General features: G+C 47.1%; 2 protein-coding genes and 1 pseudogene across 2 annotated transcripts; 2 read left to right on the top strand and 1 right to left on the bottom strand.

The window, feature by feature from the left end:
- The first annotated feature begins 22732 nt into the window (after positions 1-22732).
- LOC125518824 (protein root UVB sensitive 6-like) lies at positions 22733-26908 on the top strand. Its single transcript, XM_048683694.1, has 13 exons — positions 22733-23174; positions 23887-23985; positions 24066-24179; positions 24263-24334; positions 24424-24534; positions 24631-24750; positions 24887-24988; positions 25080-25152; positions 25512-25592; positions 25671-25735; positions 25845-25946; positions 26049-26243; positions 26378-26908. The coding sequence occupies exons 1-13, from the start codon at positions 22818-22820 to the stop codon at positions 26447-26449; spliced, it is 1563 nt and encodes a 520-aa protein (XP_048539651.1). The 5' UTR covers positions 22733-22817; the 3' UTR covers positions 26450-26908.
- Positions 26909-28996: 2088 nt separating this feature from the next.
- On the top strand, positions 28997-29107 carry LOC125533434 (annotated as a pseudogene).
- A 756-nt stretch (positions 29108-29863) lies between these two features.
- Positions 29864-37198, bottom strand: LOC125518816 (PHD finger protein ALFIN-LIKE 5). The gene is made up of 5 exons (XM_048683687.1): positions 36923-37198; positions 36766-36798; positions 34843-35071; positions 30599-30731; positions 29864-30527 (listed from the first exon to the last, which is right to left on the bottom strand). The coding sequence occupies exons 1-5, from the start codon at positions 37035-37037 to the stop codon at positions 30246-30248; spliced, it is 792 nt and encodes a 263-aa protein (XP_048539644.1). The 5' UTR covers positions 37038-37198; the 3' UTR covers positions 29864-30245.
- Positions 37199-71901: the final 34703 nt, after the last annotated feature.

Below are 71901 nucleotides of genomic sequence, written 5' to 3'. Positions count from 1 at the left end.
GGAATCCCGCTACTTCCACCACCACGCCGTCGTGCTGCTGGATCTCCATCAACCTCTCCTCCCCCTTGCTGGATCAAGAAGGAGGAGACGTCGCTGCTCCGTACGTGTGTTGAACGCGGAGGTGCCGTCCGTTCGGCGCTAGGATCATCGGTGATTTGGATCACGACGAGTACGACTCCATCAACCCCGTTCTCTTGAACGCTTCCGCGCGCGATCTACAAGGGTATGTAGATCCACTCCTCCCTCGTTGCTAGATGACTCCATAGATAGATCTTGGTGACACGTAGGAAAATTTTGAATTTATGCTACGTTCCCAGGTCTATGCGTAGTTTCTATGCATGAGTAGAACACAAAGTAGTTGTGGGCGTTGATTTTGTTCAATATGCTTGCCGTTACTAGTCTTATCTTGATTCGGCGGCATCGTGGGATGAAGCGGCCCGGACCGACCTTACACGTACTCTTATGTGAGACTGGTTCCACCGACTGACATGCACTAGTTGCATAAGGTGGCTAGCGGGTGTCTGTCTCTCCCACTTTAGTCGGATCAGATTCGATGGGTCCTTATGAAGGGTAAATAGCAATTGGCATATCACGTTGTGGTTTTTGCGTAGGTAAGAAACGTTCTTGCTAGAAACCCATAGCAGCCACGTAAAACATGCAAACAACAATTAGAGGACGTCTAACTTGTTTTTGCAGGGTATGCTATGTGATGTGATATGGCCAAGAGGATGTGATGAATGATATATGTGATGTATGAGATTGATCATGTTCTTGTAATAGGAATCACGACTTGCATGTCGATGAGTATGACAACCGGCAGGAGCCATAGGAGTTGTCTTAATTTATTTATGACCTGCGTGTCAACATAAACGTCATGTAATTACTTTACTTTATTGCTAATCGTTAGCTGTCGTAGTAGAAGTAATAGTTGGCGAGACAACTTCATGAAGACACGATGATGGAGATCATGATGATGGAGATCATGGTGTCATGCCGGTGACAAGATGATCATGGAGCCCCAAGATGGAGATCAAAGGAGCTATATGATATTGGCCATATCATGTCACTATTTGATTGCATGTGATGTTTATCATGTTTTTGCATCTTGTTTACTTAGAACGACGGTAGTAAATAAGATGATCCCTCATTAAAATTTCAAGAAAGTGTTCCCCCTAACTGTGCACCGTTGCGACAGTTCGTTGTTTCGAAGCACCACGTGATGATCGGGTGTGATAGATTCTAATGTTCACATACAACGGGTGTAAGACAGATTTACACACGCAAAACACTTAGGTTGACTTGACGAGCCTAGCATGTGTATAGACATGGACTCGGAACACAAGAGACCGAAAGGTCGAGCATGAGTCGTATGGTAGATACGATCAACATGAAGATGTTCACCGATGTTGACTAGTCCATCTCACGTGATGATCGGACACGGCCTAGTTGACTCGGATCATGTAATCACTTATATGACTAGAGGGATGTCTATCTGAGTGGGAGTTCATAAGATGAACTTAATTATCCTAAACATAGTCAAAGGTCTTCGCAAATTATGTCGTAGCTCGCGCTTCAGTTCTACTGTTTAGATATGTTCCTAGAGAAAATTTAGTTGAAAGTTGATAGTAGCAATTATGCGGACTAGGTCCGTAAACTGAGGATTGTCCTCATTGCTTCATAGAAGGCTTATGTCCTTAATGCACCGCTCAGTGTGCTGAACCTCGAACGTCGTCTGTGGATGTTGCGAACATCTGACATACACGTTTTGATGACTACATGATAGTTCAGTGCGTAATGCTAAATGGTTTAGAATTGAGGCACCAAAGACGTTTTTGAAACATCGCGAAACATATGAGATGTTTCGAGGGCTGAAATTGGGATTTCAGGCTCGTGCCTACGTCAAGAGGTATAAGACCTCCGACGATTTTCTTAGCCTGCAAACTAAGGGAGAAAAGCTCAATTGTTGAACTTGTGCTCAGATTGTCTGAGTACAACAATCGCTTGAATCGAGTGGGAGTTGATCTTCCAGATGAAATAGTGATGGTTCTCCGAAGTCATTACCACCAAGCTGCTAGAGCTTCATGATGAACTATAATATATCAGGGACATATATGATGATCCTTGAGATATTCGCGATGTTTGACACCACAAAAGTAGAAATCAAGAAGGAGCATCAATTGTTGTGGTTGGTGAAACCACTAGTTTCAAGAAGGGCAAGGGAACAAAGGGATACTTCATGAAACGGCAATTCAGCTGCTGCTCTAGTGAAGAAACCCAAGGTTGAACCCAAACCCGAGACTGAGTGCTTCTGTAATAAGGGGAACAGCCACTGGAGCAGAGTTACCCTAGACACTTGGTAGATAAGAAGGCTGGCAAAGTCGATAGAAGTATATTGGATATACATTGTGTTAATGTGTACTTTACTAGTACTCCTAGTAGCACCAGGGTATTAGATACCGGTTCAGTTGCTAAGTGTTAGTAACTCGAAATAAAAGCTACGGAATAAACGGAGACTAGCTAAAGGTGAGATGACGATATGTGTTGAAAGTATTTCCAAGGTTGATCAAATATCGTACGCTCCCTCTACCATCGAGATTGGTATTAAAACCTAAATAATTGTTATTTGGTGTTTGCGTTGAGCATAGACATGACTGGATTATGTCTATCGCAATACGGTTATTCATTTAAGGAGAATAATGGTTACTCTGTTTATTTGAATAATACCTTCAATGGTCTTGCACCTAAAATGAATGGTTCATTGAATCTCGATCGTAGTGATACACATGTTCATGCCAAAAGATAGTAATGATAGTACCACCTACTTGTGGCACTGCCACGTAAGTCATATCGGTATAAAACGCATGAAGAAGCTCCATGTTGATGGATCGTTGGGCTCACTCATTTTTGAAAGGTTTGAGACATGCGAACCATGTCTATTGGTGTATATGCATGAAGAAACTCCATGCAAATGGAGCGTTTGGACTCACTTGATTTTGAATCACTTGAGACATGCAAATCATACCACATGGGCAAGATGACTGAAAGCCTCGTTTTCAGTAAAATGGAACTAGAAAGCAACTTGTTGGAAGTAATACATTTTGATGTGTGCAGTCCAATGAGTGCTGAGGCATGTAGTGGATATCGTTATGTTCTTACTTCACGGATGATTTGAGTAGATGTTGAGTATATTTACTTGATGAATCACGAGTCTGAATTATTGAAAGGTTCAAGTAATTTCAGGGTGAAGTTGAAAGATCGCCGTGACAAGAGGATAAAATATCTATGATATGATCATAGAGATGAATATCTGAATTACGAGTTTGGCACAGAATTAAGACATTGTGGAAATTGTTTCACAACTAATACAGCCTGGAACACCATAGTGTGATGGTGTGTCCGAACATCATAACTGCACCCTATTGGATATGATGCATACCATGATGTCTCTTATCGAATTACCACAATAGTTTATGGGTTAGGCATTAGAGACAACCACATTCACTTTAAAAGGGGCACCGCGTAATTCCGATGAGATGACACCGTATGAACTATGGTTTAGAGAAACCTAAGCTATCATTTCCTAAAAGGTTTGGGGCTGCGACGCTTATGTGAAAAAGTTTCAGGCTGATAAGCTCGAACCGAAAGCGGATAAATGCATCTTCATAGGACACCCAAAACAGCTGGGTATACCTCATGTCTCAGATCCGAAAGCAATAAGGGATTGTTTCAAGAATCGGGTCCTTTCTCGAGGAAAAGTTTCTCTCGAAAGAATTGAGTGGGAGGATGGTGGAGACTTGATGAGGTTATTTAACCGTCTCTTCAACTAGTGTGTAGCAGGGCACAGGAAGTTGTTCCTGTGGCACCTACATCAATTGAAGTGGAAGCTTATGATAGTGATCATGAAACTTTAGATCAAGTCACTACTAAACCTCGTGGGATGACAAGGATGCGTGCTACTTCAGAGTGGTACTTAATCCTGTCTTGGAAGTTATGTTGCTAGACAACAATAAACCTACGAGCTATGGAGAAGCGGTGGTGGGCCTGGATTCCAAAAATGGCTCGAGGCCATATAATCTGAGAGAGGATCCATATATGAAAACAAAGTGTAGACTTTGGAAGAACTACTTGATGGTCGTAAGGTTGTTAGGTACATATGGATTTTAAAAGGAAGACGGACAATGATGGTAAATGTCACCATTAAGAAAGCTCGACTTGTCGTTAAGAAGTTTCCGACAAGTTCAAGGAGTTGACTACGATGAGACTTTCTCACTCGTAGCGATGCTAAGAGTCTGTTGGAATTATATTAGCGATTACTGCATTATTTATGAAATCTTGCAGATAGGATGTCAAAACATTGTTTCCTCGACGATTTTTCTTGAGGAAAGGTTGTATGTAATACAACCGGAAGGTTTTGTCAATCCTGAAATATGCTAATAAGTATGCAAAGCTCCAGCAATCCTTCTAAGGACTGGAGTAAGCATCTCGGAGTTGGAATGTATGCTTTGATGAGATGATCAAAGATTTTGGTGTATACAAAGTTTATGAGAAACTTGTATTTCCAAAGAAGTGAGTGGGAGCACTATAGAATTTCTGATGAATATATGTTGTTGACATATTGTTGATCAGAAATGACGTAGAATTTCTAGAAAGCATATAGGGTTATTTGGAAAGTGTTTTCAATGGAAGGCCTGGATTAAGCTACTTGAACATTGAGCATCAAGATCTATGAGGATAGATCAAAACGCTTAATGGTACTTTCAAATGAGCACATACCTTGACATGATCTTGAAGGTGTTCAAGATGGATCAGTCAAAGAAGGAGTTCTTGCCTGAGTGGTAAGGTATGAAGTTAAGACTTAAAGCTCGACCACGGCAGAAGAAAGAGAAAGGACGAATGTCGTCCCCTATGCTTTTGTCATAGGCTCTATACGGTATGCCATGCTGAGTACCGCACCTGATGTGTGCCTTGCCACATATCTGGCAAGAGGGTACAAAGGTAATCTAGGAGTAGATCACCAGATAGCGGTCTAAATTATCCTTAGAGGAATAAGGATATGTTTCTCGGTTATGGAGGTGATAAAGAGTTCGACGTAAAGAGTTACGTCGATGCAAGCTTAACACCTATCCGGATAGCTCTAAGTAGAGATACCGGATACGTTTAATGGAGCAACAATTTAGAATAGCTCCAAGTAGAACAGTTATTTGAAATGGCTCCAAATATAGCGTAGTAGCTGCATCTACAAGATTTGCGAAGTACATACGGATCTGAAAGATTCAGACCCGTTGACTATAACATCTCTCACAAGCATAACATGATCAAACCCAGAACTCATCGAGTGTTAATCACATGGTAATGTGAACTAGATTATTGACTCTAGTAAACTCTTTGGGTGTTAGTCACATGGGGATGTGACCTTGAGTGTTAATCACATATCGATGTGAACTGGATTATTGACTCTAGTGCAAGTGGGAGACTGTTGGAAATATGCCCTAGAGGCAATAATAAATTAGTTATTATTATATTTCCTTGTTCATGATAATCGTTTATTATCCATGCTAGAATTGTATTGATAGGAAACTCAGATACATGTGTGGATACATAGACAACACCATGTCCCTAGTAAGCCTCTAGTTGACTAGCTCGTTGATCAATAGATGGTTATGGTTTCCTGACCATGGACATTGGATGTCGTTGATAACGGGATCACATCATTAGGAGAATGATGTGATGGACAAGACCCAATCCTAAGCATAGCACAAGATCGTGTAGTTCGTATGCTAAAGCTTTTCTAATGTCAAGTATCATTTCCTTAGACCATGAGATTGTGCAACTCCCGGATACCGTAGGAGTGCTTTGGGTGTGCCAAATGTCACAACGTAATTGGGTGGCTATAAAGGTACACTATGGGTATCTCCGAAAGTGTCTGTTGGGTTGGCACGAATCGAGACTGGGATTTGTCACTCCGTGTGACGGAGAGGTATCTCTGGGCCCACTCGGTAGGACATCATCATAATGTGCACAATGTGATCAAGGAGTTGATCATGGGATGATGTGTTACGGAACGAGTAAAAGAGACTTTCCAGTAACGAGATTGAACAAGGTATCGGGATACCGACGATCGAATCTCGGGCAAGTGTCGTACTGATAGACAAAGGGAATTGTATACGGGATTGATTAAGTCCTTGACATTGTGGTTCATCCGATGAGATCATCGTGGAACATGTGGGAGCCAACATGGGTATCCAGATCCCGCTGTTGGTTATTGACCGGAGAGTCATCTCGGTCATGTCTGCATGTCTCCCGAACCCGTAGGGTCTACACACTTAAGGTTCGGTGACGCTAGGGTTATAGAGATATTAGTATGCGGTAACCCGAAAGTTGTTCGGAGTCCCGGATGAGATCCCGGACGTCACGAGGAGTTCCGGAATGGTCCGGAGGTAAAGAATTATATATAGGAAGTGCTGTTTCGGCCGTCGGGACAAGTTTCGGGGTCACCGGTATTGTACCGGGACCACCGGAAGGGTCCCGGGGGTCCACCGGGTGGGGCCACCTGCCCCGGGGGGCCACATGGGCTGTAGGGGGTGCGCCTTGGCCTACATGTGCCAAGGGCACCAGCCCCTAGAGGCCCATGCGCCAAAGGGACAAGAGGAGGGGAGAGTCCTAAAGGGGGAAGGCACCTCCGAGGTGCCTTGGGGAGGATGGACTCCTCCCCCCCTTGGCCGCACCCTTCCTTGGAGGAAGGGGCAAGGCTGCGCCCTCCCCCTCTCCCTTGGCCCTATATATAGTGGGGGAAAGGGAGGGCAATCAATCTAAGCCTGGCGCCTCCCTCTCCCTCCCATGACACATCTCCCTCCTCCCGCAGCGCTTGCGAAGCCCTGTTGGAATCCCGCTACTTCCACCACCACGCCGTCGTGCTGTTGGATCTCCATCAACCTCTCCTCCCCCCTTGCTGGATCAAGAAGGAGGAGACGTCGCTGCTCCGTACGTGTGTTGAACGCGGAGGTGCCGTCCGTTCGGCGCTAGGATCATCGGTGATTTGGATCACGACGAGTACGACTCCATCAACCCCGTTCTCTTGAACGCTTCCGCGCGCGATCTACAAGGGTATGTAGATCCACTCCTCCCTCGTTGCTAGATGACTCCATAGATTGATCTTGGTGACACGTAGGAAAATTTTGAATTTATGCTACGTTCCCCAACAGTGGACCATGAGCTGCTTTCACAGAGGCTCATGAAGACTTTCCAGCAGCTGATCCCATCGCTGCTGAAGACATTGGTCACCATGACCATGTAGAAGATGGTGCAGTCCTTCCTCAGCTCGAGCACAGCGAACTCATCAGCATTGGTCGTCCTCTGACGCCAATTGCTCAGGATGCTTCATGGGCTGATCGCCCACAAGAGGAAGAAGACTTTGAGGCCCAGCCAACTCCAACTACACAGGCGTCGCCTGCGTTGCGCAGGCTTCGCAAAGGACCAAGGCCTCCAGTCTCTGCGTCTGAAGCTGAAACTGCTGAAGACATTCCGGCTGCATCAGCCGATGAAGAAGAAGTCCCACCAGCTGCTACTCCCCTGTCCCACCAAGAAGCGGTTCTCGAGGAGAACGTGGTTGTGACCGACCCTCCAGCTCGTCAAGTGGAGGTTGAAAATCTTGATGCTGCCACCACCAACACCAATGAAGCCACGACGTTGTCATGGCTGAAGCTGGAGTCGCGTCGCCAACAAAAGCACCAGAAGGCGAAGCCACCCCCCCCTACCCCCCCTCCCCTCCCCCGCCCCCCGCCCACACCAACACCAATGAAGCCACTGACGCTGTCATGGCTGAAGCTAATGTGGAGCCCTCCCCAACAAAAGCACCAGAAGTCAGCGAAGCCACTGATCCCACTGCTTCTGTTCCCGCGCCTGCTGCCGGTCCTCAGTTCGACTATCATGTTGAGCACAGGCCTCAGGTACAGAAGCCAATCCCAAGATTGCCCAGGTTCCCAGGTCCTGCATCAGCACCTGGATCCTTCAATATCAATGGCTTCAGAGCAGACAACACATTCTTCAATAGCTCCAAGAACCCCTACTCAAGGGAAAGAATATCATCTGATCGGTTCTGGAGCTATCCGCAGCGAAGCTATTACTCCTGCATTCTCTACAATCAAGGTCGCATCTTCCCACACAAGCGTCTTGACATTGAAGCAATAGCTGGTCTGCCCTGTCTGGAAGAAGCTCTGGATTGCTTCAAGGAGGTTGGATTGCTGCCGTTCGTCACTGACCAAGAGCATTGGAATGAAGAGTTGCTGCTCCAATTCTATGCCACACTTCACATCCGCGGGTATAACAGAGATCCGAAGACTTGGGTCCTGGAGTGGATGATAGGAAACGTTCATCACGAAGCCAAAGCCTTTGACATCATTGAGCTCACCTGGTCTACCCACTCCCGGCGATCTCTACGAATCTGGCTGTCAACTTCACAGTGAAGCTGTGGAGAGCATCTTTCAGAAGCCTGAACCTAACATGAGTCAGATGCTCAGTATGATGAAGCCATTGTTGGGGAACGTAGCAGAAAACAAAAATTTTTCCTACGGTTTCACCAAGATCCATCTAGGAGTTCATCTAGCAACGAGTGATTAGATGCATCTACGTACCTTGTAGATGGCGAGCGGAAGCGTTCAAAGAACGGGGATGATGTAGTCGAACACGACGTGATCCAAATCACCGAAGATCTTAGCACCGAACGGACGATGCCTCCGCGTTCAACACACGTACGGAACGGATGACGTCTCCTCCTTTCTTGATCCAGCAAGGGGGAAGGAGAGGTTGATGAAGATCCAGCAGCACGACGGTGTGGTGGTGGATGCAGGGCGTCACAGTAGCAGGGCTGCGCCTATACTACGAGAGAGAGACGTAACGGGGAGAGAGGAAGCACCAAAGGCTGAGGTATGAAGTCCTCCCTCTCCTCAACTATATATAGGAGGGCCAAGGGGGGTTGGTGCGCAGCCTAGGAGATCTAATCTCCTAGGTGCGGCTGCCAAGGGGAGGTTTCCCTCCCCCCCAAGGCACCTAGGGGTGCCTTCCACCACTTGGACTCCTCCCGCATGGAAACCCTAGGCGCATGGGCCTAGTAGGGGCTGGTGCCCTTGGCCCATATAGGCCAAGGCGCACCCCCTACAGCCCATGTGGCCCCCCGGGACAGGTGGCCCCACCCGGTGGGCCCCCGGGACCCCTCCGGTGGTCCCGGTACAATACCGATAACCCCGAAACTTGTCCCGATGGCCGAAACAGCACTTCCTATATATAATTCTTTACCTCCGGACCATTCCGGAACTCCTCGTGACGTCCGGGATCTCATCCGGGACTCCGAACAACATTCGGGTTACTGCATACACATATCTTCATAACCCTAGCGTCACCGAACCTTAAGTGTGTAGACCCTACGGGTTCGGGAGACATGCAGACATGACCGAGACGACTCTCCGGTCAATAACCAACAGCGGGATCTGGATACCCATGTTGGCTCCCACATGCTCCACGATGATCTCATCGGATGAACCACGATGTCGAGGATTAATCAACCCCGTATACAATTCCCTTTGTCAATCGGTATGTTACTTGCCCGAGACTCGATCGTTGGTATCCCAATACCTTGTTCAATCTCGTTACCGGCAAGTCACTTTACTCGTACCGTAATGCATGATCCCGTGATCAACCACTTGGTCACCTTGAGCTCATAATGATGATGCATTACCGAGTGGGCCCAGTGATACCTCTCCGTTATATGGAGTGACAAATCCCAGTCTCGATCCGTGTCAACCCAACAGACACTTTCGGAGATACCTGTAATGCACCTTTATAGTCACCCAGTTACGTTGTGACGTTTGATACACCCAAAGCACTCTTACGGTATCCGGGAGTTACACGATCTCATGGTCAAAGGAAAAGATACTTGACATTGGAAAAGCTCTAGCAAACGAACTACACGATCTTGTGCTATGCTTAGGATTAGGTCTTGTCCATCACATCATTCTCCTAATGATGTGATCCCGTTATCAATGACATCCAATGTCCATAGCCAGGAAACCATGACTATCTGTTGATCAACGAGCTAGTCAACTAGAGGCTTACTAGGGACATATTATGGTCTATGTATTCACACGTGTATTACGATTTCCGGATAATACAGTTATAGCATGAATAAAGACAATTATCATGAACAAAGAAATATAATAATAATACTTTTATTATTGCCTCTAGGGCATATTTCCAACAGTCTCCCACTTGCACTAGAGTCAATAATCTAGTTACATTGTGATGAATCGAACACCCATGGAATTCTGGTGTTGATCATGTTTTGCCCTAGGGAGAGGTTTAGTCAACGGATCTGCTATATTCAGGTCCGTATGTACTTTACAAATCTCTATGTCTCCATCTTGAACATTTTCACGAATGGAGTTGAAGCGACGCTTGATGTGCCTTGTCTTCTTGTGAAACCTGGGCTCCTTGGCAAGTGCAATAGCTCCAGTGTTGTCACAAAAGAGTTTGATTGGCCCCGACGCATTGGGTATGACTCCTAGGTCGGTGATGAACTCCTTCACCCATATTGCTTCATGTGCTGCCTCCGAGGCTGCCATGTACTCCGCTTCACATGTAGATCCCGCCACGACGCTCTGTTTGCAGCTGCACCAGCTCACTGCTCCACCATTCAACATATACACGTATCCGGTTTGTGACTTAGAGTCATCCAGATCTGTGTCGAAGCTAGCGTCGACGTAACCCTTTACGACGAGCTCTTCGTCACCTCCATAAACGAGAAACATTTCCTTAGTCCTTTTCAGGTACTTCAGGATATTCTTGACCGCTGTCCAGTGTTCCTTGCCGGGATTACTTTGGTACCTTCCTACCAAACTTACGGCAAGGTTTACATCAGGTCTGGTACACAGCATGGCATACATAATAGAACCTATGGCTGAGGCATAGGGGATGACACTCATCTCTTCTATCTTCTGCCGTGGTCGGGCATTGAGCCTGAGCTCATCTCACACCTTGCAAAACAGGCAAGAACCCTTTCTTGGACTGATCCATTTTGAACTTCTTCAAAATCTTATCAAGGTATGTGCTTTGTGAAAGACCTATGAGGCGTCTTGATCTATCTCTATAGATCTTGATGCCTAATATATAAGCAGCTTCTCCAAGGTCCTTCATTGAAAAACTTTTATTCAAGTAGGCCTTGATGCTGTCCAAGAGTTCTATATCATTTCCCATCAAAAGTATGTCATCTACATATAGTATGAGAAATGCTACAGAGCTCCCACTCACTTTCTTGTAAACGCAGGCTTCTCCATAAGTCTGCGTAAACCCAAACGCTTTGATCATCTCATCAAAGCGAATGTTCCAACTCCGAGATGCTTGCACCAGCCCATAAATCGAGCGTTGGAGCTTGCACACCTTGTTAGCATTCTTAGGATCGACAAAACCTTCCGGCTGCATCATATACAATTCTTCCTTAAGGAAACCATTAAGGAATGCCGTTTTGACGTCCATTTGCCATATTTCATAATCATAGAATGCGGCAATCGCTAACATGATTCGGACGGACTTCAGCTTCGCTACCGGTGAGAAAGTCTCATCGTAGTCAACCCCTTGAACTTGTCGATAACCCTTAGCGACAAGCCGAGCTTTATAGATGGTCACATTACCATCCGCGTCTGTCTTCTTCTTAAAGATCCATTTATTTTCTATGGCTCGCCGTTCAACGGGCAAGTCAGTCAAAGTCCATACTTCGTTTTCATACATGGATCCTATCTCGGATTTCATGGCTTCTAGCCATTTGTCGGAATCCGGGCCCGCCATCGCTTCTTCATAGTTCGAAGGTTCACCGTTGTCTAACAACATGATTTCCAAGACAGGGTTGCCGTACCACTCTGGTGCGGAACGTGTCCTTGTGGACCTTCGAATTTCAGTAGGAGCTTGATCAGAAGTATCTTGATCATCATGAATAACTTCCTCTCTAGTCGGTGCAGGCACCTCAGGAACATTTTCTTGAGTTGCGCCATTTACCGGTTCAAGAGGCAATACTTCATCAAGTTCTACTTTCCTCCCACTTACTTCTTTCGAGAGAAACTCTTTCTCTAGAAAGGATCCATTCCTGGCAACAAAGATCTTGCCTTCGGATCTGAGGTAGAAGGTATACCCATAAGTTTCTTTAGGGTATCCTATGAAGACGCATTTTTCCGACTTGGGTTCGAGCTTTTCAGGTTGAAGTTTCTTGACATAAGCATCGCATCCCCAAACTTTTAGAAACGACAGCTTAGGTTTCTTCCCAAACCATAATTCATACGGTGTCGTCTCAACGGATTTCGACGGAGCCCTATTTAAAGTGAATGCGGCAGTCTCTAAAGCATAGCCCCAAAAAGATAGCGGTAAATCGGTAAGAGACATCATAGATCGCACCATATCTAATAGAGTGCGATTACGACGTTCGGACACACCATTACGCTGAGGTGTTCCAGGCGGCGTGAGTTGTGAAACTATTCCACATTTTCTTAAGTGTGTGCCAAATTCGTGACTCAAGTATTCTCCTCCACGATCTGATCGTAGAGAACTTGATTTTCCTGTCACGTTGATTCTCAACCTCACTCTGAAATTCCTTGAACTTTTCAAAGGTCTCAGACTTGTGTTTCATTAAGTAGACATACCCATATCTACTCAAGTCATCAGTGAGGGTGAGGACATAACGATAGCCACCGCGAGCCTCAACACTCATTGGACCGCACACATCAGTATGTATGATTTCCAATAAGTTGGTTGCTCGCTCCATTGTTCCTGAGAACGGAGTCTTGGTCATTTTACCCATGAGGCATGGTTCGCACGTGTCAAATGATTCATAATCAAGAGACTCTAAAAGTCCATCTGCATGGAGCTTCTTCATGCGTTTGACACCTATGTGACCAAGGCGGCAGTGCCACAAGTATGTGGGACTATCATTATCAACCTTACATCTTTTGGTACTCACACTATGAATATGTGTAATACGCTCGAGATTCATTAAGAATAAACCATTGACTATCGGAGCATGACCATAAAACATATCTCTCATATAAATAGAACAACCATTATTCTCGGATTTAAATGAGTAGCCATCTCGTATTAAACGAGATCCTGATACAATGTTCATGCTCAACATGGCACTAAATAACAATTATTGAGGTTTATAACTAATCCCGTAGGTAAATGTAGAGGTAGCGTGCCGACGGCGATCACATCGACCTTGGAACCATTCCCGACGCGCATCGTCACCTCGTCCTTCGCCAGTTTCCGTTTATTCCGCAGCTCCTGCTGTGAGTTACAAATATGAGCAACGGCACCGGTATCAAATACCCAGGAGTTACTACGAGTACTGGTAAGGTACACATCAATTACATGTATATCAAATATACCTTTGGTGTTGCCGGCCTTCTTATCCGCTAAGTATTTGGGGCAGTTCCGCTTCCAGTGACCCTTCCCTTTGCAATAAAAGCACTCTGTCTCAGGCTTGGGTCCATTCTTTGACTTCTTCCCGACAGCTTGCTTGCCGGGCGCAGCAACTTCCTTGCCGTCCTTCTTGAAGTTCTTTTTACCCTTGCCCTTCTTGAACTTAGTGGTTTTATTCATCATCAACACTTGATGTTCCTTCTTGACTTCTACCTCTGCTGATTTCAGCATAGCAAATACTTCAGGAATGGTCTTTACCATCCCCTGCATATTGAAGTTCATCACAAAGCTCTTGTAGCTTGGTGGAAGCGACTGGAGGATTCTGTCAATGACCGCGTCATCCGGGAGATTAACTCCCAGCTGAGTCAAGCGGTTATGTAACCCAGACATAGTGAGTATGTGCTCACTGACAGAACTATTTTCCTCCATCTTACAGCTGAAGAACTTATCGGAGACTTCATATCTCTCGATCCGGGCATGAGCTTGAAAAACCATTTTTAGCTCTTCGAACATCTCATATGCTCCATGTCTCTCAAAACGCTTTTGGAGCCCCGGCTCTAAGCTGTAAAGCATGCCGCACTGAACGAGGGAGTAGTCATCAGTACGTGTCTGCCAAGCGTTCATAGCGTCTTGGTTCTGTGGGACGGGTGGATCACCTAGCGGTGCTTGTAGGACATAATCTTTCTTGGCAGCTATGAGGATGATCCTCAGGTTCCGGACCCAGTCCGTATAGTTGCTGCCATCGTCTTTCAGCTTGGTTTTCTCTAGGAACGCGTTGAAATTGAATACAACGTTGGCCATTTGATCTACAGGACATATTGTAAAGATTTTAGACTAAGTTCATGATAATTAAGTTCATCTAATCAAATTATTAATGAACTCCCACTCAGATTAGACATCCCTCTAGTCATCTAAGTGTTACACGATCCAAGTCGACTAAGCCGTGTCCGATTAACACGTGAGACGGACTAGTCATCGTCGGTGAACATCTTCATGTTGATCGTATCTTCCATACGACTCGTGTTCGACCTTTCGGTCTCTGTGTTCCGAGGCCATGTCTGTACATGCTAGGCTCGTCAAGTTAACCCTAAGTGTTTTTGCATGTGTAAAACTGTCTTACACCCGTTGTATGTGAACGTAAGGATCTATCACACCCGATTAACACGTGATGCTTCGAAACGACGAACTGTAGCAACGGTGCACAATTAGGGGAGAACACTTCTTGAAATTGTTGTAAGGGATCATCTTATTTACTACCGTCGTTCTAAGTAAACAAGATGCAAAACATGATAAACATCACATGTAATCAAATAATAATAGTGACATGATATGGCCAATATCACATAGCTCCTTTGATCTCCATCTTGGGGCTCCATGATCATCCTTGTAGATCGTCATACTCATCGACATGTAAGTCGTGATTCCTTGTACAAGAACATGATCAATCTCATACATCACATATATCATTCATCACATCCTTTTGGCCATATCACATCACATAGCATACCCTGCAAAAACAAGTTAGACGTCCTCTAATTGTTGTTTGCATGTTTTACGTGGCTGCTATGGGTTTCTAGCAAGAACGTTTCTTACCTACGCAAAGACCACAACGTGATATGCCAATTGCTATTTACCCTTCATAAGGACCCTTTTCATCGAATCCGATCCGACTAAAGTAGGAGAGACAGACACCCGCTAGCCACCTTATGCAACTAGTGCATGTCAGTCGGTGGAACCTGTCTCACGTAAGAGTACGTGTAAGGTCGGTCCGGGCCGCTTCATCCCACGATGCCGCCGAATCAAGATAAGACTAGTAACGGCAAGCATATTGAACAAAATCAACGCCCACAACTACTTTGTGTTCTACTCGTGCAAGAGAACTACGCATAGACCTAGCTCATGATGCCACTGTTGGGGAACGTAGCAGAAAACAAAAATTTTCCTACGGTTTCACCAAGATCCATCTAGGAGTTCATCTAGCAACGAGTGATTAGATGCATCTACGTACCTTGTAGATGGCGAGCGGAAGCGTTCAAAGAACGGGATGATGTAGTCGAACACGACGTGATTCAAATCACCGATGATCAAGCACCGAACGGACGGTGCCTCCGCGTTCAACACACGTACGGAACGGATGACGTCTCCTCCTTTCTTGATCCAGCAAGGGGAGGAGAGGTTGATGAAGATCCAGCAGCACGACGGCGTGGTGGTGGATGCAGGGCGTCACAGTAGCAGGGCTTCGCCTATACTACGAGGAGAGACGTAACGGAGAGAGAGGAAGCACCAAAGGCTGAGGTATGAAATCCCTCCTCTCTTCAACTATATATAGGAGGGCCAAGGGGGGGTGGTGCGCAGCCTAGGAGATCCAATCTCCTAGGTGCGGTGGCCAAAGGGAGTGGTTCCCTCCCCCCTAAGGCCACTTGGGGTGCCTTCCACCACTGGGACTCCTCCCCTTGGAAACCCTAGGCGCAGGCCTATAGGGCTGGTGCCCTGCCCATGTAGGCCAAGCGCCCCCTACAGCCCATGTGCCCCCGGGACAGGTTGGCCCCACCCGGTGGTCCCGGTACATACCGATAACCCCGAAACTTGTCCCGATGGCCGAAACAGCACTTCCTATATATAATTCTTTACCTCCGGACCATTCCGGAACTCCTCGTGACGTCCGGGATCTCATCCGGGACTCCGAACAACATTCGGGTTACTGCATACACATATCTTCATAACCCTAGCGTCACCGAACCTTAAGTGTGTAGACCCTACGGGTTCGGGAGACAAGCAGACATGACCGAGACGACTCTCCGGTCAATAACCAACAGCGGGATCTGGATACCCATGTTGGCTCCCACATGCTCCACGATGATCTCATCGGATGAACCACGATGTCGAGGATTAATCAACCCCGTATACAATTCCCTTTGTCAATCGGTATGTTACTTGCCCGAGACTCGATCGTTGGTATCCCAATACCTTGTTCAGTCTCGTTACCGGCAAGTCACTTTACTCGTACCGTAATGCATGATCCCGTGATCAACCACTTGGTCACCTTGAGCTCATAATGATGATGCATTACCGAGTGGGCCCAGTGATACCTCTCCGTTATATGGAGTGACAAATCCCAGTCTCGATCCGTGTCAACCCAACAGACACTTTCGGAAATACCTGTATGCACCTTTATAGTCACCCAGTTACGTTGTGACGTTTGATACACCCAAAGCACTCTTACGGTATCCGGGAGTTACACGATCTCATGGTCAAAGGAAAAGATACTTGACATTGGAAAAGCTCTAGCAAACGAACTACACGATCTTGTGCTATGCTTAAGGATTAGGTCTTGTCCATCACATCATTCTCCTAATGATGTGATCCCGTTATCAATGACATCCAATGTCCATAGCCAGGAAACCATGACTATCTGTTGATCAACGAGCTAGTCAACTAGAGGCTTACTAGGGACATATTATGGTCTATGTATTCACACGTGTATTACGATTTCCGGATAATACAGTTATAGCATGAATAAAGACAATTATCATGATCAAAGAAATATAATAATAATACTTTTATTATTGCCTCTAGGGCATATTTCCAACAGCCATTGCCCCAAGATGCTGCATATCCCAAAGAGTTCTTCGTTGAAGACCTAGAGTATCTGCCAAAGACTATTTATCACATCATAAGGCGAACTCTCTGGCCCATCAAAGGGCACTCTCCACATGCCAAGCTGGAAGGTGCAATGAAGACTTTGGTCTTCTATATTCTTCATGGCAAAAGCTTCAATGCACAGGACTTCTTCATTCGCCAACTTGCTGCATCAGGCTCTGATCTGTTTGGCTTGAAGTTCTACGCCCCATGGGTAATGTGGCTGATCAAACTTCACTCCGCTATCTCATATCAGCCATCTGCTCGCAATCATTGGATTTTTCTGCCTGATGTGGATATGTCTATTGAAGCCATCTATCCTGAGCCTGCCAAGGAACCTCTAAGTCTTCAGAATGTAGAGCATCAGAGTTTTTCTCAGAACATTGAAGGAGTTGAAGCAGTCGCTCGTGTGTATCCTTTGGCTGGCACTACACGTGCACCGCATCCTGCTCTCACTGAAGCCACTGATAGTACAACTGCCCCACGACCCAAGAAGCGCACTCGTGTTCTCAATGACCGAGAGCTTCTTGTGGCTCTTCATCAGAAACAGGATAGGCATCATGACTGGCTGAAGCGTCAAATGCAAAGCCTCTTGGTGGATGTTAATCGCATTCACAATCTTGCCACCAAGAATGCCTTTGTTGCCCATGAAACCTCTCACCACACATGGAAATGGCTGACGCTGATGTGTTCTGAAGATGATCTTCAAGAGGATGGCTTCTCTAAGCGCTTCAAGTTTGACTCCACACCTCCTCGAAGGGCAGTGCTGCGACGAACTCCATCTCTTGAAGACTCTGAGTTCTCTTCCTCTGCTGCAACTGTAAATGCCAGAGTGATCGAGGATGAAGACGATGCCACTTCACCGCCACCTCCTTCAGCACGCTTCGACACTGCTCCAAACTCTTCTGCACCGCCGAACACCACCGACGACCCTGCTGTTTCACCTACTCTTCATGGAAACAAGTAGATGCTCTATGTCTTCAAACCTTTTTGGTCCTTACTGACAAAAGGGGGAGAAGCATTATGAGTTTGATAGTCTTCAAGCGGGTCCATATGGGCAGGTGCTTTATATTTTGCTTCGTGTTTACAACTCTCGTTTTGATACATTTGTTTCTTTGAGTTGTAACACTTAAACTCGATGGTCGTCTGCTACCTATTTGCCATTTTCTGATGCGATGATAAATTCCGCATGTGCGACGATAAATTCTGCACTTAGATCATTTTGCAGACGTCCATTTTCCATTATGCATGTCATTATCTTCACATACCTTCATATGCATAGTGGATTGTCATCATAAGTTGAAGAGGATCTCCACAAGCACAACCTGCCATGTGCATTTGCATTCCAAAAGCAAACTACTTATATGCACATCTTCAGGGGGAGCCCTTGCAACTTATGAAGACAATTCCTTATCCTTTACAATTTCACATATTATATTCCCCGTTGAAAACTTCAACTACTTTGTCATCAATCACCAAAAAGAGGGAGATTGTAAGTGCATCTAGTGCCACCCCTAGTTGGTTTTGGAGTATTGACGACAAACCTAGTTGAGGGACTAATGTGTTTGTGAGAATTGCAGGATAACACAGGTAGAAGTCCCTCATTGATTCGGTTTTCCTACCAGAGATGACCCCTAAAAATGTATGAAGACATTGAAGTCAAAGGTGGTATATGAAGATATTCACATTGAAGACTATGACAAGAGAAGACATCGCATGAAGCCTATGGAGCTCAAAGACTTAGATCATTCGTAGTTCTTTTTCTTCTTCTTTGTTGACTCATAGGAACCACCGTACTGTTAAGTGGGGTCCAAGAGAACCAGTCAGAATGACTAAAGTGATGCTTAAACAAAACCTATGTCTTCGAGTGAAGACTGTGAGAGCGAATCTTGTCCAGAGTCGGACAAGTCAGCTTTGCTTGTAGCCCAAGTAAAGTTGCCGTGTGAGTTTGAAATCTGACCGTTGGAACACGTGTCAGTTCCTTAGTGACCCAGGGTCATTTCGGACAAATCAGGGCGGGTTGCCTAGTGGCTATAAATAGCCCACCCCCTACAACCAAAAATGGTTGGCTGCTTAGAGTTAGTATACAGCTTTTGTCGTTTGAGAGCAACCCACCTCGAAGCCTTTGAGAGAGAATTCCTTGCGAGGATAAAGCCCTAACCACCCAGAGCCAAAGAGAATTAGGCATCACTTAAGTCTTCTTGTCTGTGTGATCTGAAGACTTATTACACTTGAGGACTGTGAATCCTCCAGCCGGTTAGGCGTCACGTTCTAAGCATCCAAGAGACATTGTGGATTGCCGGTGAACGAAGTCTGTGAAGGTTTGGGAGTCTACCTTGAAGACTTACCAGAGTGATTGGACGAGGTCTGTGTGACCTTAGCTCAAGGGGAATACGGTGAGGACTGGGTGTCCTGAGCTGCGTGTTCAGGACTGGGTGTCCGGGACTGTGTGTTCTCAGGTTTAAATACCTAGCCACCCTAACCAGACGTACAGTTGTCACAGCAATTGGAACTGGTCCAATCACATCATTGTCTTCAACGAGTCACTGGTTTCATCCTTCCCTTCTCTTTACGTACTGTTACTCCTTGTGAAGTCATTGTATGATTGCACTATCTTTTATCTTCACTGAGTGACTGCGTGTTCTGTTTGGCTTCATAATATCTTCCTACCTGATCCTTACTACATTGCTACTATTAGTCATTATGCTTTCACTCTATTGAATACTTTACTATGGCTTGCCTAGTGTAGTCTACCTTCCGCTGCAGGGTAATAGGTTTATTTCTGTCGTTTGTCTTCATAACTTCCACATTTTGAAGACTTTCATAAAACTCGCCTATTCACCCCCCCTCTAGTCGATATAACGCACTTTCAGCATCACATCCAAGATTAGTAGACCGACTCTTGCATGCATCTACTACTATTACTCCACACATCGACCGCTATCCAGCATGCATCTAGTGTATTAAGTTCATGGAGAAATAGAGTAATGCAATAAGGACGATGACATGATGTAGAAAGATCTATCTATGTAGAGATAGAACCCATCGTTTTATCCTTAGTAGTAACGATACATACGTGTCGGTTCCCTTCTGTCACTGGGATCAAGCACCGTAAAATCGAACCCACTACAAAGCACCTCTTCCCATTGCAAGATAAATAGATCAAGTTGGCCAAACAAAACCCAAATGTCGGAGAAGAAATACGAAGCTATAAGCAATCATGCATATAAGAGATCAAAGAAACTCAAATAACTTTCATGGATATAAAAAGATTGATCTGATCATAAACTCAAAGTTCATCAATCCCAACAAACACACCGCAAAAGAGTTACATTATATGGATCTCCAAGAGACCATCGTATTGAGAATCAATAGAGAGAGAGAGGAAGCCATCTAGCTACTAACTACGGACCCGAAGGTCAACAAAGAACTACTCACGCATCATCGGAGAGGCACCAATGGAGGTGGTGAACCCCATCCGAGATGGTGTCTAGATTAGATCTCGTGGTTCTGGACTTTGTGGCGTCTGGATCAATATTTCGTCGACTCCCCTAGGGTTTTGGGAATATTGGGGTATTTATAGAGCAAAGAGGCGGTCCGGGGGCTACCCGAGGTGGGCACAGCCCACCAGGGCACGCCTGGGCCTCCTGGCGCGCCCTGGTGGGTTGTGCTCTCCTCGGAGCACCCCCCAGGCGCAACGAGGGCCCATTATGTTTCTTCTGGTCCAAAAACAATCTCCGTAAAATTTCGTTACGTTTGGACTTCGTTTGATATTGATTTCCTGCGATGTAAAAAACATGCAGAAAACAACAACTGGCACTTGGCACTATGTCAATAGGTTAGTACCCAAAAAATGTTATAAAATAATTATAAAACCCAAGATTGATAATATAACAATATGGAACAATCAAAAATTATAGTTACATTAGAGACGTATCAACATCCCCAAACTTAACTCCTACTCGTCCTCGAGCAGGGAAGTGATAAAAACAGAATTTTTGATGTGGAATGCTGCCTAACATATCATATCATATTCTTCCTTTATAGCATGGATATTTGGACTTTTATGTGATTCAAAGCAATAGTGACCACCAAGGAATAATGCGCTATGTTCTGTTGAGTGTGTTGGATGCCTACCACGACCCTGTTTTGCTATGGTACGATATCAACTTCCAAGACTTCTGTTGGGTAGTGCTCTTCGATTATTGGTTCTCGAGCTTTGGATGATAACCCGAGGCCGACATTTATTGATTGGATCTGGCAATGACGGTAGATGTGCATTGTCTCCTTGTTGAAAACCTGGAGTTCTTCGAATTTTCTTTTTAGATGCAAATCCTTGATTTGGCCTTCGGTGGTCGGATATGGCAACTTGGCAACTTGGGACGCAAATCCTTCAATGGTATGCGTGTCATACCCTTGTTGAGACGTTACTTGGGAGGAGCTATCTTAATATCGGGGAGGTGTTTAGAAAACATGATGTTAAAGTTGAAGATTGCGAAACATGCAAATGCTTTCTATTTTCGGTTTCGGACAGGTGCATGACGAATAGGTAATGTTCGTCACCTCACGATCGACCATCATGTCTTGTCTGTTTCTACTATCTCATCCTCAGTGTTTCCATGAAAATATGTTACTGCAAAAAGAAGATGTTTTATGGCACGCGCTACACGTCGGCTGACTAACGCAGGGATCAAATCAACCATCTCCAGAGACGTTGGATCCCGCGCGAGAGAGTTGTCTGCGCCGGTCATTCAACTATGACCCACCATTTGCAGCATGACGCATGTTGCGCTCGGGGGTTTGCAACATGACCCATGTAGCGCTCGGCGTTTGCAGCTGACCGTTTTTGCTTGCGCTGGTGTTGCAAACACTTCTCGACCGTCCCTCGACCTCGTAGGTCTGTAACACAATCCATCTCAAGCTAGACTGTGTTGCAACACAACCCACGTTACAAAAGCGCACGTGAGTGGTAGGAGGTTGTTGCACGGCGTTTGCTGTTCGGACGGTCGAGGCACACCCAGTTCCCCATGTTTATTCGTCACGTTCATGCTTTAGTAGTAATAACACGCCGTTTATGAAAAATCCCGAAGAGCAAGACAAATTCCGAACGACGCACATGTTCTGTCTCTCCGAAACAACCACACATGGCGTGTCCCATTGCTGAGAGCAGCGTCTCACAGACCATATCGCCCCGACGCCACGAAAAAATAATCGAAACGAAGCACAAATATCACAAGCCAAATTTAAGCCCCACCATTTCCTCCCCCCCTCTATTCCAACGGTGCACCAGCCAACTGCCCAGCAGCCGCCCCCCACCCCTCGTGGCCCCACAAGCATCCGTTACCCACTGAACCAAGGGCCCCACACACCATCCGGTCCCACAGTGCCGCCCATGACGGGGCATCACAGCGGTACGCGTAGCAGCCCGCGCAAGCTGGCACCAGCAGCCGACCACCCGTCCACGCGCCACCCGGCTTCCTCCTACCCCGATGACAGTGTGGGCGCAGGACACGCCCGGCCCCACGTCTCAGCGGCACGGCGGACCGCGCTGCGACGTAGCGTCCGCGGGCGTGCCGGGCTGCGGAGTCTCCCCAGTATTTCCCCCCGGCCTCGGGGGTATAAAGTGGTTCCTCTCTCTCCTCGGCGAGACTGCCTCGCTGTATCGCTCACCACTCGCAAACCCATCTAAATCTCACCCCCCAGCCACCCACCCCCGCACCACCGCGATGGCTCCGGCGATGGGGCTCAAGCGGCCGGCGGCGGCGGCGGCGACGGCCACGCAGACCATCACGCTGCCCCCGCAGGGGGTCGCCGTGAGGGACGCGGTGCGCGGCGCCCTCAGGGACGCCGAGCTGCCCCCGAGGGCGCCGGCGACGCCGGCGCCGGCCCCCGCGGCCGCCGTGGACGGGGTCCTGTGCTTCGAGGAGGTGGAAGGCAGGCGGTGGAGCTACGTCGTCGAGGGCGCCGCGTCCTCCGCCGGGAAGACGGGGAGGGTCAGCGCCAGGGCCAGGGGCGGCTCCGCTGCGCCGGTGGGGGCCACCTTCAGGGCCGTGCCGCTCCAGTCCCCGCTGCCGCCCGCCGAGGTAATTTCCACCACCGGCGCTATTTGATTGGCGATTGCTGTGCCCACGCGTGTGGCTGTCGCCGCATGCCTAGATCCTAATTTAGCGGGATTGCTGGATTTGGTGCGATGCGAGTTCTGTTTAGGATGTGTCAAGGCGTGATTGTTTTTTTTAGGGTAAGGCGTTGTTAATTGTACTTGTACGTGGGTTGTTGTGGGGATATTTTTCGATTTTGCGCGTGCGGATCCAGAATTGTAGGCTGTATGTGTTTGCTCGAGGAATAACGGAGTAGTAGTCTCTTCGTTGGTTGTTTTTTGTCTCTCGCTGGCTGCTGATTCAATTAGTTGAATTAGAAATGTTAGACTGGTTCACTACTTGTTCATTTGTGATTCGCCCTAATTGACCTGCAATTATAATTTTAAGTTTCATCATTTAGTGATCACTTCTATCTCCATTTGGTTAACTTGTGCTTTCATGGAAATGCTAGTGTTGTTGTTTTGTGTCACTGCACATTTGATTTGAGGTTATCTAGTCTAGGGCCTTTGCTCAGGAGCAAAGTTGCAATATACAGACAAAATGAGGAAACTAGAGTTGCTTCCTAGTTGGTGCGGAGACACCTTGAGATTTTTTAATTACTGTTGCTAGGCACATCATGGTTTTTTAAGGTCTTGTTCATTGATCATGGGGGCTTGATGAACTACAATGATGATGCTATGTAACTGTGCTATTGCAGGAAATTATGTCCTTCATAAGGTCATATGTTGTGCCTGAAGGTTTTCCAGACAGCGTGACTCCTTCATATGTTCCATACATGACATGGAGGGCACTGAAGGTATATTGATCAGATTTATGCTCAGTTCCATCATTTACTAGATTTGAATATCTTGTTTAATCCTGCTTTTGACTTTTCAGCATTTCTTTGGCGGCGCAATGAGTGTATTTACAACAAGAGCCTTGTTAAACTCCGTAGGAGTCTCACAAAGCAGGGCTACGTCTGGTGCTGTGGCTATTAACTGGATACTCAAGGTGAAGTGTTTCTTCCAATCATTGGTGTGGTCGTTATTTATTTGGTTATTGTCTAACAGTTATATTGCTTTCCGTTACTACAGGATGGTGCTGGGCGTGTCGGAAAAATGCTTTTTGCGCGTCAAGGGAAGAAATTCGATTATGACCTAAAGCAGGTGTAATATTTGAAACCAGTGGTTTGCAGCGCTCTTGAATTTATTTATTTCGGTTTCAGTAGACTCACTCAAATCAAAATCCACTACAGCTCCGCTTTTCTGGGGATCTCATGATGGAACTAGGAGCTGGGATAGAGTTAGCTACTGCTGCGTTCCCTCAACTTTTCCTACCGTTGGCTTGCATGGCAAACGTTGTCAAGGTTTGACCTCGTGCCTTACTGTGACATGTTATGGCATCAATACGACATATTATTTCATTACTTGCAAAAGGGCTTACAATTTTTTCCCCTATTCAGAATGTTGCTGCTGTTACATCGACCTCAACCCGCACACCGATTTACAAGGCATATGCAAAAGGAGAAAATATTGGAGATGTTACTGCTAAAGGAGAAAGTGTTGGGAACATCGCTGATCTGGTAACCATTTATATTTTACATTTAGTGCTCCTGTTTTTTATTGTGGGCTTCTGCATTATTATGAATATTACTGATCTAATATGTAAATGTGCATATATTACCTATCTAACATTTATTTATTACCTCTTTTATGAAGTTGGGCACTGGTATGAGCATTCTAATGTCCAAGAGGAATCCATCATTGGTGGCTTCATTTGCAGTCTTGTCTTGTGGATATCTGCTTAGTTCATATCAGGAGGTTTGCTTCTGATTTTTGTTTGCTGCTATTATAATCAATTATCTATGATAAACTAATCCCCTAACCAGACAAATATTATTTATATTACCAGGTGAGATCTGTTGTGCTGAACACGCTAAATACGGCAAGATTCACTGTGGCAGTGGATTCCTTCATAAAGACTGGTACGTGAGCATTGTTTGTTAGAAACCTTTCCTCCTGGTCAGATCTTCTCATGGTTTGTCGAAGAAAGGACATATGGCAGTTTCCCTCAAATATAGTGCACGCATCACGTAAAATCATTGTTTCGTAATAGCATGTTTGGGTTATTAGGTATCAGCATGTTTTGGATACAGTGTATACATTTGAGAAATGCCAAATATATTTGAAGACATTTCATTAATACACAAACTGCTTGAGTTCTACCGGGTAGAAACTTTAATGTAAAACTTCTTGAATAATATAGTATGAAGTTAGTTTTAAGATCCATGTATGTTAGGGAGTATCCAGTCTTATATTTGTGTCTCTGATTTTCTCGATGCAGGGCATGTTCCTTCATTGAAGGAAGGGAACTTAGAGGAGACAATATTTAATCCGCCTTGGAGGCATCAACCTGTGGCCATAGGTTTGCAACTATGATCATATTTATTTGTTGATGAATTTTGACTGTAGAACCTTTTGATGACCAGTTTTAATTTCATAGGATCAAGATTTGGAGAGGCATTTCAGGAACCTGCTTCATTTGTTGCTACAAGGCCTTTGTTTGAGGTACTATCTTGTTCACTCCGTTGAGTCTTGTCCTCCATGGTATCACCGTCCCTTATTTTAGTCCTATCAAAGATTAGTATGGAAAGTTCTGATGTGCATATGATTACAGGATGAGAGGTACATTGTTACGTATAACCCTGCAAAGGACAAGGTTTATGCTTTGCTCAAGGACCAAGCAAAGCAAGATGACATTCTCAAAGCTGCCTTCCATGTAAGCGTTGATTGTTAATTACTTTCATAATATATTGCACTGGTTTGGGTTGGTTGCAACTATTTAGTATTTACCCTCCTTTGTCCGTGTTCTGTTTTACAGGCACATGTGTTGCTGCATTTTATTAATGCGTCACATGCTAATCTGAAAGCACGGAAGCGCATGAACTCTGATCAGGGGTCATACCACTATGTGAACCCAAACCCATTGAACATGGACTTTCTAGCACACATTGAAGAATCTTGCAAGATTGTTACATCGTCGTATGGAGTATTCAAGAGGAAAGCAAGAGAACAGGTGACTTAACTGCCTTGAATCATCAACATAATTCCTCTCACTCTGGTTATTCTACTAATGTGCAAATGGCCTGACCAAATCCACCACATTGCTGCACTGACATGCAAACTAACAACTCTCATTTCTTCTCACAGGGATGGATAATGTCTGACTCGCTACTGAACCCTGGCCGCGCCCGGCTGTGTGGAGTAGCACCAGTGATATAAGCATTATCATTTGTCCAACAGGATAAGATATTTCTTTCATACATTGGATCCGAGCCTATGTGAGCCAGCGCGTTATTAGCACAGACCAACTTCATTCAGTTCAAGTACTCGGCATGCACCAAACTCTGGTGAGACTAGTAGGGATAGTAGGCTGCAGCTTGGTACCATCTCAACTCTATAGAGCGGTTTGCTGGCTGGCTCATGGCGAAGGGTCCTGCAACTAACTGAAAAGAACTGACTAACAGGCTCTTGTATATGCGTCTGGTAATGTATAATGGAAACTGACATCCGACCTATTTGTAGCCGGTCTAGGTCTCTGTCGGCTGAGTTCTTGTATCGAGTCTGACTGCAACTTTTTTCCCCCGGTAACTTTGCGGTGCTGTGGTTTCTCTTTGTTTCCGTGACTCCGGTTGTTGTAAATGCCAGTTTCACCTAAAGAAGAGATCTGTTTGATTTCAACATCTCTGTTGTGCTTGGATCTTGAGTCTTATATGCTGTTTAAGGGTGTGTGTTTTCATCGCTTGTGATTGGACCTCGAACAGCAGGTGTTTTCTGTTTCTATTAGAACAGAATCTAAAATTTGCTAACCTGGTCTGTAGAAATTATGTGTCCGAAAGACTAATTTTAAACCATTTTACGTGCGCACACTACTGACTGCACGCAGAACACAACAGAGCACACCCTCTAATCATGCACTAGAACTATCAAAGACCGAAAATACTCATCTTCTTTATTCAATTGACAAGCACCTTCGGCCATATACACCTTGTTTTTGACAAATCATCTTCTTTATTCAATCACAATTGCATCATTTACAAGAAAAGGTATTATCTCATCCGGAGGCGAATCCATCTAGATACTAGGAGAGAACTTGGCCAATTCATGAATCAAACAAAACGTGATTGTCGGAGAAGCCTTCCTTCAGAGCATTAACAACTCATTATCGGAGACAACCTCAATTTTGCTACATCCCACTGTTTGTGCTAAGTTTAACCCAAATGTTACAGCATTTGCTTCAGCAGAAAATGAGTCATAGCAAAAGTTCAGTCTTTCATTTGCTGCAACTATGATTTTGCCATTATCATCTTGGAGAATTGTACCAAACGTACCATTCAGATTGTCATGACTAAACCCAACGTCTACATTAAGTTTCATGTATCCCGACCGGGGCTTAGACCAAGCCATCGCTCTCCTCTTAGCTTTGGGCTTACACGCGATGACAAAGTTCCCTGCTAGTCCCCATACTGCCATTTAAACTTGGCTGCAGTTTGTGTTTTCTCATCATGTGTTGGTTTCCTCCGTTCGAACCCAAATACCAGGCAATAGTATTTTTTAGGGGTAAACCAAGTTTTATTGATCAAAAACCACAGACAGTGGAATACATCTCGGATCGTGAGGTTGGCCTAGCCACACATCACACATGGCGCCCTTGACGTAGAGAATGCGAAAACTTGGCTAGACTATGAGCTTCTCCATTAGACTCTCGAGGTTTGAACGAAAAAACACAATTAAACATAGTAGCTCTCTGATGAATCTCACATATGATAGTACCATATTTCCCTTGATAGCCATTGTGGATGTCTCCGACGACTTGCTTGGAGTCTGAAGCCACCACAAAATTATGTAACAAAAGGTCTTCTGTCAACGACAGTGCTTCTCTGCACATGATTGCCTCAAGTGTTGCTGGATCGTGTATACTGTGGATAACTAGAGCTGAGCTCCCCAAAAAAATCCCTTGATCATCTCGACAGACCGCCATTGCAGTCCACCTCTGGATGGCATCGATACACCAGCATCCACATGAATTTTAGCAGAGCCCGCTGGTAGTGCTTTCTACCTTCGATCACCCCTCAGATTAGGCAGTAGTTGCTATCGTCTCCCTCAGATTAGGTAGCCCAAGTACATGGATGTCCGAGCCCCGAGCCCCAAAGACACAAAAGGCGCTCAAGCACTTTCAGCCATATGTACCTGGTATGAAAAAGTAACAGTTTGTTCAATTCACATCTAGATGTTTTCTAAGGATGTCACATCTAAGCTTTTACAAATAACGCAACAGCAAGAAAAAAAAAGCTGAGACAAAAAAAATAGACCACAAACATAGTGAACTGTCACGTTCAAATGTGTCCTAGACAGACCCAAAAAGTAACTTAGTAATCGCAAAAGAAGTCGTTTAGCGAGCCAACATGTGTAACTGTGAGCCCCAGGGTTTACACTAGGTGCTTCCCGTGATTTAACTTGTTGGGTCTACTGTCAGATGCAGTAGGCTCCTGCTTTTTCCACAGACGTGTTGGCCTGTTACTCACTTTCTCTTCAGAAAACACACGCCATGACGTGCACGTTTATAGTATTAAAATGCAAGGAGAATGTACAATGGCCGAATGGCGAGTAGAAACCGGAGAATGGACTATGAAGAGAGGATACAGCTGCCTCCTGTGTTGGTCGGTTGTTTTACACATCGAGAGAAACAACAAATGTGTTGGTCAAATATATAACTGGCGTTCTCCTTTTCTTTAAACAACAAGCAACAGAACTAGCTTTCTTCCACACGTTGAAAAAAAACCCCACCACCATCCGATAAAATTGGAACGATACAGAGAAGATTAGCATGGCCCCTGCGCAAGGATGACACGCACAAATCGAGAAATGGTCCAAATTTTTTTGGGATTTCTCGCGCCGGTCCCTGCGCCCTTCTTTTGAGCCCCTCGTATGTGTTGCTCTTTTACAAACAGGTCCTCGGAGTTTTCGTCTCTGTTCGATGAGATCCTCAATGGTCCATCTCGAACTTGGGTGTCTTCTGTTCTTCGCTATTGCAGATAAGCCCTCGAAGAATTAACGTTTTGGACCTAGCGCTTTATTTGATTTTGGTTTATCCTGCCACCTGCCACTAGAAAGACATCACATGACGAACACATCCAAGATCTGTGAGAGAAGCGTACTCGGAGCATCAAAGTTTATGAATGCCATCAGCCATCATCGCGTGATCGATCTAACCACCCGCAGCTGGACTAATCCAGGAGAGTCACTTCTCCAAACCTCTCCATCTTGTACACAGTAACTGATGGTCCACCAACTAAGCAGGGGCTGCAGGGCACACTGGTGGCAGCTCTCAAAACTGAAGTTAAAAATACCTCACTAAAATGAACACAAGGCAAAACAAATTTAGCCTGGATTATTCTCCTGAAACTATGATTTAAGGAGACTACAAAATTCGTACCGCAAGGATACTGAGAACATACAGTATAAAGTAACTAAGAAAATCAAGGCAACCTAATACCTTGTGGGAAACACATTAACTACTGAAAGAAGGCCTAAACATACACTTAGCCTACTATTACGTCAAAATGTACGCTTGGAGCTATGCACAGAAGCTCCTTAAGGGCCGGCATCAGTTATGCCAACAATAACCAAAGCAAGGGAAACAAGACCAGCAACATATATATATGCCCAGGAACGAGACGAGGCTAACAAGGCCAGAAACAATGGTGTCAGCTTTCGGGTCCTTTCAGTTGAAGAACGCCTTTGACATGTCCGCTGAAGAGATCGAAGCTGGTACAACACTACTACACCGACCAACCAACGGTTTAAAACACACACAAGTCAAGAGTCGGACCAACATGAACGAACTGCAGGGTCAAGGGTGAATCAACAGTGTTCGACTGAAACGAAAAGCGAGTCTATGATGAGCTAGAGAGCTAGGCCATATCTGCAGGCTGCAGCAGGCATCGACGATGGCGATTTGGTGCCGGCGCTGGTTCCATTCCGAGTCCTGCCGCCCTGCTGGTGCTGTTTGTCGCCGTTACGCCCTCGCCCTCTTGTTGCTGCAGTCTGGGCACTTGTAGTGCTTGATGTGCTCGGCTCGAGCAGGCGTGATCTTGACGCATTTCCCATGGTACCACCGCTCGCAGTTGTCGCAGCAGATCCAGAACTCGTCCTTGCCGTCGTTTGTTCCACAGGTACCACACAAGGTGTTGTCGCGCTCTTCCTCCTCTTCTTCTCCATAGTCCTCGCCGCTCTCGTCTTCATCCTTTGGGGGTGCCGCTATCTTTGGGGCCTTTGACTGGGACTCAGGCTTTGAATACTATAAAACGGAGGATAAGTTATTGGTGACATCTTATACTGCAAGGCGGCATAAATAGTATCTTCACTTACAGTTTTCATGCTTGGCTTATTATTGCTCTTGTGCGTACTGTTGGGGGCCTTCTCCTTGATCTGCTTCTTTGCAGCCCCGGTCACGACTTCAAATATTGTAGGCAGGTTATTTATCATGTTGAAGAGTCGCCTCCTGTGTGAGACACAAAACACAGCATAGGTTGTTAAACACACATGGCAGCAGAAAACTGGGTTTTACTCAACTGACCATATTTCAGTATGACCATGGAACATTATGCCAAAGGTAAGTTGCAGCAAAGCTTCATGTATCTCTGATTAAGAATTCAATTTAAACTCCATGAATTGCACAAAAATACCACGCACTAGCTCTTGTAACCTCCTAACATCCCCCCCCCCCCCCCCCCCCCCCCCCCAAACCCCCCCCCCCCCCCCCCAAAAAAAATGATTGTTATCCATTGCAAAAACAGGCGAACAAGATATCGGGTGGAACAGCAGCTAAGCTTTGAGATGAGAGGCCAAATGAAAATTCAAACTATCGAAATGCTAAATCAAACTACCATTAAGTCATAGCGTCTGTAGTAAGAAAAACACCCACACACTAGCTCTTGTAACCTCCTAACATCCACCCATAAAAAATGATTGCTATCTCATGCAAAAACAGGTGAACAAGTTATCAGGTGGAACAGTGGCTGAGCTTTGAGATGAGAGGCCAAATGAAAATTCAAACTATCGAAATGCTAAATGAAACTGCATAGTTAAATAATGGGAAAATTTGCTCAATTGTCAATCGGTCCTATCGAAATGCTAAATGAAACTGCATAGTTAAATAATAGTAAGAAAAATAAACCCGGTCAAGTTTAGACTGTTGCACATTGGACAGGTGAACTGCATAGTTAAATAATGGGAAAATTTGCTCAATTGTCAATCGGTCCTATCGAAAGTAGGACGCACTATGGATTCAAGCTATTGCACACGGTTTTTTTGGCTTCTTTCGATGGGTAGGGAAGACATCAAATGGCAATTCATGGACATCAGAAAAAGCAGGGTAAGTAATTCTGTGACAAATTGGCCTACATATTAGCTGTTAACTAGTTGTTTCTTCTGGGTTGTGGGGCTAAGGCCTGTGCTGGCCTCACATAGCTTTGCCCATGAGGTGGAACACACCAAAATCAAACAGAAGCCACCCAAGAGTATTAGTTAGAAAATTTATACTACTGGCATCAAAATTTGCTCCTACTTCGGCTGCTGAAATGCAGTTCAATCAGCCTTGGATAGTTGGATTTGATTACCACCTTTGCCTTTTGACACAGAACTCTTGAACTTCAACAAATAATGAAGATACTCAAATTTGCACCCGGCTAATTTTATCATATGCTAAGCCATCGCAAACTACAAAGGAGAAGAACAATGAACACACTCATGAATGAGGGCTCTCGACTACTCTAGCAGTCCAAATTCACCACAGTACATTACGCCTTGAAGCCGGCTTGGGAACTTATCCAGGGCTCTAGGCCTTAGATGCATTCTTTCATACCATCTAAAATTTGCAGTTATGCTTGGCATACATCTGAAGCTTCCCCATAATATCTGCAGCCGCCCAGCCATTAAGTGCACGTATTATCCGTATTATGCAGTAATTTCTGGTGTTAATCTGATAACTTCCCTAGTATCTCGAAGCAAAATCAAGAGGCTTTTCTATAGATGTCGTGATGTTAAAGGTCCATTGCACTAAACACTCATCAGCTATGCAGGATAACCTGACGAAGGAGTCAACTTCATGATCTAAATTTTCTTGAGATATTTGAATTGATTGTAGCATTTGCTGCTTGCATCTCAAATCTTATTTGCTAACAACATGTGTTTGTTCTGAACCTTTGGTTCTATTTTTCGAACTCAAAACATTTTCCCAACTATAAATTTCCTAAGTTCCAAAATCATGTTGACAAATGTATTCAGCTACTATATCATCAAGTCATTCTGAGCATTTACAACTGATGCTACACATCCACGAAATAACTGTAGCACCTAGTCTTAACTACATGATTCAATTTGAAATTATATGATTATATCACTCATCTTGAATACTTAACTAGAAAATCCTAGCTCCAATATGAATACCGCAATACATAAGCTAAGTACCAGCTTGCATGGTGCTTTTCTAACTTCTATTAATGTTTAGATCCAACATAGTACTCCCTGTTAGAGCACTCATTTATCTACCAAGTTATTACCACTACAAATACGTAAGTCCACTAGGTTGTCCCTGAAACTTCGAAATTGTGATGATTTTCAGATAAATACTAAGTCATCCCTAAGTGTTATGTGCAGAAATTTCAATACCGTCGAGGCTTCTTCGCTCACTTATCAATTGCCATCTGAAGATAGGATCAAACAATCATAATTCTTCATGAAGATGGTGGACTATCAAACAAAAACCAGTCCAAGATCCATCAGGATGTTCAAGTTCAATAATTTTGAGATGGCTGTCAATTAGCATGTTAGTCTAATTATTACTTAATCTTGCACGACCTGGAACAAAGTTAACCCACCTAAAAATAATAAGTTATCGCACTAAAGAAGGTTTCGAGCAACTAGGATGAGTCAGAAGCCTCCAAGTTGTTTTAAAGCATCAAGCTACAGGCCCAGGAAAAGATGCTTCAGGGTGATAATATAGAGCACAATTTGTGCTACTGGATAAATACTTGCGCCGAGGACTAATTTCATTTGATCTAGTCTAAACAGGGTCAGTCTGCCCTCTGTATACAATTTGTGCTATAATTCAGTGACTTTAACTTAATTTTGTTTTGAACTTCACCAGCAGGTAGCAATTTGCATGCCAGTAGTTCTCAAGTCATTTAGGAAGTGTTACTAATTGCTAAGCCACGAATAGAAACCATACAGATGAAATAAACTTTTGCCAAACTTGTTTCCTCTAAATTTTAGTGGTGAATGTGATTTAGAATGTGCAATACAAAATCTCCTGGGACTGAATGTGAATGCAACTTCTAGTGTTTTGCTCATGCTGGCGCGTATATTAAGCAAGGGTTGGGACTCTTGGGAGGATACAATAACTGCCTTGCATGACTACTTAGGGCGTGTTCGGAAGCCCTCCCGCTTCTCAACTCCACGTGAGGAGTGCAGCCGAACGATCCAAATCCTGGTTATGAGCGAGAGAAGCTGGCGAAACTTGCAGTGCAATTTTCGCGGAGTCGCGGAGCTGGCAAACTCGAGCTCCTCCAAAACAGCGAAGCAGGAGTTGCCAAGAATTACATGTGAGTGCCACCGCCAAGTGAGTTACCGGTTCATTCGTTTGTAGCAAATATTACAAGTATGTGCCACCGCCAAGGCAGTTACCGGTTCGTTCGTTTGCCAGAGCAGGCTTCCCACGCCTAGATGGGCTGTCACACCTAGTTGGGCCCTCCCGAGCTGCTATTTCTCATAGCTAGGTGGCTGGCGGCCTGTTTCAACAACCAGAACGAGGAGCTACCCTACCGAACGATTTGTAACTCCGGGATTTTAACTGCGAAGCTGGCTGCTGGTTTTGGGCTATGTTGTTGAGGATTTTGAGGCTGTGGAGAGCTACCGAACACGCCCTTACTCCGTTTATAATGTAAAGGACAAAAGAAGATATAGTAAATTACTTTCTCCGTTTATAATGTATGATATTCTAGAAATGGCAGTCTCCAGGGTGCTTGTATGTTGACATTTTTAATACTTGTTCTTCAGGCTATTTCAAAACAGAACTACTGGTAATAACCTCAAAACGATGGGATAAAATTGTAGTCCTACACAAGAACTTAAGGATGACCATAAGTCAGACTACATGCTAACTTTAACTTGTAAATTGTTCCAGTGTTCCCCAATGTGGTGTAATGTTAATAATTCTGAAGGACACATTCTATTTGGGACCATTATGAGCATCTGGGCATGCAATCAATTCCTTTTTTCAGACTTGAAAAACGAGCACATGGAAGAAACGATTAAACCAAGATCTCAAATCAAAAAAAAAAGTGTGGAGAGAGATATTCAAGAGAGGGCATCTAAACAAAGTAAGAAGAAAATTTAATAAAGAAGAATCACAATAGCTTAAGATGAAAAATCAAAAGCTAGCAATGAGGGATTTGTTTAGTGACTGTTGCGTACCCCTTGATCAGGGAGACGTTGAACTAACCAAACTGTAGATGAATCCGTTAAAAATATTTGGCAAATGGAAAATGGAGGACATGAGCTAAGGATGCATATATGCTTGTTTAAGGAAACAGAAAGTTTGATGGAATCATTACCTTGCCTCTTTGTCAAATCCAAACCGTGCCGCGAAGTAGAATGAAACAGCCAACAACCAGGAATCACTGTGAACAGCAACTAGTGCCAACCAATCCTTCTCGTTCATGCCATCCCTAGCAAAGTTGATTCCAAGTGCTGGTTCAGGAATCTCTGGGGGGACTTCCTCAGCTGGCAACGTCACTTCCCATGTTTCATTAGGGTACCCATAAAGGCACAAGTTCTCCTTTTCTGTACGGATAAACATAATTAGAAAATACACAAGAATTTTGTTATGCAAGCAAGAAAGGGAAGAACGAACTATTAGAGAACACAAATGAAGCAGCCTTGCACTTCTAACCCCACCCCCAAGGTGCAATGGCCCCTAAAAACTTCCAATTTCACCAAAACATATGAGCTAATGATAGCATACAGACTATGAACCCATGAACCTTTACTGTATTTATTTACGGAGGAAAAGCCGTGAAACAAGCAAACCGACGAAGAGACAGTACACCACAGACATCACTAATTCAGAAATTCCCAGCACTTTTCTATTCAAATTCCTCTGCCCTGCAATGATGGCTACTATCAAATTTCTTGAAGAGCTAACAACAGCCAAGCGAAAACAAAAAAGTACTATCACAAATTCGAAGATTCCAAGCAGCATAAGAACTTAATAAACCATATTTGATACAGCTATTAACCAATGAACCTGTCCTGCATTTATGGAGGAAACAAGCCACAAAACGAGCAAACCGACAACGAGGCAATACAGTACACAGGCATCACTAATTTCAGAAATCACAGCACTTCTTTATTCAAATTCCTCCGCCTGCAATGATGGCTACCATCAAATTTCTCAAAGAGCTAACAACAACCAAGCCAAAATAAAAAAGTATCACAAATTCAAAGATTCCAAGCAACATAAGAACTTAATAAACCATATTTGATACAGGCTATTAATCAATGAACCTGGACTGCATTTGTGGAGGAAACAAGCCACGAAACAAGCAAACCGACAACGAGGCAATACACCACACAGGCATCACTAATTTCAGAAATTCCCAGTACTTTTTTATTCAAATTCTTCCGCCCTGCAATGATGGCTACCATCAAATTTCTCAAAGAGCTAACAACAACCAAGCAAAAAAAAAAGTATCACAAATTCGAAGGTTCCAAGCAACATAAGAACTTAATAAACCATATTTATACAGGCTAATAACCAATGAACCTGGACTGCATTTATGGAGGAAACAAGCCACAAAACGCGCAAACCGACAACGAGGCAATACACCACAGAGGCATCACTAATTTCAGAAATTCCCAGCACCATTTTTTTTTTCAAATTCCTCCACCCTGCAATGATGGCTACCATCAAATTCTCAAAGAGCTATCAACCAAGCAAAAAGCACAAAGTATCACATTCCAAGCAACATAGAAGTTAATAAACCATATTTGATACAGGCTATGAACCCATGAACCTAGACTGCATTTATGGAGGAAAAAGGCGCGAAACGAGCAATCTGACAAAGAGATAATACACCACATATACATCACTAATTCAGAACTTCGCGGCACCATTTTTCTTCTCTTTTCAAATTCCTCCGCCCTGCAACTCTGGCTACCGTCAAATTCTCGAGAGCTAACGACCAAGCAAAAAAAAAACACGAAGTATCACAAATTCGAAGGTTCCAAGCACCATATAAGAAACCAATAAACCATATCACCCTCCGGTCTACACTTCCAATCCCACGCGACGCCCCAGTTCATCACCGCATTGACGAAAGCTGCGGAGCCACCACCGCCGCAGAGCTCCGTACGCGCATAATTCAACAAGGTTAGCTCCGGAATTCCCAGCGGGGCAACCAAGCGACCAATACCTAGCGGCGGCGGTAGCTTGGGCGCCGCCAAACCCTACACCGGGAGAGATCGAGCGGACTCACCGGGGTCGCAGAGCTGGTAGAACTTGTCCACTTCTGCAAAAAAGCCACCAACCAAGCAAACAAAAAAGGGCACGTCAGCGACACGGGAGCGGGCCGGCGGGCAAATCCGGCAGCGAGCAGGAGCGGATGGAGAGGGGCGAGGGAGGGGCGCGGATACCTTGGGTGAGGGCCTTGATCATGCCGGCGCGGCGGCCGCGGAAGTCGCGGAAGACCTCCTCCGCCGTGCGGGAGGCGTAGGGCGCGCCAGCGCCGGCGCCGGTGCCGGCGTCCATTTAGGGTTCCGGCGAGGGGGCGGCGGCGGCGGCGAGAAGGGTGTTGGAGGGAGGCGAGAGCACGAGGAGGTGGAGGACACAGAGAGAGAGACAGGGCCGCAGGCTCGCAGTCCGCAGGAGTGGTGAGGTTTTTATTTGGGAAGGAGAGAATTGCGTTCGTTTCCGGGAGGATTTGAGCCCCGGCGGTGCCTTTTGGGCTTGCACTTGCAGCAACAACAAAGTGGCTCTCTGGCCACTGGCCATCATATCTTTTGCCTTTATGGAATCTATCGTCACCATATCATATCTACTCGTGTTAATTTAGTTTTGTTTGTGATGTGTTTCCATAGTTTGACTCTTGAATTGGGTGAGGCCTGGGGCTGTTTGTTGGTGTTTACAGCTGGTTTTAATATATTTTTTGGGGTGATTTAAGGCCTGTTTTGCATTTGAGTTGCTTCCTTTTTTTGCACGGAGTTTGAGTTGCCTCCTATGTTTTGCAATGTTTTGGCGGAAAAGGTGTGGTGTGTTCTATTTTTCTATAAAAGCTTGTGCCATTTTTGGTATTTGTTTATCGTTTATCTGCTGTTTTGGTGTCTCGACTCATCATAAGTTGGCTTTTTGAAGCACCTGATTATTTCTATTTTTGGACGTGGTTGTTGGTTGAAATGTAGTATCCATTTGGCAAAACCCTAGGTCCGGTTCATCGAGCGATGATGACGGCGTGAAGCCATTTTCCTCTGAAGGCGATGCTTGGGTTCATGTGGTGACCTGCCAGAGTGGAAGTTGGAGTCGGTGCCATCGACAGGCCTCGGCAGCAAGGCGTAGGGCGGTGTATTTGCTATTGCTATGGTGTTGGTTGCTTCCATGGACATGGGCCTTTGAGGCGCTTGTATGCTCTCGCTGCCGCCTCTTGGACATCGTCTTCCTAGGGTCCACACCGAGTCATGTTACCCACTAGACGAATATTCTTAGGCATAAAGGGTGGAGAGTGCGTTAGCCTAGACTCACCTAAAGTCATGGTCGTGCTTCCGAAGTGTTTGGCATCGGTCATGACACAACTTTGGTACTCTGTGTCCCACCTCTTCGTCATTCATGGCTTGCAGTTGGATACAATTATGGTGGGTGTGATCGCTAACCCCCTGAATTAGGGTTGTATCAATCGTCTGGCTCTTCTTCTATGAAATCGATACGCCTCTTCGTGTTGTATTCTAAACAGGAAAAATAAGATTTTCTGACGTTTTCTTAATGGGAGACGACATTCACGTCGAATATGAGGCTTGTGCTGACTTCGTCAATCTCAAGGATTGACGACTCATACCTCCGGAGGTCTCATAGCGGTAGGGTATGTATGTGTATCTTCATAGAAGTGAGTGCACGTGCGTGCATGTAAACGTCCGCATTTAGAAAAAGATAAAAAATGATTCTCTGTCTAAAATTCATACACCATGTACAACTAAATAAAAGGTAAGGTTGGACAAAATTAGATTTTAACATGTGATTGGAATGGTGTGATGTATTCTGTTTTTTCTATAGAAACTTGCTTCATTCTTAATATATGTTTATCATTTTTGTTGTTGTTTTGACGCCTCGACCCACCCTGGGTTGGCTTTTCAAAGCACATGTTATTTCTAATTTTGGACATAGTTGTTAGTTGAAATGTGTTCGTTTGGCGAAACCCTGGGTCTGGTTCACCGAGCGATGGTCGTTTCCTTCTAGGGGCTGCTTGTGTTCCCGTGGAGACCCACCAGAGTGGAAGTTGGAGTCGATGCCATCGGCCGTTCTCAGCAACAAGGCTTAGGGCGGTGTATTGCTATTGCTATAGTGTTGGTTGCTGCCATGGGCATGAGCCTTTGAGGCGCTTATACGTGTTGCTGCCGCCTCTTCGACATCGTCTTCCTATGGTCCACACCGAGTCATGCTACCCACTAGACGATTCTTCGTAGGAGCAAAGGATGGATGGTGCATTAACCTAGACTCACCGAAAGTCATGGTTGTGCTTCCGAAGTGTTTGACATCAGACTTTGGTACTCCGTCTCCCACCTCTTTGTCATTCATGGCTTGTAGTTGAATACAATTGTGGTTGGTGCGATTGCTAACCTGCTGGATTAAGGTTGCATCAACCGTCTGGCTCTTCTTCTATGAAATCGATACACCTCTTCGTGATGTATTCTAGACAGGAAGAATAAGATTTTCTGATGTTTGCTTAGTGAGAGACGACATTCGCGTCGAATATGAGGCTTGTGTTGACTTTGTCAATCTCAAGGTTTGACGACTTAGATTCCCGAAGGTCTCATCGTGGTAAGGTATGTATGCGTATCTTCATAGGGGTGAGTGCACGTGTGTGCATGTAAACGTCTGCATTTAGAAAAAGATCGAAAAGGATTCTCTACCTAAATTTCATAACACTATGGGCCCATTCAGATCCTCTCTAGCTTCTCGAAATAGCCTGCTTCTCGCGAAGCCACCTGCAGCCAGCTTCTGATGGGAGCAGAGATTCGTTTGGCAGCATAGAGCAGCTCCAGACAATGTACAAACTCGAAATAGCCCAGGAACAGGAAGCCAGCGTGGGGAAGGGAGCTAGGAGAAGTGAGCTCTCTGGTGTGGATCCGACGGCAAGCTCGACAGAGCAGGTCGACTGGGTGCCGGCGACGAGCGATGGGATGGGAAGCCTGCGGGGACGAGGCGGAGCATCGGCGCCGCATCGAATGGGTGGCGGCGGGCCGGCGGCAGTGTGGGGGCGCCCTCCTAGGGTTACAGATGGGGTAGAAAGGGGACGAGGGGTGAAGAGAAGTTGGGCGACAGGAAAGCGCGTCGGGCAAATCGGTATGCAAGGATTGACTTGGCGGTGGCATTCTCATGTAAATTGCAGCAACTCCACCTTCCATTTTTTAGGAGCTATGCTTCGTCTGCTCCAGGAAATTACACTGCGAGGGGACAGGCTCCGCGAAGCAGGCTTCCAGATGCTGGCGCGCTCGAGCTGGCTTCACGCGGGAGACGGTGAAGCTCGCTCGTGGAGAGCCTTCGAACGGGCCCTATGTACAACTAAATAAAGGTTAGATTGGACAAAATTAGATTTTAACGTGTGATCGTAAATGGTGTAATGTGTTATGTTTTTCTATAAAAACTTGCATCATTCTTAGTACATGTTTATCATTTTTGATGTTGTTTTAATGCCTCGACCCACCCTGAGTTGGCTTTTGAAAGCACATGTTTATTTTAATTTTGGACATAGTTGTTATTTGAAATGCGTTCGTTTGGCGAAACCCTAGGTATGGTTCACCGAGTGATGGTCGTTTCCTTCTAGGGTCTGCTCGTGTTCCCGTGGAGACCCACCAGAGTGGAAGTTGGAGTCGGTGCCATTGGCCGGTCTCAGCAACAAGGCTTAGGGCGGTATATTGCTATTGATATGGTGTTGGTTTCTGCCATGGGGATGAGCCTTTGAGGTGCTTGTACGTGCTGCTACTGCCTCTTCGACATCGTCTACCTAGGGTCCACACCGAGTCATGTTACCCACTAGACGATTCTTCGTAGGCACAAAGGATGGAGGGTGCGTTAACCTAGACTCACCTAAAGTCATGGTCGTGCTTCCGAAGTGTTTGGTATTGGTCATGACATAACTTTGGTACTCTGTGTCCCACCTCTTCGTCATTCATGGCTTGTAGTTGGATACGATTGTGGTGGGTGCGATCACTAACCCTCTGGATTAGGGTTGTATCAACCATCTGGCTCTTCTTCTATGAAATTGATACACCTCTTCGTGATGTATTCTAGGCATGAAGAATAAGATTTTTTGATGTTTACTTAGTGGGAGACGACGTTCGCGTTGAATATGAGCTTGTGTTGACTTTGTTAATCCCAAGGTTTGACGACTCAGACTCCCAAATGTCTCAGGCCCTTCCCAGTACTCCACGGTGGACAGGTGCTAAGCATGCCACATAAGCGAAAAAATAACATGGCACAACAATTAAGGAGGAGAGAGAGCACTTTGGTGACCCCAGGAAGAACCAATGCCAAGCGCGTGAACCTAGGCAAACCACTTAAATGAAACAACTTGACCAATGGATGAAAGACTTTAGGTGCTAACTCATTAAATAAATTGTGCTTAGCAACAAGTTAAGCACCTATGCTTTGGGGAGTTGAGTTGCTAAGGTATTTAATGCATTTAGCACCTCATCTAAGCACCTTTGCATTGGAGGAGGTCTCATAGTGGTAAGGTATGTATGAGTATCTTCATAGGAGTGAGTGCATGTGTGTGCATTCAGAAAAATATCGGAAATGATTCTCTATATAAATTTCATAACACTATGTACAACTAACTAAAGGTTAGATTGGACAAAATTAGATTTTAACATGTGATTGGAGATGGTGTGATGTGTTATGTATTTCTATAAAAACTTGCTTTATTCTTAGTATATGTTTATCATTTTTATTGTTGTTTTGACGCCTCAACCCACCCTGAGTTGGCTTTTGAAAGCACATGTTTATTTCTATTTTTGGACATAGTTGTTAGTTAAAATGTGTTCGTTTGGCGAAACCCTAGGTCTGGTTCACCGAGCGATGGCCGTTTCCTTCTAGGGGCTGCTCGTGTTCCCCTGGAGACCCACCAGAGTGGAAGTTGGAGTCGGTGCCATCGATGTTCTCAGCAGCAAGGCTTAGGGCGGTGTATTGCTATTGCTATAGTGTTGGTTGCTGCCATGGGCATGAGCCTTAATGGAGCTTGTACGCTGTCGCCTCTTCGACATTGTCTTCCTAGGGTCCACATTGAGTCATGTTACCCACTAGACAATTCTTCGTAGGCGCAAAGGTGGAGGGTGCGTTAAGCTAGACTCATCTAAAGTCATGGTCGTGCTTCCGAAGTGTTTGGCATCGGTCATGACATAACTTTGATACTTTGTGTCCCACCTCTTCGTCATTCATGGCTTGTAGTTGGATACAGTTGTGGTGGGTGCGATTGCCAACCCTCTGGATTAGGGTTGTATCAACCATGTGGCTCTTCTTCTATGAAATCAATACACCTCTTCGTGATGTATTCTACACATGAAGAATAAGATTTTATGACGTTGGCTTAGTGAGAGACGATGTTTGTGTCAAATATGAGGCTTGTGTTGACTTGGTCAATCTCAAGGTTTGACGACTTAGACTCCCGAAGGTCTCATAGTGGTAAGGTATGTATGCGTATCTTATAGGAGTGAGTGCATGTGTGTGCATGTGAACATCTGCATTTAGAAAAAGATCAAAAAGGATTCCCTGTCTAAATTTCGTAACACTATGTACAACTAAATAAATGTTAGATTGGACATAATTAGATTTTTAACGTGTGATTGGAAATGGTGTGACGTGTTCTGTTTTTCTATAAAAACTTGCTTCATTTTTAGTATATGTTCATCATTTTTGTTGTTGTTTTGATGCCTCGACCCACCCTGAGTTGGCTTTTCAAAGCACATTTTATTTCTAATTTTGGACATAGTTATTAGTTGAAATGTGTCCGTTTGGCGAAACCCTAGGTCTGGTTTATTAAGCGATGCCCGTTTCCTCCTAGGGGTTGCTCGTGTTCCCGAGAAGACCCACCTATCGGTGTCAAAACCGGAGGATCTCAGGTAGGGGGTCCCGAGCTGTGGATCTACGATCAATGTGGAACAAGGGACGAAGAACACGGTGTTTCCCAGGTTCGGCACTCTCTAAGAGGTAAAACCCTGCGTCCCGCTTGATTGTATTTGATGTGTATGGTATGATTACACAGTCGATCTTCCTCGAGATTAGGCGAGATAAACTCTAGGTTGATGGGGTGTTGATGTTGCTCTGGCCCTAAAGACTAAAACCCTTCGGTTTATATAGACACCAGTAGGGTTAGGGTTACATACGATCGGTTACAATAAAGGAAAGATCATGCCTAATATTGACTTGGAGGACACACCACGGTTCCGAGGATCTTCTATCCGGCCACGGATCCGCGCTCTAGCTTGGCTCCACAGTAGCCCATTAGTCGGGCCCATAAGCAATGGGCCGGCGGCCCGGGGACCCCTTAATCTGTTGGGGAACATGGTAATTTCAAAAAAATTCCTACGCACACGCAAGATCCATCTAGGTGATGCATAGCAACGAGAGGGGAAGAGTGTTGTATACGTACCCTCGTAGACCGTAAGCGGAAGCATTATGATAACATGGTTGATGTAGCCGTACGTCTTCACAATCCGACCGATCCTAGCACCGAAGATACGGCACCTCCGCGATCTGCACACGTTCGGCTCGGTGACGTCCCGCAAACTCTAGATCCAGCTGAGTGTCGAGAGAGAGTTTCGTCAGCACGACGGTGTGATGACAGTGATGATGAAGCTACTGACGCAGGGCTTCGCCTAAGCACTGCAACGATATGACCGAGGTGGAAAACTGTGGAGGGGGGCACCGCACATGGCTAAACAATCAACTTGTGTGTCTATGGGGTGCCCTCCTCCCCCGTATATAAAGGAGTGGAGGAGGGGGAGGGCCGACCCCTCTATGGCGCGCCCAAGGGGAGTCCTACTCCTATCGGGAGTAGGATTCCCCCCTTCCCTAGTTGGATTAGGAGAGGAATGAAGGGGGAGAGAGGTGGAAGGAAAGGGGGGGACCTCCTAGGCTCCCTTCTCCCCTCTCCCACTATGGCCCAATAAGGCCCATATACTTCCCGGGGGGTGCTACCTCTTGAGCATTGCGTTGGTTTTCCCTTGAAGAGGAAAGGGTGATGCAGCAAAGTAGCGTAAGTATTTCCCTCATTTTTTGAGAACCAAGGTATCAATCCAGTAGGAGGCCACACACGAGTCCCTCGCACCTACACAAACAAATAAAATCCTCGCAACCAATGCAATAAAGGGGTTGTCAATCCCTTGATACGTCTCCAACGTATCTATATTTTTTGATTGCTCCATGCTATATTATCTACTGTTTTGGATGTTTATGGGCTTTATTATACACTTTTATATCATTTTTGGGATTAACCTATTAACCTAGAGCCCAGTGCCAGTTTCTGTTTTTACCTTGTTTTAGGGTTTTGAAGAAAAGGAAAATCAAACGGAGTCCAATTGACCTGAAACTTCACGGAACTCATTTTTGGAAGGAAAGAAGCCCAGAAGACTTGAAGTGCACGTAAGGGAAGCTTCGAGGAGGCCACGAGGTAGGGGGGCGCGCCCACCCCCCTAGGGCGCGCCCTCCACCCTCGTGGGCCCCTCGTGCCCCCCCTGACGAACTTCTTCCGCCTATATATCTTCATATACCCTAAAACTTCCAGAGAGCACAATAGATCGGGAGTTCCGCCGCCAGAAGCCTCCGTAGCCACCGAAAGCCAATCTAGACCCGTTCCGGCACCCTGCCGGAGGGGGAATCCCTCTCCGGTGGCCATCTTCATCATCCCGGTGCTCTCCATGACGAGGAGGGAGTAGTTCTCCCTCGGGGCTGAGGGTATGTACCAGTAGCTATGTGTTTGATCTCTCTCTCTCTCTCTCTCTCTCTCTCTCTCTTTCGTGTTCTTGATTTGGCACGATCTTGATGTATCGCGAGCTTTGCTATTATAGTTGGATCTTATGTTTCTCCTCCCCCTCTACTCTCTTGTAATGGATTGAGTTTTCCCCTTGAAGTAATCTTATCGGATTGAGTCTTTAAGGATTTGAGAACACTTGATGTATGTCTTGCCGTGCGTATCTGTGGTGACAATGGGATACCACGTGATTCACTTGATGTATGTTTTGGTGATCAACTTGCGGGTTCCACCCATGAACCTATGCATAGGGGTTGGCACATGTTTTCGTTGTGATTCTCCGGTAGAACTTTGGGGCACTCTTTGAGGTCCTTTGTGTTGGTTGAGTAAGATGAATCTGAGATTGTGTGTTGCATATTGTATAATCATACCCACGGATACTTGAGGTGACATTGGAGTATCTATGTGACATTAGGGTTTTGGTTGATTTGTGTCTTAAGGTGTTATTCTAGTATGAACTCTAGGGCTGTTTGTGACACTTATAGGAATATCCCAACGGGTTGATTGGAAAGAATAACTTTGAGGTGGTTTCGTACCCTACCATAATCTCTTCGTTTGTTCTCCGCTATTAGTGACTTTGGAGTGACTCTTTGTTGCATGTTGAGGGATAGTTATATGATCCAATTATGTTATTATTGTTGAGGGAACTTGCACTAGCGAAAGTATGAACCCTAGGCCTTGTTTCAACACATTGCAATTCCGTTTACGCTCACTTTTATCATTAGTTACCTTGCTGTTTTTATAATTTCAGATTACAAATACCTTTATCTACTATCCATATTGCACTTGTATCACCATCTCTTCGCCGAACTAGTGCACCTATACAATTTACCATTGTATTGGGTGTGTTGGGGACACAAGAGACTCTTTGTTTTTTTTGACTATATACTGCAAGGCAACAACCTCATAGTCCTTTATTAAAAGAAAAGGAAATTATAAGTTTACAACTTTACAAGTGTACAAGGAAAGAGAAGGGGAACTTACAAAAAATTATGAAAGGTTAGCTATCCAAGACAATAAGCTATCTTTATATCTACATCTAATTCAATGAGAGAGAAGAGAAATATCATGAATGAAGTTTCTGCTCCAAGCTCTAAAAGAAGGTTGCTCATTCCTGAAAATCTTCCCATTCCTTTGTGTCAAAATATTCCAAGAAGCAGTGAAGACAACCTCAGTGAAGAAAGCATGGCTAAAATCCCTCCTGACTGATTGAGCCATCTCATATGTGGTTTGGTTCGGTTGAACAGACCAAGAGATCCCAAGGTAATTCCAAACCCTTTGACTAAAGTTGCAAGCAAAGAAGAGGTGAGCTCGATCCTCATGTTGTGTACAGTTGCATAGCACACATGTTGCATCCTGGATGTTCCAATGTCGGCGTTGCATCATATCCCGAGTGTTCAAACGATCCATTAAAAGAAGCCAGCCAAACACCTTGAACTTGAGCGTGCATGCACTCTTCCAAATCCATTTGAAGATAGGATCGACAACTAGGTGAGAGAAGCATGAGTCATAGTATATCTTTGACATAAAGGTACCAGACTTCGAAGTCCCTATCCAGATGTCATTTCTCTCCTCGTCCAGGTTGATGGAAGGCAGCAGGGCCAGGAGCTGTGAGAGTTCATCATAAGCCTCCTGTGACAGAGGCAAATGGAAATGGTCCAAGGCATCAGGTAGTTCAGAAAACTCCTTGAAAGTGATTACATCATCAATTACAAATGAATGAAGCCTTGGGAAGTAGTCATGTAACAGGACAACACGATTTCCCAGCTGCCAATGATCAAGCCAAAATAGCACTGTGTCTCCACTATGAACTTGTGGAACTGCGAGCTTGGAGAAATTGGGATATAAGCGCATGACATCACGCCACCAAAAGGAGCCACAGGTCTGGGTGCTTTGGGGTGGTGAAGAAGCGTAATAAGTATCCCAAATTAAAGTGACCCAAGGCACGTCAGCCTTATTAAAAGAACTTGAAGAGATGCTTTAATAGAAGAGCCTCATTTTGAATTCCCAAATTAAGGACACCCAATCCCCCGTATTTCTTAGGGCCACAGACCAAATCCCAAGCGGCCAATGATTGGCGTGGATTATCCGTGTTGCCTCTCCAACGACATTGTCTCATGATTCGCTCCAATTGCTGCAAAATGCCCTTGGGAAGAGATAATGTACAAAAAAATATATTGGCATAGAGCACAACACCGATTGTAAAAGTTGCAATCGGCTTCCTTGATTTAGTAAGCATGAGGAGGCATATAAACGTCGCTCGACGCGATCGACCAGGGGCAGTAGATCATAGATTGTAGGTCTAGAAGTTCCCATGGGCAAACCTAGATACGTGAATGGCATGGTCCCAACGTCGCATCCAAGCAAGGAAGCCACCCTAACACCTTCCTCATCACTCATATTGATTGGGATGAGTGAGGATTTACTGAAGTTGACACGTAATCCTGTGGACGCCGCAAAAGTGTCAAGCATCTCTTTGAAGGCAATAAGCTGGTCATCGATCACAGGCAGGAGAATTAAGGTATCATCGGCATACTGTACTATCGGGTAATCACTGGAGCTGGTTGGGATTGGCAGTGAAAGGATGTTTCTGGAGCACATCTCATTGACGACAGATTGTAATAAATCAACCGCGATTACAAACAGCAATGGTGAAAGGGGATCACCTTGACGCACTCCGTTTTTGCAAACAAAATGCTTACCCGGCACACCATTGAGAAGCACAGAAGAAGATCCTGTAGATAATATGCTATTAATCCATCCAGTCCATCGGGAGTCAAAACCCTTGCATTGAAACATTCTGAGGATAACCTCATGCTCAACTGTATCGACGGCCTTCATGAAATCCAGCTTAAGTAGGACGATGGGGCGCTTCGAGGCTTTGCATTGGTGTATATACTCAAAACACCAGGCCAGACAATCTTGAATAGAACAACACCGAAGAAAGCCATATTGATTGCGGTGAATGCATTTGAGGATCACTTTCCGAAGACGGTTAGCCAGCAGCTTAGTCAAAAACTTCAAACACGTGTTAGTCAAAGAGATGGGGCAAAAGTCACCTACAACTTCAGGGCTCAGCTTTTTGGGGATTAGAGTAATTAACGAAGTGTTAAGACATTCCAGATTACATCTCCCCTCATAGAATTCCTTAACTAGTTGCATGAAATCCTCCTTTAGGATTGGCCAACACTTCTTTAAGAACAGCCCAGTGAAGCCATAGGGACCAGGAGCCCGATTCGTTGGCATGTTCTTAATGATAGAATCAACCTCTGAGTCTGTAAAGGGCTGGGATAAATCTTCCAGGCCATCAACACGCGCAATTAAAGTGTCCAAATCAAATCCCATGCGGATGCCTTTTGCATTGCCCATACGCTGATTAAGATCAGACCAAAACATGCCGGCTAGTTGCTGGTGATCTGAGACCACATCACCTGCTGAATTTTTAATGGAAGAAATTGTGTTTCTCCGAAACCTTTCAGTTTCCATGGCATGAAATTTTTTGGAGTTCTCCTCACCAACTTTAATGCTTTGTATCGTACAGTGCTGCTTCCAATAAACAAATTGCCAATGCAAGATATCCTCCAGGTGCAATTTGAAAATTCTACTGAAATTAAACTCTGGCCTAGTCAAAGGCCTAATTTCCTCCATTGCATCAAAATATAAAATCACTTTGTTGCAGTCTGAAATGAGCGCCTTAACTTTGGACAGATTAAGATGCCATTTCTTTAGGGCATATCGAAGGGCCTTGAATTTGGAGGAGATAGTTGAGGCAGCAGAAGATCTGATAACTGGCCTGTTCCACACTTGAGCAACACACTCATTAAAACCAGGTAATTCAACCCAATAATTTTCAAAGCGAAAAACTTTAGACTTGGGAATAGTCATGGCGATTGAGACCACACACGGAACATGATCGGAGGCCGTACGTGCAAGCGGCAAGACTATCGTGTTGGGATGATTTGAGGTCCATGCAACTGAAGTAAAAAACCAGTCGATCTGCTCAAGAAGGGGCTCAGTTTGCATATTTGACCAAGTGAATTGCCGTCCTTTAATTGGTATCTCAACAAGCCCTAAGTGTCCGATCACTTCATTAAATAAAAAGATATCATTGACATTGCCCCCGGGTAGGTTATGATTTTCCAAAGACCGCATAAAATTGAAATCACCCAAAAGCAGCCAATTATCATCAGCGTTAATGTCAAGATTGTATAACCATTGCACGAAGTCATTATGGGCCGGACCCTGGCAAGGGCCATAAACTGACACTAGGGTCCAAACTTCAGACGTATGTTTAGAGCGAAACTCCAAAATAATACCATAAGGCCTTGCCTCAATTAATTTACCCTCAAAGAAAGAGGAGTTCCAAATGATAACCATCCCAGCCGAGGCACCCACCGAAGGCACGTACGAGAAATTATCGAATCTTCTCAGACAAAACCTCCTAATAAGCCTTTGATCGATGTGCATACACTTCGTTTCTTGGAGACAGACCACTGAGCACCCACTTTCATCAATCTTTTGTTTAACCTCTAACTGAAGCGCTTCTGAATTAAGACCACACACGTTCCAACATAATACCTTCCAGTCTTTAAACCCGGACTGATTCATTACAAACCAAAATATAAAGCAGCAAAAGTAGGCCACACAATGACCTACACTGTCCAGCTAAGCATAGCAATGATATAGAGTACCAAATATGAAAACATAAATAAAGATAGATGGTGTTTGTATTGGCACGCCATGGACCATGAAACTGCCCGATGTAACTATTCATCAGAACTCTTGCTGTTGGAGGAGGTAGCAGGATCAGCCTCAAGCTTATCCTTGGAAATCTTCCCAGAAGCAATGCGTGGGCGAGCCCCGATACGCTGAAGATCGGCAATAGACGTTGGAGGAGGCACTGACGGATTCTCCTCAGACTGTGAAGAGCTAGTTTTCCTCTTCTTGAATGTCTTCTGTGCCTTGCTCTGCTGAGAGCCACTGCTTGGAGCTCTATGAAAGCCATCCCGTAACGCACTTAAACATGCACTGCGGCGAACCTCCGTATCCACCAAGATTTTAGAAGACCTTGGCTTGCGACCACGCCTGGTGGTCACCTCAGGGACAACAGAGAACTCGAACGACTCGGTGATGGGTGCAGAGAGGTCTTGATGGTCATCAAAACAGAGAGCTCTGGCAACAGGTCTCCTAACTGGAGAAGTATGGCATGGAAAGCTGTAGGAAGGAGCTGGCTGCGGCTGCAGAGGGAAACTGATGTCTGCACCATTGCAACTAATGTCCCAGGAGCACTTAGGCAGCAGTATGGACCCAAATTCAGCCTTAAACACAAACTTTGGGATTTCAGCAGAGGAAAAAACCGGTAAGCACTTCTGAAAGGTGCGCTGCCATTGCATAGCAGGTGGCAGAACAGGGCCAAACACAGTGAGTACTCACCCAATATGAAGAGGAGGCTGCATGGGCACCGAGGGTTGCTGAAAAACCACCATATCATTCACTGGGTGATCATTAACAGAGTCATCCGAAACTTGCATGACAATCGACTCCTACGACTGCTCTGCAACAACTTGATTCTCATCCACAAGTTCCTGTTGCACATCATTATGTGGATCATCCTGAGGAGGTGCCTGATTGTGTTCCGGTGGTGTTAGCTCATCCCAACCAATCTCAGGAAATTCAGGCATAACCCAGTTGTGGTTATTAAATTGCAGATGCCCAGGGAGTGGATGTGGGTTGCCATCGAAAGGCATAGGATCTTCATCAGCTGGCAAAATATCAGCAAAGTCTGCAGAGAAGATGTATATTGGAGCAGTCCAAGATATGCGAGTACCACCAAAGTCAGCAAACTCCCGATATGCTACATCTCATGGCACTAAGGTAGTCGCTGGAAAAGAAACATATGCTAGAGTACGAACGAGCAGAGGATCATCCTGATGCCAATGATGAAAACAACCAAAAGTGTTGATTGCATTTGCAATATACTGCGTGCGCCTATAATCTAGGGGTATTCCAACAATCATAACCCAGCCCCAACGAAATCCTTGGCTAGCTCTGTAGTTAATACCCTCATCGTGTGGCACAAACCGAACAAATCTATCATTGCCAAGATCAAACGGAGGATGATCTACGTGAGCTTGCCGAGCAAACGGGCTATTGAAACGAAAGAGGCCAACTCCTTGAATCCAAGGTTGAGCATCAAGAACAGCGCGGACAAGATTGTTGTCGGATTTCGGGTTCTGGCAGACCCTTGAGGTTCGAACACTGGGGTGCGCGTGGAGATTTCGCCTCCTACCTACCTGCACCCCTCCGCCTCGCTAAGATCTAAGCTAAGGAAAGAACAGCACAAGAAACACAGGATTTATACTGGTTCGGGCCACCGTTGTGGTGTAATACCCTACTCCAGTGTGTGGTGTGGTGGATTGCCTCTTGGGCTGATGATGACGAACAATACAAGGAAGAACAGCCTCGCGAGGGTCTGTTCTTGGCTGTGGGGATGAACTGCTAGGAGGAGTTCAGTCACCCTTCTCTCTCTCTCTTCTCGATTGCGACCCCAGCTAGTTTCCGGGTTGGCCGATTCTGGATCCCGCCTACCCTGGGGGTGGCTAGTCCTATTTATAGGCCAAGGCCCTGGGCCTCTTCCCAAATATTGAGTGGGAAGGGCGCCAACAATTGGCCATTTTGAAGGGGAACATCTGGTACACTTATCTTGACTAAAGTTGGTCCTCGCCTGCACAAAGCTCTGGTGGTGACGCCGTCTTGGACTCCACGATGACCTCCGTCTTGTAGTCCTCCTGGTCTTGGTCTTGTTGCACCGAAATGGCAACCTTTGCCTAATGCCTCGGTACTCTGTGGCTGCGCTTGCCCCCTTTGCACCAAAGGGGAAAGGAGGACACTGCGCGGGCTGGCGCCCGCCTGGCGCCCTTGGTTGTCATGGCTTGCGTCACGGGCACCTCGTGAGGTACCCCGCCTTGATCTCTCCGCCTCCTTGCGAGCCAGCCTGGTGAGGCCGTGCCTGAGGAAGCTCCGTGTCGTCCGCCCTGCGAGGCTTGGCCCCTCGCGAGGGTCTTGGGTCTGTGTTGATGAAGATGGGCCGTGCTGGGCCCCCTTTGAGCCACGCCGCAGGCCGCAGGCAGGCAAGTCTGGGGACCCCCGTTCCCCGAACGCCGACAGTAGCCCCCGGGCCCAAGGCGCGCCCGGACTTGGCCGTGCAGGGAGGCGAAAGGACAAGGGTGAAGCGCCACGGGCCCTAACAGCCTGCGGCCTTGGGCGCCGCGTGGCGGTTGATTGGGCGTGGGCGGCACTGTTCCCCCACGCCCCCTTATTTGGCGCCTTGCTAGACGGACTCGTAGTCGTACACAGCCGCTCCCCTTTCTGTTTCTCAAGCGCCCTCTGTCCTTCCTCTGCTCGAACTCTAGCTTCCGTCTTCAACCCAATCTCGAACCTTCCCCCCCTTCCTATCGCCATGGCTCCGACGAAGAAGGGAAGAGGGAAGAAACCCGTGCCTCTGCCTTGCTCGCCGCCGTTGGCGGCCCCCGCCGAGGGCTTGGGCATGGTCAGCTTGGCTCTGGCTACTATCTTCAATGAATGCGGGAGGACAACGGCCTGGCCCGCGTCCCACTTCTCCATCGACAGGATAGCCACCGAGGTCCCGTATTTTGCCGACGCCCTGTGGGCGGGTCTGGTTCCCCCTTTTCTGATTTCTTCAATGTCGTGCTTTCCCACTATCAGATCCACATGGTGCATCTGGGTCCTGAATCCATCACCCTCCTTTCGGTCTTCGCCTTTGTTTGCGAGGCAATGATGGGCATCCTTCCTTCGGTTGCCTTGCTGCGCCACTTCTTCTCTCTGTGCCTTGTCGACCCTACCCAATGCTGGGCGTGTGTGAGCTTCGTTGCCGCGTCTGAGACAGCGGCCTCAGGGATTGACTTCAGGCTCCCTCCGCCCGCGGCTGGGTTCCGCGAGCGGTGGCTGTATGTGGATGCAGGGGTACCCAGCCCCTTCTATCGGAGCCAACTTCGCCTGCTGTCCCCAATTCGGGCTGGGGCCAGGAGACGCTTGAGAGCCCCCGGCTCGTCTTCGTCGGGCATCGCTTCGCGTTCTTGAGGTCGCTTGGCGTGACAGCGCCCAAGGTGGTGAAGGAGTTCCTGCTTCGCCGCATTGCTCCTCTCCAACGCCACTCCCGCCGGATGTGGGCCTTCAGCGGGCGTGATGATCGTATGAGGCTCCAGGAAGAGGACCTGACGCCTGAAGTGCTGAGGACAATGCTCTTGATCCTGACTGGAGACCCCAACCCCGGCAGCATCCAGCAGGGAGGGGCCTTGTTGTACCTCTGCTAGAACAGGGGCGATTTTGTGAACCAGATGCCTATCTTTGATGAGTGGGGGCCGCGCCCCGCCGGCCTCCAGGGGCCTCGCGAGAACCCAGTGATGGTGACTGCCCTTCCAGTCGGCCAAGGAGGCTCTTCCTCAAGTGGCGGAGCAGGGAGGCATGAGGCGTCAGAGGCCGAGGGGGCTCCCGGCGGGGTGACAGCGCCGGGCGATGCTCATGAGGGAGCAGCTCTTGGGGCCCGTGCCGCTGAGGCTGAGGGTGGCAAGCAGCTGCCCTCAGCGCCTGCGACAGAGGCCCCTGAGGCTCCAGCCACTTCTCTTGGCGAGGCGATCGGCTGCGCGCATCAGGCATGCGCCCCTGACGCGGATCGCCTCAACGCTCCGTCTTCGTCGCAGGTTGATCCCTGCGCTCAACTCTTGGGCCGCTTCCGCGTGGACTTTGAGGCCCTCCGGAAGAGAAGGGAGGCCCTGGGTGACGATTACCCTTGTCGCCTGCTGAAGCGTAGGAAGTACTTCGCCACTAATGAGTAAGCCTTCTCCTTTCCTAGCTCCCGATCCTTCTGTTGCTTTTACTGATCCTTGCTCCGCAGGCCCCTTCCAGCCGAGCTCGCGGAGATGGCTGAGGTGCCGTCCCCCTTGGCTCCGCCCCCTCCATCGTCCTCAAGCGCTCCGAGCAGCAGAGCCCTTGTGGTGAGGGCGATCGGAGAGGCGAAGCGTCCCGAGGCGCATTGTGGCCCTGCGCACCTCGCGACCCTCCTTCGCGGGCCTTCTCATGGCATAGCCAGCCTGCCGTGGGCTTCTCGCCTAATCGTGGACTGCGATTGGCTGAGGCGCTTCCTGCGCTCTTCATCTGGGGACGGGCTGGCTCCAGGCCGGGCTTCTGGCATGACGTGCCCGGCCGTCGCAAGGGTGCCAGCCCCCAGCCCCCTGCCCGGAGGGGGAGTGCTGATTCATGGCCCCCGGCGCTTGCTCGGGGCAGATGGTGGTGTGGAAGACGTGCTCGAGCGCGTCCGGGAGCGTCGCGCTCTTCGCCAAGGATTCCTTCGAAGGGCGGCTGACGCGGTGAGCCTGCTTGGTGAGGAGCTTGCTAATGAAGACGCGCGCCTTGAGGCCGAGGGCCTGCTCCTGGCTGCAGAGAGGCGCGAGCTGGAGGGCGCCATCGCCCTTGCGCGCCGTCAGCGTGATCTTGACGACGCAGAGGCCAAGGCGTCGCTGGTGGCCTCTCGGGAGGCCCGATCTCGGGCCGCTGAGGAGGCCCGGGAAGCCGACCGGTGGCGAGAGGCGGCGGAGGAGCGGGCTCGGGAGCTCCTGGCCTGGTGCCACTCACTGGAGGAGCAAGTGGAGCTGCAAGAGGCAGCCCTCGCGTCGATGAAGGTGGCCTCTGACGACCCAGCAGAGCTCCAGAAGCGCGACGAGGCGCTGACGCTGGAAGCCGCCGAACGTATCCGCGAGTACGAGCGCCTGGAGACGAGGGAGCGCTTGGTGACGCAGGCGGAGGATGATGTCGCTGCACGGGAAGCCTGTGTCCCAGAGGAGGTCGGACGTCGGGTGGCGATGGCGCGCTTGAGCCTCGAGCACGAGTTCGAGGAGAGGCTGGAGTTGATCCGGGCCAAGGCTGAAGGTAGGACTGCTGCCTTGAGGGCCAAGCTGGAGGAAGCGACGCGGCGGGCCGATGCTTTTCGGGCCGCCCTTGAGGTAGCGCAAGGGGAGTCAACCACCTCCCAGGCCGATGTGCTCCTTCTTCACCAGCGGGTGGAGGAGGCCGAGGTCGTCGCGCTCCAGAATGCGGACGAGACACGTCAGCGGCGGATCCTGGAGCATGAGCACGGCCCCATGCTCACCACGCTCCGGGAGAGAGCCAACACAGCCTTGGGCAACCTCTGCGAGGCGGCTGTTGGCGAGCCGCACGCAGTCAACTACGCCGACAACCTTCAGTTCTTCACCGACGTGGTGACGCAGCTGGAGGCGCGGTCGTTCAGGGCCGACAGGTTGGTGGAGGAGAGGAACCGTGCCCTGCTCGGGCGCGCCTTTTCTCGCATCTTCAGCCATCTCCAGAACATGGATCCCCACTTCGACTTCGACGCCGCCATCGCCCCAGTCCCTCAGGCCATCCGAGACGACCTGGCGCACTGGGTGGAAGGCAATGTGGATGCTCTTGTCAGGACCTTCACTTCAGGGCAGTGTGGTGAACGGCCCTGGCGCCGCTGGCGGCGACGCAGACAGTGATGGCGAGTTCAGCGACGCCAGCAACGGTTCGGGTGGTGCTCCTGAGGACGCATTGGGGGATTTATCCGACTGATCATGCATCGTTCCTGTTGCCTTACCCTGCATGAATAGAACTCAGGTTTTGGCCTGATGGCTGTGAGAGCATTTTGGAGGGGGAGCCCCTCATGTAAAACTTGTGTTCATCGTATTAGTAGACGTTACATTGCCCATGCGCCCGCGCCAAGTGGTTGGCTTAAGCGACGCGCTGGTCGGCTAGTTTACCTTTGTCCCGTGCGGGCCCTGAGGTAGCCTGTGGGAGGCTGTGGTGTCCGGAGTACTCCCTGATCGAATCCGTAGGATCTGCAGTAAAAAATCCTCCTGAGAGGACGCGGCGGCGGCAGTCTGGGCTGCGCGCAAGCTAGGCCTGACCCGGCTCGTGAGGGGCTCACGAGGGGAGGCAGCTGAGGCGAAGTGGTAACCAAAACGCGAGAAATTGCTCGAACGAGACTAAGCACCCCTTCCCCGAACACACGCAAATCTCAAATTCGAATCCAACTTAAATCCAGCGGGGGAAAGCGACAACCAAAGGGAAAAGCAGACAAAAGGACGCGTCCGGCACCTAATCTAGTCTTGGACGTCTTCTCACCAGCGCGGAGCTAAGTGCTGCCACTGGGCGTGGGAGGGAGCCCCAGGGCCTGAGGCCGGCACCCCTGAGACTCCGGGGCGTGTACAGCCCCACTCATTATTACGTGAGAGTGTCACGGGGCGGCGAGCTTCACAGACACCGGGCCTTCTTCACAGGAACCGGCCTTGCTTCATATCGCCAGACGAGGGCCCCGCCTTGCGCCACACTCTAGTGCCATCAACGACGACCGGAAACCAGGACGCCGCCGATGGGGTAGAGCGGTCGCCAGCGGTTCCCCCGACGACCATGGGTCCTCCGCCAGGGGCAGGCCCTGAGGCACCTCCCCAGCAGAGGGCCTACCTCCTGAGAACACCTTGCTCCGAACGCCGCGGTGGTGATGTCGGATCTCGGCCCCTCTCCTACAGCCCCCTGCGCCCTCCTCCCGAGGGGTAGGAGACTGTGGGAGCGGGGGTGCTGCTCGCTGTGGCGACCTGCACCTCCTGCGATCGATGATTAGCGTATGCTTGCTCTTGAGGAATTAGCGGTACCCGATAATCGTTGCCTCCAGCGTGACCAGTGGGACCGTCCCGGGGCTCCTGGGAGGGCTCAGCTGCTGGCGCCTCATCCCCCCAGCTCGGGCTGAGGAGCGAGCCTTGTTCGCCCTGGTGAGGGTGTCCTTGGTCCATCATGAGGGGCACATATTCTTCCGGCGCCATCATCCCGAGGGCCATGCCGTAGTGCTCCGCGTGCCACGCAGCTCTGCTTGACGCGCTCACCGTGGGGTGGTAGCGCGGCCGTCCACTGGGGCCGTGGGTCGCGTCGAGTCCTTCTTCTTCGCGGACCGGGAGCGGGGGCAGCGCCGCCACCGGTCCGGTGCCGACAGCTTCGCTGGCGTTGGAGTAGCCTTGGAGCCCGCGGGCACGCACGGAGCCCCCACGTGGGCCGCCCTGGGCTTGAGGTGGGAGCTGGGTGCAGAAGGGGTGAGCCCCCGAGGCGGCGAAGCCCAGGAGCTCTGCCACCCGCTCCAGCAGCACGTCGCGGCCGCCCTTCAGCAGCCTGCACTGCAGCAGCTCTCGGGCCACCGTGAGCGCGGCCCTCGAGTTCGCCTGTTCCCGGCGGGTGTACGGTGTCGTGGTCGCGGCGTGATTGGAGGCCCTTGCTGCCGACCGTGCTTGCCACAGTGTGAGAGCTGTCGAAGCCTGTCCGCGTCGCCCGCGGCCCGCAGTGCCCTGCGGACCATGAGCTGCCTGGGGCACGGGGTCGCCTGAGGTGAGCGGCTCTGCACGGGCGGGCCACGCCGCCCATGGATCTGGGTTGCCCGCCTGGTCGCCGGACATGGTGATGACGACGCGGCGGGGCACGAAGTGGTAGAAGGTGGATTCCGGCGCACCCCTACCTGGCGCGCCAAATGTCGGATTTCGGGTTCCGGCAGACCCTTGAGGTTCGAACATTGGGGTGCGCGCGGATATTTCGCCTCCTACCTACCCGCACCCCTCCGCCTCACTAAGATCTAAGCTAAGGAAAGAACAGCACAAGAAACACAGGATTTATACTGGTTCGGGCCACCGTTGTGGTGTAATACCCTACTCCAGTGTGTGGTGTGGTGGATTGTCTCTTGGGCTGATGATGACGACCAATACAAGGAAGAACAGCCTCGCGAGAGTCTGTTCTTGGCTGTGGGGATGAACTGCTAGGAGGAGTTCAGTCACCCTTCTCTCTCTCTCTCTTCTCGATTGCGACCCCAGCTAGTTTCCGGGTTGGCCGATTCTGGATCCCCCCTACCCTGGGGGTGGCTAGTCCTATTTATAGGCAAAGGCCCTGGGCCTCTTCCCAAATATTGAGCGAGAAGGGCGCCAACAATTGGCCATTTTGAAGGGGAACATCTGGTACACTTATCCTGACTAAAGTTGGTCCTCGCCTGCATAAAGCTCTGGTGGTGATGCCGTCTTGGGCTCCATGATGACCTCCGTCTTGTAGTCCTCCTGGTCTTGGTCTTGTTGCACCGAAATGGCAACCTTTGCCTGATGCCTTGGTACTCCGCGGCTGTGCTTGCCCCCTTTGCACCAAAGGGGAAAGGAGGACACTGCGCGGGCTGGCGCCCGCCTGGCGCCCTTGGTCGTCATGGCTTGCGTCACGGGCACCTCGTGAGGTACCCCGCCTTGATCTCTCCGCCTCCTCGCGAGCCAGCCTGGTGAGGCCGTGCCTGAGGAAGCTCCGTGTCGTCCGCCCCGCGAGGCTTGGCCCCTCGCGAGGGTCTTGGGTCTGTGTTGATGAAGATGGGCCGTGTTGGGCCCCCTTTGAGCCACGCCGCAGGCCGCAGGGAGGCAAGTCTAGGGACCCCCGTTCCCAGAACGCCGACAATTGTGAACGACAAAATTACTGACCATATTTCTGAAGATGAGCACTTCTTCAGGCAAAGGAGCCGGCTGAACGATGGCAATGGCGTAGTCTTCATGCTGGCGACTAGGAGCCACAGCCGGAGAGTAGAAGGTGCGCGGGAGCCGCCGCGCGCCACCATCGATGATCTCAAACCCCTGCGGGACGAATGGCATGGGGTCGAGAGGGAAGGTGGCCATTGTTGGATGCAGTGCTAGCGCTGTTGGTGTAGAGGGAGCCGCAGATGAGATAGGCAGTGATGGCGAGGTGGCTGGTGGCGGCGTGTTGGGCGATGGCGGCGAGGTAGGTGGTGGCGGTGTGATGGGCGGTGGCTCTGCAGGCAATGGCGGAAGCGATGGGGTGGCAAACTTGATAAGACTGGGTAGAGACCCCAGAGGGAAAATCGAGGCGTCGGGCGAATATATCTCCTCTGACCGTTCCGGAGAAGTGGCTCGTGGGACCCACTTGTAAGTCGGGGAAGGTGCAGAGTTGTACCATCCCTTTTCTCTGTGTCCCAATTGAAAGCATCGACGACAAAAGACCTGTTTGGTGCACGAGCCGGTATGGTGGAACATTGATAAACAATTCTGACACTTCCAAATGTGAAAAACAATATCATCAATAATGTCATTAACCGTAGCAGAAACCGCAGGAGAAACCTCATTATCCAATATAGACACTGATGGTTGGGGCGTTGACTGGGCCTTAGAAGCCTCACTGTGGGCCAGAGAATCATGTGGGGCCGGTGATCCATGTTGGGCCGATGAGCCATGTTGGGCCAGAGGTTCTGGTGCAACGCAACCGGGTGACACGACATCGTGCGTCAACTACAACTCATTTCCTAAAGAGGTCGTTGCAGTTCCGGAAATGACAGCAGTATTCTTGGCAGGGACGTTGATCGTTCCGAAAGAGATGGGTGGCGTCGCCACCGTCCACTGGAGATTGCTCGCCGGCGGTGATGGCAAGATCACCTTCTCAGTAGGCTGAAGTTCATAGCCTGCCTCGGTAATTGTGTCAACACATAGCCGAGTAGCTGGATATCTATATCCCTTACAAGCAGGATATTGCTGGAACGTGGCGAAAGAGATTTTCTTCCTTGTCAAAGAACCCGATCTAAGAGAAGATTTTAATGGTGGTTGATGCATAGCAATCAAACCCAAAGTAGCACGCTTTTTGGAGGGACTAACCAGAATCAACTCAGCGTCACATTCCTTTCTCCAGATCTCTAACTCAAGTTTCCAATTTGGACCACCATTCCCCCAAAGATGAAAATGACATTTGAAATGCGTGCATGCATATGATCTCAACTGAGAATGTAAAGACCAACTTGCTTGCAGGAGACAATGAAAGAAAATACCTTGCCCTTAATGAGCTGAACCGACAAATAAATGCCCGATCCTGCAATCACTGATTCCAATGCAGCCGCCACAGAATCCTCATTAAGACGAAAATCATGTCGGCTAAAGGACACAACCATAATGAAATGGCTTGTGTCATCCGAGGGATGAACAGATCTCCCACAAGAAAAGAAAACCTTATCAGCAAAGATGGAGCCCACCGAGAAATCCAAATCCAACGTTGAACCACCCATGGAAGATGGGTATAGACGTATAGATCCAAACACGCCGGAGAAGATGAGCGGAGAAAATCCACAATTCACAGGCTAGAAGTGTAGATCGCCAGAAAACCTAGGCCGTGGATGGGGAGGGTGGGTGGGTGGCATGGTGGGGAGGTACCTCTTCTACTTTGTTAAGAGACTCTTTGTTATTTGGTTGCAGGGTTGTTTGAGAGAGACCATCTTCATCCTACGCCTCCTACAGATTGATAAACCTTAGGTCATCCACTTGAGGGAAATTTGCTACTGTCCTACAAACCTCTGCACTTGGAGGCCCAACAACGTCTACAAGAAGAAGGTTGTGTAGTAGACATCAAGCTCTTTTTTGGCGCCGTTACCGGGGAGGTTAGCGCTTGAAGGTATATCTTTAGATCTTGCAATCGAGTCTTTTAGTTTCTTGTTTTATCACTAGTTTAGTTTATAAAAGAAAACTATAAAAAATGGAATTGAGTTTGTCTCATACGCTTCACCTTTTTAATATCTTTCATAAGTATGATGGAAAGGAAAATTGTGCTCAAGTTCTAGAAGAAGAAATCTATAAAATGTTTGGCACTAAATATGCGAATGATGAGCATGATTGCAATGTTGTTAGTACAAATTCTTTGAATGTCCATGATAATAATGATGATTGTACTAGTTATGATGAAAATGTCTCCTATAAACATGTTAATTTTTGTGGAGTACATTGGGTTTGTACGAACACAACAAATATGGAAGATAGATATTGCAAGAGGCATAAGTACTTAGAAACTAAATTGTTGCAAGACAGGCTAGATGAGTGTGCTGAAAATTTAAATTATATTGGCCATACTTGTGAGCTTTGTAATGAACACGATCATTTCAATACCCAATGCAAATTGTTTCATGATCGTATCGTGTCCAAAAATTGTGATGACTTGATTTCCCTTGCACATCATAATGAACTTAGTTTGCTTATGGGTTACTAAGAAATGAAACGTATAACTAAGCATCTTCCAGAATTTGACCGTTATAAACTTCTTGATTTTGATCTACAAGAAATTTATATGTATTGTGCGGTGAATTGCATTGAAAATCCTCATATTGCCAACTAGATAAAGAAAAGAAAACAAACAGAAAATGAAGAGAATACTAATTAAAGGGAAGAGACTTCCCAATATCCTCCTATTATTTCTTATGATGAATCAGGTAATGAGGAGGAGCCTCCTATTCAACCAATCTTATTAATAAGGAGCTCCAAAAAGAGGATTGAACCCACACATGATGTGGTGAAGAAGAAGAAAAGAAAAAGGAAGAGAGGAAAAAATATCTCTCTCCCAAATAGTGCTGCTCCTATTACTATTGTGCCTCATGAAAATATAATGGTGGAAGATAACGACACCTCTTATGATCTTGAAAATCTTTTTGGCACTTGCTTGGAAGAATATGATAATTGCTATACTATTGGTGCTATCCATACTATTAATTATGAGAGTGATTATGCTTATGATATGAAAAGGGCCAAGCTTGGGGATGCTATGTTTGATGAAGATGATGTTTTTGAGAATACATTTGCTGCAATTAATGTCTGTCCCAAGCTTGGGGATGCTACGTTTAATGAAGATGATATTTTTAGTCTCCCAAGTTTTGATATGCAAATTTATAATGATGATAGCATGCCTCCTACCTATGATGATTATTGTGATGATACTTATGCTATAAAAAGTAGTGATTATATTTATAAAGCTTGTCATGATTATGATTACCCCTTCTCTGTACATTACTCTTTTAATGTGGAAACAATTTATAGTATTCGAGTCTCTTATGATACTCCCACTATTCCGATTGAGAAGAATTTTGCTTATGTGGAGAGTAATAAAATTTCTATGCTTATAGATCATGAAAATAATGCTTTAGGTGCTGGTTATATTGTTGAATTCATTCATGATGCTACTGAAAATTATTATGAGGGAGGAATATATGCTTGTAGGAATTGCAATAATATCAAGTTTCCTCTCTATGTGCTTAAAATTTTGAAGTTATGCTTGTTTTACCTTCTTATGCTAGTTGATTGTTGTTCCCACAAGTTGTTTGCTCACAAAATCCCTACGCAGAGGAAGTGGGTTAGACTTAAATGTGCTAGTCATATTCTTCATGATGCTCTCTTTATGTTACAACTCTTATCATTTATGTGAGCATCGTTGAAATCATCATGCCTAGCTAGGGGCGTTAAACGATAGCGCTTGTTGGGAGGCAACCCAACTTTATTTTTGTTCCTTGATTTTTGTTCCTGTTTAGTAATAAATAATTCATATAGACTCTGTTTAGATGTGGTTTTATGCTTTTAATTAGTGTTTGTGCCAAGTAGAACCTTTGGGAAGACTTGGGTGAAGTCTTTATGATCATGCTGTAAAAAAACAGAAACTTTAGCGCTCATGAGAATTGCTGCCATTTTTATTTGGAGAGTGATATTTAGTTAATTCTTTTTGCAGATGATTAATAGATAAATTTCTCAGGTCCAGAAATTTATTTGAGAATTTTATGAGTTCCATAAGTATACGTTTGATCCATATTACTACAGACTGTTCTGTTTTTGACAGATTCTGTTTTCTATGTGTTGTTTGCTTATTTTGATGAATCTATGGCTAGTAAAATAGTTTATAAACCATATGAAAGGGAATTTCCCTACTTTATGTTTTGGATGATGATGACAACCCTTTGTGGTCTAATCGTGTGCTATATGTTTCAGGTTCTCGATGCTTAGGCTTACATCGGATTGCTATTGCCTCTCGTAGGAAAAGATCGAAGACGTGTCCTCTACGCTTTTACTATCTTTGGTCGTAGAGTACCTGTACTATCAAGAGGGAATCCTCATTAGGAAGCTCTGGGGGAATCAGTTCACGTACACTTTCCTCACCCCTCCTTTGTCTTCCTCAGTTGTGAGAGAGAGTGTTCCCCCTGTCTTTCCTTCGTGTTTCTGCTCTTCCCAGCGGTTGTACCGCTCCCTGGAGCGGTTGTACCGCTGGACCTTGACGCTCTCCAGCTTTGACCGAGCGGTTGTACCGCTGCCTCCGGGCGGTGGTACCGCCACCTTGCTCAACAAAGGCTAGGGCGGTGGTTCCGGCCGTGCACCGCTCAAGTACCGCTCAAGGCTCTATTTTGATGCAGTTCTCGGGCGGTGGTGGCCCGGTTGATCCGGTCGATCCTCGATGACTGGTACCACCGGTGGTTTGAGCGGTTCTTCCGCTCAGAACTTCGCCGTCCAAGAGCTCAAGGCCATGCGGTTGTTCCGGTCTTGTACCGCTCAAGTACCGGTCTCGTCTCTGTTTCGAGGCGGTAGTTGTGCGGTGGCTGGGCGGTTGGTCCGGTCATTCTCTTAACCGGTACCACCGCCTAGTGGCCCGGTTGTACCACCTGGTAGGGTTCTGCAACTACACCGTGAGTCCCGGTTGTACCAGGACAAGGACCGGTTGTACCGCCGCGGGGCTGAAAACGCAGCAACGGCTGGATTTTTAGGGTTGGTATTTAAGAGAGCTTCTCCCACCTACCACTCTCACCTTTGACCTCTCTCACTCCACCATTAATGCACTTCAAGCTCTCTTGCCCGATCTCTCTCTCTAGCCACTCAAACTTGTTGATTTGCTAGGGATTGAAGGAGGAGACCTAGATCTACACTTCCACCAAAGGATATTTGCTTCCCCCATACTTTGTTGTGAGGATTTTGTTACTCTTGGGTGTTTGAGCACCCTAGACGATTGAGGTCACCTCGGAGCCATATTCCATTGTGGTGAAGCTTCGTGGTTTCGTTGGGAGCCTCCAATTAAGTTGTGGAGAGAGCCCCAACCTTGTTTGTAAAGGTTCGGTCGCCGCCTTCAAGGGCACCAATAGTGGAATCACGACATCTTGCATTGTGTGAGGGCGTGAGGAGAATACAGTGGCCCTAGTGGCTTCTTGGGGAGCATTGTGCCTCCACACTGCTCCAACGGAGATGTACTTCCTCTCAAAGGGAAGGAACTTCGGCAACACATCCTCGTCTCCACCGTCTCCACTCTTGGTTATCTCGTGCCTTTATTTGAGCAAGCTTATTTGTTTCATATCTCTTGCTTGCTTGTGTTCCTATCCTTGTTGCATCATATAGGTTGCTCACCTAGTTGCATATCTAGACAACCTACTTTGATGCAAAGTTTAAATTGTTAAAGAAAAGCTAAAAATTGTTAGTTGCCTATTCACCCCCCTCTAGTCAACAATATCGATCCTTTCAATTGGTATCAGAGCCTCGTATCTTTATTAAGGACTTTACCGTCCAAAGAGTATGGTTGATACCGTAGACGGTGTGGAGGAACACTCCGGTGTGAATCCGACCTCGTCCATGGGCGATGGGGGATCCTCGGTCTCTCATGAGGAGTTCAATGTGGCCTTGGATACATTGAAAACCTCCATGACGACCGAAGTTGAAAGCATGTTTACTAAATTTCTTGAGGGGCTTAAACTATCCACCGCACCGTTGAAAGTGGGTGACCCCGCCGACAAGGTGACGGATGCTATCCCCGACAAGGGGGAAGGTAGTAGTGAAAAGGCTCCTTCTTCTAGTGGTAATAATGGCACCGACATCTTTGCCCATGTGGAACCACCACTTGTTTATGGTGGACCGGTTCCTTCCACTCATTTGAATCATGCCGGTCCTCCCCCTAAGATTGTGAAAAATGAGGACTTTGATTCTTGGGTTTACCGCTTTAAACGTTATTTAAATCATGTGAACACTAACCTTTGGAGAATCATTGAAGAAGGTTTCTATCCGCATGATCCAAGCAACTTCACTCCTCGAGAAGCCGCGGACAATCAATTCAATGAGAATGCTCTCTTCATCATTCAAGATGCAATTCCACCCGAAGACCTACCTCATCTTCGTCCCTTCGCCTTGGCTAAAGATGCATGGCATTGTGTTGTCTCTCTCTACCGGGGAAGCGCAAGCATTCGACGCTCCAACTATGAAGTGGTACAAGATGAGGCCGATGAGTTTGCAATGAAAGAAGATGAAGAACCTCGTGAGCTTTATCGGAGAGTAACCAAACTCGCGGTCTCACTACGAGATCACGGGAGCAATGACACGGATGACAATTGGATCAAGCACAAATTCCTCAAGGCAATGATGCCCTATCACAAGTCCATGTCCTCTGTCATTCGTCAGAGAAGCGAAGTGTTGGATGAGTTTGTGGCCATGAACATTTTGGACAAGACCGCCAACAATGCGGTGCTTCGTTCTCAAAGGGCAAAGAGGCCTAACCTTGCATTGAAGGCCAAGCTCACCGTTGAAGAAGAAGAAGAGGAAGAAGAGGAGAGCAACCCCGAAGATACGAAGTATGCATATCATGAACACATGGCACTTGCTTCAAGGCAATTTTGGAGCAAGAAAAACTCGAGGCCAAACTTTAGCAAAAACAACTCAAGTGGCACGAAGGGCAAGCAACGTGTAAGGACTTGCTAAAATTGCGGCAACGTGAGTCATTTTGTTGCGGAATGCCCGTATGAGAAGAGGGAAGACAATGGTGGCAAGCTCATCTGAAAGGACAAGGCCAAGTCGTTCCCCAACAAGAGCAACTTCACCAAGAAGACGCCTCCCAGGGCATTGGTGGTACAAGAAGAGTACAATGAGGATGATGACGATGATGAAAGTGATGAGTCGGTTGCCATGGCCTCTGTTGCCATTGCGACAACTCCACGGGTGTCTCTCTTCGACTCACCCAATGAGAGCATCACCGCTAAGTGCCTCATGGCTAAAGCCACCAACAAGGTAACCCCCAACATCGAAACTACCATCATTAATCATCCTTCTTCAACGGATTGCATTGGTGAACATGAGGGAACTAATGTGGAGGAGAATGAGTTTGAGACCTTTATGGGTAAACTCAAGGGCAAGTCCAAGAAGCACTTTGTTGATCTCTTGGAACAACTTGGTGAAGCCAATGACATGATTGATGCTCACGAAGATACCATCTCTAAGATGGAAGGGCATAGTCGTGACTATGCCGATGAGATTTCGGATCTTTCCAATGCTCTTGAGGAAGAGTGTGGTCTACGTTTGGCTCTTGAGGAGTCACACAACGAAGATCATGCTAAATTAAAGAAAGACCGTGATCATGCTCTTGTTGTTTCTCGTGTGCTAAATTCCGAGAAGGCCAAACTTGGGGTTGATCTTGCTAGACTCAAGGAGGAGTTTGATATACTTGACAAGGCCCACAAGGCCTTGAAGGGTATTCACGCTAGTCTCAAGGAGTCTCATGATCAACTCCAAGTGAAGCTAACTAAGGAGAAAGCCACATTTCCTCATATGGTTTTAATTGACAATGCAAATGCTACTAACCCGTGTTGTGAGCATATACATCTTGTTGAGGAAAATGCTAAGTTGAAGGAGCAGCTTGAGAAAGGCCTTGTGTCATGCATACAAGGTGAAAAGAACCTCAACGACCTTTTGAGTAGTCAAAAGGAAGTCGTGGCCAAGGAAGGGGTTGGGTACGTGCCCAACTCCAAGAACAAGAAGAAGAATGACAAGACCAAACGACCTCCTCCTCTCATGCAAACCTTTGTGAAGGAGGGAGAGAGTGTGCCCAAGGAGAAGAATAAGAACATTGCAAAGGGCGGCAATGTCAAGAAGGGCAATGCCACCCCTCCCAACAAAGCCGGCGATTTTAATCCTTCTTATGTGTTATGCCATGCTAGTGATGGGCATGTTTATGCCAAATTTGTTGGTTCTCTTCATGAATACATTGAATGGTCTATTTGGGTTCCAAAGACCCTTGTTACTAACATCAAAGGACCCATTACAAAATGGGTACCTGAAACCAAGCATTGATCTCTTGTAGGTGTTTGCTTCCGGTGGGGGATCATGGTTGCTCGATAGCGGAGCTACAAATCATATGACCGGAAGCAAGGACTTGGTGGTGGACGTGCACAAGGTTCCATCTATGCCCACCAATGTCGACTGGGGTGACGCCTCATCTTCTAAGGTATTGGGACTTGGCAAGGTGGTTATCTCTCATGATCTCACGATCGAGAAGGTCATGCTTGTTGAGTCCCTTGCATACAATTTACTTTCGGTTCGTCAACTTGCAATCATGGGCTTTGCCACTTTCTTTGATATCGATACCGTGGCCCTCTTGTGGAGCAAGACTCTTAAAGTAGCCTTTGTTGGGCATGTCGAGAACGGTCTATATGTGATTAACTTTTCGGAGCGACCCACTAAGACCGTGACGTGCCTAATGGCTAAAGTTGATGTGGGATGGCTTTGGCATCACCGTTTAGCCCATGTCAATATGATATCTTTGCAAAGTCTCCTCAAGGGGGACCATGTCCGTGGACTAACGAATGTTAGTTTTGCTAAAGATCGTGCTTGCAGTGCCTGTATCGAAGGAAAGCTACATGAGAAGGCTCACCCTCCCACGACTATCATTTATTCGAAGAGGCCTTTGGAGCTCCTTCACATGGATCTCTTTGGGCCTCCATCCTTCGATAGTCTTGGAGGTAGGAAGTATTGCTTGGTGATTGTGGATGACTACTCAAGGTACACGTGGGTGTATTTCTTCAAGAGGAAGAGCGAGACCCAACAAACTGTCATTGACTTTGCAAATGAAGCACAACATCAACACAATGCAAAGATCTTGACAATAAGAAGTGACAACGGCACCGAGTTCAAGAACTACACCTTGGATGAGTTTCTTAGTGATGAGGGAATCAAGCATCAATATTCCGCACCCTACACCCCTCAACAAAACGGTGTTGCAGAGAGGAAGAACCGGACATTGATGGATGCGGCAAGGACCATGATGGCGGAGTTCAAGTCTCCGTACAACTTTTGGGCCGAAGCCATCAACACCACGTGTCATGCATCCAATCGGCTCTACCTCCGCAAGGGCTTGAACAAGACTCCATATGAGATACTCACCGATAACAAGCCCAACCTCAAGTACTTCCGGGTATTCGGGTGTAAGTGTTTCATTCTCAAGAAAGGTGTTCGGTTGTCTAAATTTGAGGCTAGAGCTTATGAGGGCATATTTGTTGGTTATGCTACAAACTCTCATGCTTACCGTGTCCTCAATAAATCCACGGGACTTATTGAGGAGACGTGTAACGTGGAGTTTGATGAGAATAACGGCTCCAAGTGGAGCAAAGTGGCACTTGTGATGTAGGTGATGAAATTCCTCCCCAAGCCATAAGAAGAATGGGTGTTGGCTTTATCCTACCCATTGAGGATCCCCTTGTGGCCAAAGGAGAAGGACAAAGCTCCACTCAAGTGGAGCCATCACCAACCCAAGGCCCACACGCTTCCGAAGAACAAAGTGAAGGCCCTCAACCTCATGAACAAGACCAAGGGCAAGATCATACTCAAGACGGTGTTGACACACCAAGTGATGCCCAAGGTCAAGTTCTCTCCCCGAGAAAGTTCAAGATCAAGAACAAGTTCATGATGGCGCTCAAGATGATCAAGTAACCTCTCCTCAACTCACCACCGAGGAGGAATTAGAGCGTCGTGCCGCCAAGATTGCATCCAAGCTCTCCACCAAGGATCATCTCATGTCGAATGTGCTTGGAAGCTTAAGAAAGGGGGTAAGCACTCATAGACAATTAGCAAATTATTGTGAGCATCACGCGTTTGTCTCTTGTGTGGAACCCCACAAGGTCTATGAGGCGCTAGAAGATCCGGATTGGCTCAATGCCATGCATGAAGAACTCAACAACTTCGAGCGCAACAAAGTGTGGAGATTGGTGCCAAGGCCAACGGGGAACCACAATGTCATTGGAACCAAGTGGATATTCAAGAACAAGCAAGATGCCCATGGGATTATCATTCGCAACAAAGCTCGTTTGGTAGCACAAGGCTACTCCCAAGTCGAGGGTATCGACTACGGTGAAACCTTTGCTCCCGTTGCTCGTCTTGAATCCATTCGCATGTTGATTGCATATGCTTCTCATCATAACTTCAAGTTACAACAAATGGATGTGAAGAGTGCTTTTCTTAATGGTCCTATTAATGAATTGGTTTACGTCAAGCAACCCCCCGGGTTCGAGGATCCCTACCTTCCCGATCATGTGTATCAACTCGATAAGGCACTCTATGGCCTTAAACAAGCCCCACGTGCGTGGTATGACCACCTTACCGAGTTGTTACAAGATCGTGGTTTTGAAGTTGGGCTAATCGACCCCACTCTTTTTACTAAGAAGGTCAAAGGGGAGTTGTTTGTGTGCCAATTATATGTTGATGACATTATCTTTAGTTCTCCTAACAAGGCTTTCAATGAGGAATTTGCCGCTCTCATGACCTCAAAGTTCGAGATGTCCTCCGTGGGAGAGTTGAAGTTCTTTCTAGGGTTCGAAGTGAAGCAAAGAAGAGAAGGAACCTTCATCAATCAATCCAAAGACACTCAAGACATGCTCAAGAGATTCAAACTAAGTGACGTCAAGCCGGCATCCACTCCAATGCCCACCAAGTGCCAACTTGACTTAGATCCCAATGGTAAAGTGGTGGATCAAAAGGTATATCGCTCCATGATTGGTTCCTTGCTTTACCTTTGTGCATCTAGACCGGATATCATGTTGAGTGTGGGAATTTGTGCACGGTTTCAAGCCGCACCTAAGGAAAGTCACTATGTGGCGGTCAAACGAATCTTTCGATATTTGGCCCATACCCCAAACTTTGGCTTATGGTATCCAAGAGGATCAAACTTCAAGCTTGTAGGGTACTCGGATTCCGATTGGGCAGGAGACAAAGTGGATAGGAAGTCCACTTCCGGAGGGTGCCAATTCCTTGGTTGCTCTTTGGTAAGCTGGTCTTCCAAAAAGCAAAGTTGTGTGTCTCTCTCGTCCACCGAGGCGGAGTATGTTGCAGCCGGGAGTTGTTGTGCACAACTCTTATGGATGAGGCAAACATTAAAGGATTACGGTGTCATTTGTGACAAAGTGCCTCTTTGGTGTGATAATGAAAGTGCCATCAAGATCTCTCTCAACCCGGTGCAACACTTCAAGACGAAGCATATTGAGATCCGGTATCACTTCATCCGGGATCACATCAGGCAAGGAGAGATCGAGCTCAACTATGTCAACACTCATGATAACCTTGCAGATATCTTCACGAAGCCCTTGGATGAAGCAAGATTTCACGAGTTAAGGCATGAGCTAAATATCATTGATTCGAGCAATGTTGCTTGAACTCTTGCACACCCCACCGTACTCAACATGTTGTCTTGTTTAGATGTAGGCATGAACATAGGGGGAGTGATGTTCTCTCAATGAACTCTCCCTCCCCCCATTATGCATAAATTGATCGAGTCTTTCACATTAGCCATGTTTGAATGTACTTGTGCTTCAAAGACGAGTTTTGGTCATGGACCCAAGGATAATTCTTCGCGGTGCCATACCAATTGACTCAAACATAGGTGGCCTCGGCCACCGTCCTCTCTTCGGGAGGTTGGAGTTAGCCTTGTTGTTCTCGTGTTGTTTTTCTCTCGTTCCTTCTTTGCTCTTTGTGTTGGGTTCTCCTAGGGTGTTGCTTCTCTCCTGTTTTGTGCTCTTTCTTCCTCCCTTCGGACTGCACTCATTTGATCTTGGCTTGGGCATAGGTGGTCGGGCGGTACAACCGGTATCACGGGCGGTTCTACCGCTGGTACCGGGTTGTGCCGTCCCAATGGGTCTCCGTTCGGTGCTTGGGCGGTTCCACCGCCCCAACCCACGGTAACCTACGTCCGGTACTACCGGTTGACGCTGAGCGGTACTACCGCTGCCTCCCAGGCACCGGAAGTATTGCCTCCAACCACCGGTCGGTACCAGACGAGCGGTACAACCGCTCCCCAAAGCGGTACTACCGGGGCGTGTCTACGGGCCTATATATACTCGACGGGGCTGAAGGGTTGTCTTTTTCCCTTCGTCCTCGTTCCTCTTCTCTTTGCCCTAGCTGCCGGCCATCTCTACCCCTGCCCCGGAGTGCGTCTCGCGCTTCAGATTCTTGGCTCTCCGTGGATTCTCTCCGTGGAGGCCTCCCGATCTCTTCCCATGGATGGTGGTAATGCCTCGTGTTCTTTGCTCCTAGATCTTTCTAGGGTTCTTCCTTTGTCTAGGGCATTACTTAACTTTCCGTGATTAGTGTTTGAACTATGGAGTAGAAGAGATCTTTGTTTGCCTCCTGTCTTGTTTGCAGCACTTAGAATTCGGAATATTACTTGTGTGATTCGTATGCCTCGGTTAGATCTATCTTCCCTGGTAGTGCCACTGTCAGTGGTTCTACCGCCCCTACGGGTGGTACAACCGTTGGAGCGGTACTACCGGTGGAAGATCCGGTACAACCGGAGCATATCAACCACAAAGCACTGTTCTATCTTCTCTGTTGTTGCAACTTGTCCCTTTTCTGCTAGTGGGTGCAATCCTCTCATCCTTGTTGGGTTTTTGTGTGTTCTTTTCGTGTGTGTGTTCAGGTGGCTCTAGTTCTCGCTCTGCTCCTCGCAAGACCAAGAAGAGGGCACGAAGGACCCTGCGCCCGGTTGTGTCTGATGATGAAGAAGAAGTTGTGATTCCCACCAAGCCCACTCGCCGTGAAAAGTCTGCAGCTGCTAAGCAACGTGTGGTTATGCCGTTGCATCGTTGGAAAGCCAAGGATTGGGAAGCCTTCCGATCAAAGAATCCGTATGAGGTTCCCATTGCTCCCCGTTGGACCACCGTTCAGTTCCGGAATGAAATGCAAGTGCGGATTGTTCATGAACTCTTTGAGCACAACAAGAACAGGTATGCCAAGTAGTGGACAATTGATCTTGACCATTGGAGGAACAACTTGGAGTATTTGGGTGAGGCGCTGGCTCTCTGCGAGGAGTTTGATCTTGTCAAGCTCATGTCAGTCAACTGTGACTTTGATGTTCAGCTCATCCATCAGTTCTATGCCACGGTTCATTTTGGGGAAGATGACAGACGCACTCTCACTTTCATGTGTCGTGATGAACTGTTTCAAGTTCCCTGGAGGGCATTCTGCAATGCTATTGGGTACGAGGATACCGGTCTGGAAGGAAGGGGTGGCATTCGTCCTCAAGACCTTCCTGAATCCATGCCTAAGGAGAAGCTTGCCCCTCTGTACATTCGGGGCCGTGGGATTATTGGAGAATCCAAGGATTTGGAGAAAGTGTATGACATCATGCACCGAGTGTTCCGCAATGTGCTCTTGCCCAAGGTGGGCAATCAAGATGAGATTCATGGTTATCTGGTTGATTTGATGGTGGCTATGAAGACCATGGTGGGGACAA

The sequence above is a fragment of the Triticum urartu genome, chromosome 1 (assembly GCF_003073215.2).
Source record: "Triticum urartu cultivar G1812 chromosome 1, Tu2.1, whole genome shotgun sequence".
In the NCBI taxonomy this organism is placed as follows: Eukaryota; Viridiplantae; Streptophyta; class Magnoliopsida; order Poales; family Poaceae; genus Triticum; species Triticum urartu.
Note: the sequence above shows the minus strand (reverse complement) of the source record. Positions and strands in the feature narration are given on the sequence as shown.

Bases quoted from the DNA above. Each gene is read 5' to 3' on its own strand.
- LOC125518824 (XM_048683694.1), top strand. From the start codon at position 22,818: ATGGCTCCGGCGATGGGGCTCAAGCGGCCGGCGGCGGCGGCGGCGACG. The intron at 24,989-25,079 runs GTTTGCTTCTGA...TTATATTACCAG, and splicing joins TGCTTAGTTCATATCAGGAG to GTGAGATCTGTTGTGCTGAA. The intron at 25,153-25,511 runs GTACGTGAGCAT...TTCTCGATGCAG, and splicing joins GGATTCCTTCATAAAGACTG to GGCATGTTCCTTCATTGAAG.
- LOC125518816 (XM_048683687.1), bottom strand. From the start codon at position 37,037: ATGGACGCCGGCACCGGCGCCGGCGCTGGCGCGCCCTACGCCTCCCGC. The intron at 35,072-36,765 runs GTGAGTCCGCTC...TTATCCGTACAG, and splicing joins CTACCAGCTCTGCGACCCCG to AAAAGGAGAACTTGTGCCTT. The intron at 30,732-34,842 runs GTAATGATTCCA...TGTCTCACACAG, and splicing joins GGATTTGACAAAGAGGCAAG to GAGGCGACTCTTCAACATGA.